This window comes from Triticum urartu, chromosome 2A (assembly GCF_056163025.1).
Source record: "Triticum urartu cultivar PI428250 chromosome 2A, HENAU_Tu73, whole genome shotgun sequence".
Classification (NCBI taxonomy): Eukaryota; Viridiplantae; Streptophyta; class Magnoliopsida; order Poales; family Poaceae; genus Triticum; species Triticum urartu.
Window position 1 is genome coordinate 573280474 of NC_141874.1, and position 72089 is coordinate 573352562.

A 72089-nucleotide genomic window follows, 5' to 3' on the forward strand; every position below is an offset into this window, starting at 1 on the left:
TATGTCTTGCGTGGGATAACCATGGTGATAATGGGTTATTCTATTGATTCACTTGATGTATGTTTTGGTGATCAACTTGCGGGTTCCGCCCATGAACCTATGCATAGGGGTTGACACACGTTTTCGTCTTGACTCTCCGGTAGAAACTTTGGGGCACTCTTTGAGGTTCTATGTGTTGGTTGAATAGATGAATCTGAGATTGTGTGATGCATACTGTATAATCATACCCACGGATACTTGAGGTGACATTGGAGTATCTAGGTGACATTAGGGTTTTGGTTGATTTGTGTCTTAAGGTGTTATTCTAGTATGAACTCTAGGGCTGTTTGTGACACTTATAGGAATAGCCCAACGGATTGATTGGAAAGAATAACTTTGAGGTGGTTTCGTACCCTACCATAATCTCTTCGTTTGTTCTCCGCTATTAGTGACTTTGGAGTGACTCTTTGTTGCATGTTGAGGGATAGTTATGTGATCCAATTATGTTATTATTGTTGAGAGGACTTGCACTAGTGAAAGTATGAACCCTAGGCCTTGTTTCAACGCATTGCAATACCGTTTGTGCTCACTTTTATCATTAGTTACCTTGCTGTTTTTATATTTTCAGATTACAAAAACCTTTATCTACCATCCATATACCACTTGTATCACCATCTCTTCGCCGAACTAGTGCACCTATACAATTTACCATTGTATTGGGTGTGTTGGGGACACAAGAGACTCTTTGTTATTTGGTTGCAGGGTTGCTTGAGAGAGACCATCTTCATCCTACGCCTCCTACGGATTGATAAACCTTAGGTCATCCACTTGAGGGAAATTTGCTACTGTCCTACAAACCTCTGCACTTGGAGGCCTAACAACGTCTACAAGAAAAAGGTTGTGTAGTAGACATCAAATGTTCTCCCCCTCTCTTGTGGAGATCTATTCATTGTAATCATCTTTTTGCGGTGTGTTTGTTGAGACCGATGAATTATGGGTTTATGATCAAGTCTATCTATGAACAATATTTGAATCTTCTCTGAATTCTTCTCTGAATTCTTTTATGTATGATTGGTTATCTTTGCAAGCCTCTTCGAATTATCAGTTTGGTTTGGCCTACTAGACTGATCTTTCTTGCAATGGGAGAAGTGCTTAGCTTTGGGTTCAATCTTGCGCTGTCCTTTCCCAGTGACAGTAGGGGCAGCAAGGCACGTATTGTATTGTTGCCATTGAGGATAACAAGATGGGGTTTTCATCATATTGCATGAGTTCATCCCTCTACATCATGCCATCTTGCTTAAGGCGTTACTCTGTTGTCATTAACTTAATACTCTAGATGCATGCTGGATAGCTGTCGACGAGTGGAGTAATAGTAGTAGATGCAGGCAGGAGTCGGTCTACTTGTCTCGGACATGATGCCTATATACATGATCATGCCTAGATATTCTCATAACTATGCTCAATTCTGTCAATTGCTCAACAGTAATTCGTTCACCCACCGTAGAATACTTATGCTCTTGAGAGAAGCCACTAGTGAAACCTATGGCCCCCGGGTCTATCTTCATCATATTAATCTTCCAATACTAGGTTATTTCCTTTGCTTTTTACTTTGCTTTTATTTTACTTTGCATATTTATCATAAAAATACCAAAAATATTATCTTAGCATATCTATCAGATCTCACTCTCGTAAGTGGCCGTGTAGGGATTGACAACCCCTTATCGCGTTGGTTGCGAGGATTTATTTGTTTTGTGCAGGTACGAGGGACTCGCGCGTAGCCTCCTACTGGATTGATACCTTGGTTCTCAAAAACTAAGGAAAATACTTACGCTACTTTGCTGCATCATCCCTTCCTCTTCGGGGAAAAACCGACGCAGTGCTCAAGAGGTAGCACGCGGCGGCAGGCGGCAATCGGGGACGCGCGGGCGCGGCGGGGCGCGGCTGTGGGCGCGCGGCAGCCGGCGGAGGCGCGCGGGCGACTGCTACTGCTGCAGCGGCGGGCGCGGCTGTGGGCGGCGAGGTGCGGCGACGAGCGGTGCGGGCCGGTGCGGCGGGCGAGCGGCGACGGCGACGGCGGCAGCGGCGGGCTGGCGTGGCGGGCCTATGCAGGGCGCGGGCACACGGGCACGACGAGCACGCGGTGGCAAGCAGGCGAGGCTGGCGAGCGGCGGAAGTGCAGCGGACATTTCGGATTCGGTCGGCCGTGGTGGGCGCCTCCAACAACGAGCGGACGCGAATGTCCGTTTTGCTACTTATTGCCACCCCAAACGGACGAAATCCGAATAAAGTGGACGTCCATTTGGAGTCGCGTGGTAGAGTTGGCCTAAAACGTGGTACGTAAACAGCGACGCGGAGGCAAAACGCGCTGCCGTGCCCATGCGCAATTGGCGCCGCGCCCTGGCGGGAGCATGCATGCCATGCACGCGGCCCCGCGTACCGATCGTGTCCAGCACGGCAGCCCAAAGCTCATCATAAGGCCAACTCCATCGCGCGATCCTAAACAGATGTCCGTTTTGTCCGGATTCTGTCTGTTTGGGTAGGGATTTGGGGTCGTGTTCGGGCGTGTCCTGGGATGCGGTGGCTGTGCGCCTAGCGCACGGACGCATCCCGGCCGCATCCTGTTCGCGTATTATTTCTTTGCAAGTCCTTAACTTTATTTCATCATTTATTTTTGATACATGAAAAATACATCATCACATTTTGACTAGTAAAGCAAGACCAAAAAAACAAGAACTACAAGAATACATTTTAGAAGATACCCAACTTTCATAACTGCTCCCTTGAGTTGGGTTAGGGCCTTCTCGATGCACTCACTGTTGATCTGTGGAGGAGGCTCGATCTGGCATCCTCCTTTCTTCTTCAAGCCAGAAGTAGATGTGGCTTCCTCATACCTAGTCTCGTGTCTAGCCTCTAATCTAGCAACAAGCGCACTTGTCTCATTTACAGCCTCTATGCTAGCTAAAAGTGCACGAACATGTACTAAATTTCGCTCTATCAATATATTGATGTACTCTTCCTCCCAATACCAAAACTTGCATCCATTCTACACAACAAAATTTGAAGTTAGCACAACTAGTCAAATCTAGAGCACAAACCGAAGCTAAAAAAGCGCATACCCCATTGTTTAAGCACTTGATGAACACCCATCCGGGATGTTCCGACGTTGTTAACACGCGGCGCACGACCATCCTTGGGCAGTGGTCGCATTTAATGAATGGCAACGGTGCGCCGACGAGCTTTTGGGCAAGCACCGAGCCCGGCCGACCACCATTCGTGTATCTGACAGCGGACCACCGACGATGCAGATCTGAGCGGCTAGAGGAGGAGCCACTGCCTGCATGTGGCCTTGCGACCCTGCCAGGGCCTTCCGGCGAGGTGCCCGACCAGTCCATGGCGCGGCCCGGCCTCCCACAGCCGGCCGAGCTCAAGACCGACCAGATCCGTCCCAAATCCGGCCGACGGGTGCGCAAACCAGGTGACCGTGGTTGGGTAGCTCGGCGGCGCCGAGGGGAAGGGGCTGGGCGAGCTCGCGTCCGAACTGCACGGCTGCAATGGCAGCGGCGGCGGCGGCAACGAGGGAAAGAGTGGGGAAGAGTGGAGGGGGTGCGGCCGGAGGGAGGGAGGGGGCGGATAGAAAAAGGCCCGTCCTGTGCCACCGACGAGCGGGCCAGGGGAGGACACGCGCAGACGACCCGCGCGTCCGCGTGGTATCCGTTTCATCCTAAAAACGGCGCAAACTTGGACCGCGAATGGATCGAAAACGGACACAAAACAGGCAAAAATCCGTTTGCTTTCGTGCGCTGGACCGTTTCGTTTGTCCGTTTTACCCTAAATGAATGTAACCGGATAGGATAGGGTCACACGATGGAGTTGACCTCACCGGCCAGGCCGGGGGGCTGTTGGCAGAGGACTCACGACGACGTAGGTCACTTGGACTTGAAACAACCGATCGGGCTGAAGGATGGAGCAAAGCATGGGCGCGCTGCTGCGAGTCAGGTGGCTCCCCAGGCCCTCCAAAGGCCGCCCGCGCATGGATCCACGTGAGACACGGGCCCGGGAGAAGGCACACGACACGCGCGCCTCGGAACGGAAGCCCTGCCGGCTGCGCCCGCGGCATATCCGCGGCGGCGGCGGCGGCGGCCGTGAACGTCGGTACGCGGCGCCGCTCGATGGCTTGACCTTGACGGGCGGACTGTTGCCCCCTAGATCGGGGTGTCGCGCGGGTTGGCGCCGCCCGCGCGTGGGCACGGCACGGCACGGCGGCCAGCGCTGCGGTGCGTGCGTACGCGCTCGGGTACGAGTTTGTCAACAGAAAGACACGGGCGATGCGCATGGCCGCCCGGGAGCAGTTCTGGTGCGGCTGCCCACGTCCCTTTCTGGTACCGTTGTACACAAGGCAGGCACGTGACGCCACGCAGGGGCGGCCCGCCCCCACCCATTTTGACTTCCTGAATTAACCAATCCTGCATACCTGCACGCAGAAAACAAGTATAGATACGCGCATCGGCATGATCTGATCCGGACAGGAGGATCCGACTTCAGAGCTTGCACTTTCTGGAGAAAGCGCTACTACTACAGGTTCCCATGCAGAGCAAGCATGTTCTGATTCTTCTCTTCTACAGTACTATTCCATCCGTTTCAAATTACTCGTCGCAGGAATTGATGTATCTAAAACTAAAATATATCTTGATATATCCATACCTACGACAAGTAATTTAGAATGGAGGGAGTAGTACCGTATAGTATGTCACGGTACGCTGATTGTATCCCTGCTCTTCCCAACGCTTGTGAATCTCTTGTAGGAGAAGCTAGCGCGTCTTCTGCAGTTGTAAATATCTTTAAATTGTTGCCTCAATGTACAGGAACCACCAGGTCAGATGATCTTCTGACTCAAACACACCAAATAGTGTATCAACTAAAAACACATTTTTAGTTGAGGGAGGGCACAAAATCATTGTTAAAACTAAACACAGGATGGTCAAACGCCATGTGCATCATCCCCTATGCGTGCTAAAAGAAAATTTTTAACTGCAAATCGTGCCGTACCCTGTAATATTTTATCTACAAACAGCTGTAAACAGATAGATACACCCTGCAGCAAGTGCATGATAATATATTACGCAGTCTCCTCAGCATGTACTTCCTCCGTTTCAAATTACCCGTCGCAGAAATGGATGTATCTAGAACTAAAATACATTTAGATACATCCTTAATTCAGAATGGAGGAAGTAGTACTTGCAGAAGACTTTTCAAGACAAAACAAAATGCATCCATTTGCAAGCTAGAATGATACACAGTGGCGGAGACAAGGGGGGGCGAGCAGGGGCCTGGCCCCCCCTAACAATCGATCTAACATTACGTACGTACTCATTAATTAGCGCTGCGATTGCATTACAGAAGTACCTGCCCCCCCCCCCCCCCCCCCCCATCTCTTGACGTGAATTCTGCAAAAACTAAAAAGGCTCATGTAAAAGCCCACCAGTGAGTTGCTTTCAAGTCCATAGCAAAGCCAGATTGGGCGATTGGTGTACGCTAAAGTGTCCTGGGCGTTGGAAATATCTCCCGTGATTAGCGCTTGCGGGGGTTGGCTGCTGCCGTCGTGCCTGCGCGCCTCTACTCTTCCGCAAGATCCGATTCCGACGGTGATGCAGGCTGCTTCAATCATCAACTCTGTAGGCTGCCAATGAATTAGCCAAGGTCAACACATCAAATTGTCTACTAATCTCTCTATTCTCACCTTGTATGATGTCGAACTACTCCAGATTTTAATTATTTTGATGATTGCCTGATTTGTTATGCGTCGCCGCTCTAGGCCCAGGCACCCGTGACCATTCAAAAGCTCGAAGAAGTAGATGCCTCGTAGAGGGTAAGCACGGAGGACGAGGATCCCCTGCCGTGCCCCAGCCTACCTTTGAGTCACTGATACATGGGTCTCACCTGTCAGTGACTCAGAGGCAGGGCATGGCAGGGATTGTAAAGTCAGAGGATCCACGTGCAAGCACGGATAGTTTTTGTGTGCCTGCCAACGATGACCAACTGATCTACTTCGACATACGGGCAGAGAGCACAAGCAGCGGTAGGATATGATTCTCTAGGTTTGTACTCTAGCAATATTGATAATTTTTTTCTAATATAACTGCAGAACTTCATTACTTTGTATATGATGATTTTTTGGAATGGTCTATCAGAATTGTCATCCAAACATGTATATATACAAGCTAAAATCCACTAAGCGAACCATTTGGTTATACAATAATTGTTATTGTTCGCATAACTTAAATTTTCATATGATAAGATTTCGTAGAAAGGCATTTAATTCATATCATATTACAAAGTCATTTGATTAACAACTTTGTCTACTTGGCCCGTATGTGAAATTATTGACGAATATTAGCTATAGCTAGACATGCTCCATCTGCAAGAAAAAAGTGCGTGTGTGCATGTGTGTCTGTGTGTGTGTGTGTGTGTCTACTGTCTTGGCCAGGCTTAGATATGAAGCTATCCGGAAGTTTGTGTGGCACAAATTTTTTTTGGCTTCATCGATATCTTGGCCCCCTTATGTCTAAATCCTGGCTCCGCCTTTGATGATACATCCGCAGTTTCATATTGTAGCCAGCTAATCAATTACCAGCTCTCAATATTCTTGTTAGTTGCATCTTTAATTGCACACAATATCTGCTTGACGCGAACAGAGACAGTAACATTGATCGATCGATCGACGTGGGAGGCTACTCCAAAGTTCAAACCAGCCAAGAGATCCGATCACAATGGTGTCAGCGACCGACAAGCTGGGGTTGTGGCCGGGCTGGTTCTCCATCTTAACTGGAACTAGAGTGCACGATCGGCGGGATCTCAGCTCCAAAAAACAAACCACCCGCCACGTCCCCTGCCGCGGGGTCTATATGCGGCGTCACCTAGAGAAACGGGAGACACACATTTAAGCACCACGTGAATGATCTATAGATTAAGCTATCACTTGACTTCCGGAGTGCTTTGCTTTTGTTATTGTGCCTCCGAGAAACAATGTCCATGAGTTTGCAGCTTCTACATACATATATAGGAGGGAGCTGGCCAGCTATTGTGTTTGTGTCGTGCCATCCATGCATATGAGAGAGCAATAAAAGTAGCCAGGGTTGTAGAGGAGCATATGCTGGTTAGCTTGGGCTAGCTAAGAAGCATATACTCATGGAGCTTGAAGGGTGTGTGGATTGGAGAGGGAATGCTGTGGATCGGAGGAAGCATGGAGGCATCAAGGCTACAATCTTCCTCTACGGTGAGCAACAAACTATAGCTGTTTCTGTCATACTATAGCTAGCCTGGGGGCGCACGCATGAATAAGGTTCCGTGTGATGATGCACCTGGGGCTGTTTTTGAGATCTCTGCTTGTCTGAGCTCATTTCCGTATATAAACTGCCCACTGCTTGAGATAATATTACACATGAACAATGTGTTATTTGCTATACGTTATTTTCAGCCTCCGGTCGATGTTTCTTTCCTTCCAGGCTTCTTGCTATACGATCGATCAGAGCAGGGAAATAAAAGGTAGTGTTCTTCGCATCAGAAATAGAGTGAAAAACGCACTTCCCACGACCAGGAGGCAAATATTATGTGCCCAGCGTCAATATCTTGCTACCTTAATATTTGTCTAAAGCAGCGAACAGGAAAGGCTAACATGACAATCGTACCAATACTATCTACATGCTAAGGATCGATAATGCAACAATCCAATGACCTAGAAATAGGTGCTTTATAAATTTGAAAAAAGAAAAGAAAAAGAAATAGGTGCTTTATTGCATTGGATGAAGATGACCCTTGCATGCATGCCTAGTGATTTGGTCACGTTCTCTCTTAACTGACATGTAAAGTGTAGGGATCGATATGTATGAGTTTGGTGCCTCAACTGTGCACATAGTTCACTTTGCCCCTTCATCTTTTTCTGGTCATGTATCTTTGGTCCCTCATTTTTCTAAACCTGGCAAACTTGGTTCCTTACCCGGTTTGGCTCTTGACCTCGTTCATGCTGGCACATAGGAACTTGCCACATCATAGCATACATCGTGAGAAGCACACCCTGAAGTAGAGGAGAGACATATGGGGGAGGCATAGCTCCATGGGGGCAGGGCTAGAGCTCAAGCGGAGGTAGACGTTTTATCTCATAAACTTCGATTTTGCATGAATAAAAGTCAACATGCCCCCACCCCCGGCGTACGCAAAAAAGATGATCTCCTACCAAAATGGAACATCAAACGAAATCTGAGGACATAGTTTATGACTTCCAAGCATTAAACAAGAAATGGGGCAAGTTTTTTTTTGTGGCGCAAGTTAAAGAAGCAGCCAAATCCTTGTTGATCATGCCTGATCATGAGAAATTCTGAAAAGAATCTTATGGTCAAGAATTAATGGTCCTTTCCTCCTCTTCTTACACTTCTCTCAAGCAAGAATAAATAAATAAAAAAGACGGCGTCATGGCAAATATTGAAATGCATCTGACAAAATGTTGGTAAAGATCATCTGTGCGGCTGCAAGTACCATGGGTGTAACTAGAAATTTGCCACTTCAAATTTCGTCTCAAATCTCCAGCACATGAACAATTTCTAAGCTTCCACCTCTGAGAGAGTATGTTTTTTCTTAACCAGAGTGACATGTACAAGATATTGCACTTGGAAGTCCATGACAGGACCTCTTGTCATCATCCCAGCAAAATGATCTCCTATAGCCTCAGAAAAAAGATACATCTACAAAGATAAAATATCAAACAAAATCTCAGGACATAGTTTATGACTTCCAAGCATTAAAAACGAAATGGGATGAGGAAGCTAAAGAACCAGTCAAATCCTCGTTGATCATGCATGGTCATGAGGAATTCTGACAAAATCTCATGGTCAAGAATCAATGATCCTTTTCTCTTCTTATACTTTTCTCAAGCAAGAAAGAGGAAAAATAGTTAAATAAACGAAAAGACGCTGTCATGGCTAATACTGAAATATGATGAAGATAAACCACATCTGCCAAAATGCTGATAAAGATCATCTGTTCAGCTACAACATGTTGCACCTACTATGGATAAGTAGAAGTTTTACATTTCAAATTTTGACTCTCCACCATATGAACAATTGTAAGGTTCCACCTCCGAGGACCACCTCCCTTCGCTGACATGCATCTACCAAGATAGAATATCAAACAAAATCTCAGGATATAGTTTATGACTTCCAAGCATTAAACAAGAAATGGGGCGAGGAAGTTGAAGAACCGGCCAAATCCTCGTTGATCATGCATGATTATGAGAAATTCTGACAAAATCTCATTGTCAAGAATCAATGCTCCTTTTATCTTCTTCTTACACTTCTCTTAAGCAAGAAAAAGGAAAACAGATAAATAAATAAACGAAAAAATGTTGTCATGTCTCCTATCGCTGCAGCAAAAAGATATATCTGCCAAGATATATAGGATACCAAACAAAATCTCAGGACATAGTCTATGACTTCCAAGCATTAAACAAGAAATGTGGCGAGGAAGTTAAAGAACCAGCCAAATCCTCGTTGATGATGCATGATAATGAGAAATTCTGACAAAGCCTCATGGTCAAGAATCAATGGTCCTTTTATTTATCTATTTTCCTTTTTCTGGAATCAATGGTCCTTTTTCTCTTCTTATTACACTTCTCTAAGGAAGAAAAAGGAAAATAGATAAATTAACAAAAATACGTTGTCATGTAATACGATGAAAATACACCACATCTGGAAAAATGCTGGTAAAGATCATCTGTAAAGCTGCAACATTTTGTACGTACGACGGATAAGTAGAAGAACAACCTCCCTTTGGTTGAAAGCGGCATGCTGCATGTGCAAAATAACTCTATACTGAATATCTGGAAGATCTGCCACAGCATGGTCAACCTCGGACGGTATTACCAGCAACTCAGTTTCGGGCAAAGCAAAGTTTGGGCCCAACTGAATTCAGACTAGCTGTGTTTGTTCAAGCATGATATATCTATTAATTGGGCATCTACAACTCAGCTTGGTAAAACTGAGTGAATCTCATTGGTCCACACAGATCTGTTTGTAGGAATCAAATGGCTTAGCCTAACCTGAAAAGTATGATTTGTTTCACTCTTGCTGATCCTAAAATAATATAGTTGCATGCATCTTGAACCAGAATCGAACAATCTGTCGGAGCTGAATTCTATGTTCATTTGCAGTTTTGGTCGTGCTGCGAAGTTGCCCCAACAGTGCAAACTTCAGCCTTGTAGCCTATTTCCACAGGATACTACATCTGGATATTGTGACCTCCTCAGCTGTGATCACCTATCTGGTCGGTGCAATATTCTTCTTTGCTGCCCTGATGAACTTTATCGCTGGCGCATATATCCAGCGAACCACTGCTATATTTGTATTCAGTCCCCTTGCAGTCCTGGTAATTCTCCTTGCCCATTAAACTCCCTGTAAGAGCAATGTCAATCAAGCCTAATAGTGAAGTAGCAAACTTTTAATGGCCTTCACTATCTTGGTACTATCAAGTAAACTGTGAAGCTTTATGTTTCCCTTTGGCTTCTTAAGTTTCTATTTCGGCTACCAGGTTGAAGTAGAGATGCTGTAGTGAAGCATATTATCTAGAATTTAGTTCCCTTCTTTTTTGTTACTGACTACTGCAGTTATTGTATAAGATAGGATATAATTTTAGTCTTCTATAAAGACAATAAACATAAGAGCATGAACCAAAGGGTTGATAGTATTTTATTTCAGTAACTGACCAATTGAAGAGAGTGACCGCCCGTTGATTGAGCAATCTGCCAGTTGTCAACGGGCGGTCATTGTATGGAACGGAGGGAGTACTTAACAGTAACTACTATCAGATCATTTAGGTATCTAATAATTGTGATTGTGGAAGTAGATGACAAATCCTGAATTCTAAATATTTTCTGTTCAACGACACAGGGCTATATGTTGCTAGCATTGCAGGCATACTTGCCTTCACTACATCCTCTGGATTGTGAGATAAACAAAGAACCAAACAACTGTGAGTCAGCTAAAGGTTGGAGCTTAACACTGCTCTACTTGAGCTTATTAATGTTTGCCATCGGAGAAGGCTGCATGCGTGCTTGCATACCATTGCTTGGTGGAGATCAGTTCAGCAATGATGATCCAAAAGAAACACATCTCAAGAGTACGTTCTTGAGCTGGATCAAGTTTGCAAACTCCGTTGGAGCACTCATGGGATTGGTATTCTTAGTCTGGATCGAGAACAATTTGGGCTGGGCCCTTGGCTTTATGATATCTGCACTTATTGTACTTGTAGGGCTGTTTGTGGCAGCCAGTGGACTGCCTTTCTATAGAACACAGAAGCCTAATGGAAGTCCTCTAAAGGGAATATTGCAGGTAAAACTTCATACAGAGCACAGTATGCATGCTAATTATGAAGGTTCCAGTACTCATTAGTCTCATGTCATCGTTCCTACATCCTACTCCAAGTGAACAACACAATTCTAGACTATCCGGTCCAAGTTTTACAGGGTAGAACAGAATTTTGCTTGATCCCAATGCACTGGATTAGTCATTCTTATAATCTTAATCCTGAAAGGTCACCATGTCCCATCCCTAACTAGCATATTAGTTACTCATCAAGCAATAAAGGAATCAACACGCTAATTTTCAAAAATTGAATGTGTCTCATCCTGCATCTATCAAGTTAAAACAAGAAAAACTGAAGATGCAGATGGTTCTCAACATTCAAGTTATATTCTCCAGGTTCTTGTCACTTCATCAAAGAAGAGGCAGGTTGCTACCATAGATGTTATCGAGCTGCAGGAGATAGGAGCGGCCGATAGTGTTGATGGGGAAGGCAAATCTGAGAGCAAGAGCACTGGGTAAGTTCCTTAGTGGTCAATATTCCCAAACTCTTGCCTTCTGTTTAGCTAATTGTTAGTACATTTATATTTCTGAAAATAAGTAGAAGTGTTACAACCTAGGATGTCAACAATTTAAAGAGTAAAAGAAATGCCCGGACGTAGCAATATCGTGATATTAACTCAAGTACTCAACTATAATCCTTTTAGCATATTCTTGGAGAAATCTAGAATATATTTGATGGAGGTAACAATTCATTTTCATTCTGCAGCACCACTCAGGTCGAGGAGTTAACAAAGGCCATCACCCGAATGCTTCCAATCTTCATCAGCTGCTTGCTCATCTACCTGCCCTTCACGCTGCTAATGACACTAACGATACAAGTCGGCAGCACCATGGACAAAGGGATAGGCGTGATCCAGATACCTTCCGCCTCTCTAATTGCAATCCCAACAGCATTTCACATGCTTATGCAACCATGCTACAGGCAGATATTGACGCCACTGCTAAAAAGATTTACAGGCCACACACACGGAATCACCCCACTGCAGAGTATCGGTGCTGGCTCGGTGTGCGGGGTAGCAGCAGCATGCCTTGCGGCGTTAGTGGAAACAAGAAGGCTGACAGTCGCAGAACAGCACGGGCTAACATTGACAGGAGCAGGTGTCCCGATGTCCGTGTTCTGGTTGGTGCTGCAATTCTTCCTGCTAAGCATCATGGATGCAGCATCCTTCAGCGGACTGATTGAGTTCATAAAGAGCGAGTCATCTCCGGAAATGAAGCTGATAGCACCGGCCATGCAGTCCATCGTTGCTGGAATAGCAGCCTGGTTAGCATGTGCCTTCATACAGCTAGCGAACAATGCTTCACGGCACGGGGATGGCGGAAGAGGGTGGCTAGATGGAGCAGACTTCAACAGGACGCGCCTTGATCGTTTCTTCTTGTTGCTGGCAGGCTTTGAGTTTGTGGCACTCATCAACTATGCTTTCTGGGCGAGGAGATATGCCAAGAAGCAACGGAGCAGTGGTGTTTGATTAGTCGGTGATAGCTCTGAAAACTAAATAGCCAAGCATAGCGAGATACATAGGCAATAGGTGATAGACCAAATATTTTTTGATGAATTGTTTTAGGTAGTGTATCAATGCTATACAGACTGTAACTGAGAAATACTGTAATCTCCACCAATCAATATTCAGCAGTAGCTTGACAGCACCAGTGATCCATAAAATGTGTCATACAGATACGTTACCTTTTTCATTGAAAAGAAAAAAGAAGTGTCACCTCACAAAGTCATCAATAGATTCGTCGAACATCAAAGTGGAATCGTGGTAGTTGGAGCAATCGGGTAAGAACCATCGTACCCATCTTCCCAAGTCGATACCCTCGCAGCCTCCCCGCTGAGGGACTCAGCGCCGCGGCACCCCAATCTAACCACGAAACGCGGTGGCCGGAGAGTAAAAGGGATAAAAGCAGTTCAGATGCGGAGAAAGAAAACCTACCGCGGCGAGTCTCCGGCGAGCGGGCGGGGAACAGAGGTGCCGGACAATGCGGGGACCGAAACGGCGAGGTGGACGGCCGGCGTGCGTGAGATGGTAGGGAGAGTTGGGGGAACTGGTGCGGAGTGGGAGGGGCTCGGTCGCTCGGCTCAGCTCCGCGGTGGACGGCGGCGTGAAGAAATGCAGGTGGGTAGTCCAGTTTACTGCGCCAGCTGGGACCAGCTTATCTGTCACACCGACGAATGGGTCCCACCTGTCAGCATGTTCTTCTTGCTCCTCTTCCTCTCTTTCTCCTTTCCTGTTCGGCTCTTCCCCCTCACCAATCAATCATAGCCCCGCGGCAGTTTTCAGGGTTAGCAGGGCGCGGGCAGAAGCTGCGTCTGAGGGCCACGAGACAAGGAGTGCGGACGCGGACCGTGGAGGCGACGGCGGCGGCTGAGCTGCGTCTGAGGCAGAGTTATTTACTCAAAACCACCACATTATGGGCTAGGGTAACAGATCGGTACCATATTTGAGGCAGGGCATAAAAAACCACCAAAATCGCGCCTAATCTGTAACGCGGAGCACTGATGCTCAAATTTGGTCGCGAAAACAGCGGATCTGACCGGTTGGGCCCACCTGTCGGGCTGATGTGGCATGCCTACGTGGATAGTTCGCTGAGGTGGCTGGAGGACCCACCTGTCGGCCTCTCTCTTATTTCCCCCCTCTCTCTCCCCAAGTCACCTTCTTCCTCAACAGCCCCGAGACAAACAGACATATCCCGCGCCAGCGGAGCCTTACCCCGGTGAGCCACCCAACCCCGACGAGCCTCCCCGCCGCCCCAACCACCTACCATCTGCCTCCACAAGCCACTGGCCTGCGCGGATCCATCCCTAGCCGCACCTCCAGCACTTGTCCGGCCCAGATCTGGCGAGGATCCGCCATGTCGCCCAGATCGCTGCCTGGCGCTAGCGCTGAGTCGGAAAGGAGCGCGACTGCAGGAGATCTCGCCCCGTGTGTTCTTGCTTCTGCCGTCGTTGGCTGCTGCTTGCCTGCGGGTGGTCCTTCCCCTCTCCGCCGCAGCGACCTCGCCGTGGTCACCACCCTGCGACTGTCCACATGAGGGGTCATGGATAGCAGCGGTAGCTCGTTTGCCTCTCCGTCGAGCGCAGGCGGGGTATGTGGAGCAGCCATGGAGCATCAGCGCGGTGGGCGTTCTCGCGCCGGTCCAGAAGGTGGCCCGCGGATCCGCCGGCGATAGCGATGACGACGCGAGGTCGCACGCCCGAGCTCAGGGAGGTGGCATCGGAGGATCTCAGGAGCGGCGGCGACTAGTCTGTCTCTTCATGGAGTGCCGGTGGGGGGAGATAGTTGGGCGCCGCCGCTCGGGCAAGGATAGAAGGGGAGGATGGCGGCATGGTCGCCGGAGCAGAGAGAGATGCGGAAGCGGGAGATGAGGAATAAAGAAGAAAAGGGGGGGGGATATGTGATGCTGACAGGTGGGTCCCCCGTCCACCTCAGCATTTTGTCCACATAGGCATGCCATGTCAGCCCGACAGGTGGGCCCAACCTGTCAGTTTCGCTATTTTCGCTAGCAAATCAGGCAATCAGTGCTCTCCGTTACTCATTAGGCGCATAGTTGGTGGTTCTTCGTTACCTGTCCGAAAAGTGGTACTAAGTTGTTACCCTAGCCCCAAATGTGATGGTTTTGGGTAAATAACTCTTTGAGGCACGGCCGTTGGCTGCGGCAGGCGCGATGGAGGGACTCGGTGGATTTAACCCACTCAGAGCCAGCCTCTGGCCACCGGCGCCCGCCCGGCGACCACTCGCCCTGCCTCCGAGGTCCGTTATTCTTCCCATCCATCCCAGATTGAGGTGGAGATGTCGCGGAGAGAATTCCGCCCCAGGAGAATGCAGGAGGTAGTATCTTTACAGTTTATACGCTTTACTTCATGTAGCCCACAGCGATTTTTCAAAGTTGACATGCATTGCCTCATTGCTTTGGCAGATTCTTGTTGCGGTATGTACAACATGACCATGTGGATAATGGTTATGAACACAAGAACTGTACGTCTTTCTTCTTAGCTTTCAACTCGCACATGACTTTACTGCCGATATGTCGTTTTTCCTATTTTTTCTTTTGTCGGACTGTTCGTGTTTGACTCTGTGCATCCTAGCTATGCAGAGGCCGGGTGTTGCTCATCATGCTTTGTATCTGCGTGATGCTACATTTTGAGTTGATAAACGCACCCTTTATCGGAAAAAAAAACTCTCAAATGTCAGAAGCAAACGCATTCTTGTAGTAAGCATGGCATCAGCAGTACACCATAACCTCACAAGCTAGATGATACTTGGATATGGATGAAAATGACGCGAGGATGATGAATGTACCACAAAGCCCATTCCCCCCCTTGCTTATGTGCTGGAAAGAGATACGTTATTGTTGGAGGAAGATTAACATACCTAACCAACAAGTGATATTGATTGCAATTCGTTGACTTCTCTACTCTGGTATGGCCAATGATGATATTTGAATTTAAACTTCATTCTTGTTGGCTTAATGTGCCTTGCTTTCTGATTTCTAGTAAACCACTAAACATATTAATTACGTTAGCCCATTAATAACAACTAGAAAATACTCACTCCGTTTGGAAGTGTCCGGCGTAGTTTGACTGTCCAAGTTCAAGCTCTGACCAGCAATCGATACAGCAGTATGAACACAAAGCTGATACCCAGGCCCTACATTTGCAAACAGGGGGAATATGGTTTTTGTCTTGACTCAATGCATTGAGCACCGATTGATAATTTATGTTATTTTACTTCTGAGTTTTTATATACATTGTTGTCAGGTCGCTTTCATACGCGAGCCTTCCAGCTAAGGTGCACTACTTTAAAGGAAGTTAGCCTATCAAAGGACTTATTCTCAAAACAATTAATGAATAAGGAGCTAACTTACAAAATGTTGCTCCCAGGATGATGTCACACTGATACCAGTATCTGCTAGTTGTTGGTACTTATTGACTTCAATAGTCTCATTGTACATGCACCTAATCTTTTTTCTACTTCATCATTGCTCAATGTCTTTTGTAATGCCCAAATTTTGAGTTAGTAGGAATTATAAACAATGGGAGTCAAATAGTATTGATAGTTGGTAAAATGGAAGTCAAATTTGTGTTAATAGTTGGTAACAATGACATTAAATATTTAAGAATCTTTGATTAATTCTGTTGATGCTGTCACTCCTTTGAATATGGATATCGCCTGCTTATTTATACCCCGCTTATGGTCAGGGATGCTACGGGCAGGCAGACAGGAAGTGATTAGGAGGAATAAGAAGCACCATGGCACTTGTAGGTTTCGTGGATTGGAGGGGAAACGCCATCAGGAAAGAGGTGCATGGTGGAGTCAGAGCAGCATGGTTCTTGTACGGTAATTTACTATACACCGAATCTAGTATGCAGACATCTATATATGTGTGGGCATGCAATATCTCATTGTTTCTATTTTCAAGCTTCTGTTCTGAGTTCAAAACATTGAACTTTTTTTTGCAATCTCCCTTGCAGTTCTGACTGTGGTAACCAACGTGGTTATTATCCCAAACCTGCTGAATCTGGTTACTTATCTTCATGGAACAATGCATATGGGGGTCTCGGCCTCTGCAACTACAACCACTAATTTTTTTGGTGCCACATCCGGGTTTGCAATGATAGCAGCTTTCCTCTCCGACTCCTACATTACTCGCTTTAGAACAATGCTCCTCTTTGGTCCATTTATGTTTCTGGTAATATGATCTTCCTCTGTTCAGTCATCTGCACAATTTCTGATTTTCCTTATGATCCAATTATTATTTTGTTACTTACATGTTATCTTTCTTTTTGTAACAAGAATTGTGCCCATGATAGAGATTAGAGAGTGTTAATAATACCTATTGGGCTTTATCAAATAGTTTCTCTAGCATCTAGGTTTTAGTATTTTCTCCATATGCTAGAGAAGCATCTGCTTCAATGTATGGACTGTAAATAACAAGAATTGGAAGGGGTGAGGTGAGAATGGACTGTAAATAACTAAATATATTACTAAAACAGCGATGCTTCTCTAGCATATGGAGAAAATGCTAAAACCTAGAACTGCCTTATATAATAATAGAAAAAATCAACCAACAGGAACTAGCACCTGTGGTGTTTATATTTAGAACAACAACCGTGAGGCACCGCTGGGAGACCAGGCCTCGAACCTGGGTGGGCTGACCGAGCACACAAGCTGATAGTTAGCTGGGTGATGCTCAGTTCTTGAGAACTGCCTTATAATTTAACATGCTTTAGTACAGCTCAATTCCTGACAAATAATACTAACTCTAGCATATCCTCGACCATTAGATCCACTTAATGTGAATATGACATATTTAGGGATGCCTTTTGGTGTAAAAGGCTACTACGCCATCTTCATTTTTGTCCTATCCTATAAAGCCCTGCATTAACACCCTTCATGATGTTTACTTGTAAAAAAATAATATAATTATGCAAGATATTTTTCTCAGCCTCTAAAATTTCATTATACAGATGTCCACGAGTCAAATGTCACTGGCTGACAGCTTTTTATGCACCTTCTATAGGAAATTATATATATAATGCTATTGTGTTATAATCAAACATGAATTTGTGCAGGGTTACGGATTGCTCGCACTGCAAGCCTACCTTCCTTCACTCCGTCCACCAGCTTGCAACATTGAAGCAGAGCTAAACAGTTGTGAAGTGGTCCATGGATGGAATGCTACCTTATTGTACACAGCCTTGTATATGACTGCATTTGGTGATGGTTTTATCCGTGTTTGCTTGCCATCCCTCGGAGCAGACCAATTTGACCATGAAGATCCCTCTGAGTCCCGCCAACAGTCCAGCTTCTTTAACTGGTATACCTTCGGAATCTCCTTTGGAGGTTTTGTAGGGCTGATTCTCATAGTGTGGCTCGAGAACTACAAAGGGTGGGATATCGGACTTGGGGTGTGTGCCATCCTAATTCTGCTAGGATTGCTCATAGTTGCTGCCGGTTTCCCCTTCTACCGCAACCAAGTACCACAAGGAAGTCCTCTAACTCGAATACTGCAGGTAGTGCTTTGTATTCCTGGCTTACAACATAATATGCCATCCCAATTCTCAGGAAATGTGTTAGAAACATTACTTAACTACAATTTTGCCTCTCCCAGGTTCTTGTGGTTGCATTCAGGAACAGGAAACTTGAACTTCCTGAAAAACTGGAGGAAGCGCAGGAAAGCTGCACTGGGACAAGGGCATGTTCTGTTGATGCACTCGCTCCAACAAATAGTCTGAAGTAAGATTCAGTGAAATAATACCCTTTTCTGACTTTTGTGTGTACTACTTATCAAGTTGGCATAGAGAGTAGTGTACGAGATTATAGACTGTTCATGCATCTTGGCAGATTACTCGACAAAGCTTGCATCAACCGTGGCCAAAGTGGAGCCTGGTCAGTTTGCAGTCTGAGAAAGGTGGAGGAGACAAAGATTATCATCCGTGTGCTTCCTCTCTTCGTCAGCTCCATGATCGGATATATATCGAACGTTATCCTCTTCACATTCACTGTGCAGCAAGGCACCATGACGAACACAAGGCTGGGCAAGATCCATGTTTCCCCCGCGACACTCTTTATCATCCCTATCATATTCCAGATGCTAATGCTTGCTGTCTATGACCAGTTCCTTGTGCCATTCTTGCGTAGACGCACAGGCTATGTCGGTGGTGTCACTCATTTGCAACGCATTGGTATAGGCTTCGTCACCATGCTACTTGCGTCAATCATTGCAGCAATTGTTGAGAAGAAGAGAAAGGAAGCTGTGGTGCAGATGTCCCTCTTCTGGCTTGCACCTCAGTTCTTCCTTCTTGGTGTGGCAGATGTGACATCATTCACCGGGCTCCTTGAGTTCTTCAACAGCGAGGCACCACGCGGCATGAAGTCTATTGCCACAGCGTTGTTCTGGTGTGCTCTGGGGCTCGCGTCCTTGCTGGCCACAACGCTGGTGGAAATTGTGAACAAGGCCACAAGGCATGGGCACCAGGGAGGCTGGCTCGAGGGTACAAGCTTGAACAACAGCCGTCTTGACCTGTTCTACTGGGTTGTGGCTGTTGTGGGATTGCTTGGCTTATGCAACTACCTGTACTGGGCCAAGAAGTATGTGTACCAGCACAATCCACGCATCGTTGAGACATCGGTTGATCAGGATTCACCTTGAAATACTACATACCCGTTGTTTTTTTACTTAAGTAAAAATGTAACATGTCTGATTCACCATGACATCGATCAGTTAAGTTTGCAAAGCAGTGTAGAAGCCTGTAACCGGTGTTCTGCTCTGATGTGCTGTGCTGATTGGTTGGGTTCATCCTTGATACTCCATTTGTGAAATTGTCAAAAGAAATGGCTTTCTGCATAACACTACCTAACGTGGATTGTTCATGTCAAAATAATATCCAAGGGCAAATATCTTACTTCTCCGAACAGTGAGTTATGGTCTTCGGTTATTTTTCAGCATTGGTTATTACTCCTGTAGAAGGTGTGTATATCATTCACCTTCACTATGTATTAGTCGTATACATTACACGGTAGCTTTGCTTTACTCCCATAAATTCATCTACTTAGCTGAGTCCAATGATTAAACTGGGATCATCAGTTTCCTTTGGAAAACTGAATCATCACTTCAGGCTTTGGAGTTGAGGCAGGGGCACACAGCATATGTGGCACCTAGGGGCGCTGTTGCTCCTCCCCACAGCCTTGGGACACCTCTCGGGTGGCGGCACCACTAGTCCACTGCTCACTGAGTAACCGAGCACAGCTTTGACTGGCACCTGACACTGCAGTAACCAAACTGGCTACAGCCTACAGCACAGGTCCGGGGGCAGTTGCCGCTCTGCGCGGCATTAGTTTGACTCTCCAAGTTCAAGCTCCTGAACAAATTAACTAATAATGTAATACTGTATGGGTTGTATGGGTTATGTTACACTATTGATAGGATTCATAATCAAGAGCACTTTCTTATGATTCTGATTTTGTAACTGCCTACAAAATAGAGTAAAAGAAATTTACAGGCAAAGTTCAATCTTGGGCAGTCATATTACGCCTTTTATTTGCAAACAGAAGGAGTATGCTATTTTGATTGTCCTATGGACTAGTGTGTTGAGCACTGGTTGATAATTATTTTGTTGTACTTCTGAATTTTTATATACTTGGTTATCATGTTGCTTTCAGAAGTGAGCTTTCCAGTTCACAAGTTAGGGTGCTCTACTTTGAAGGAAATTAGCTTATCAAAAGGACTTGCAAAATGTCACTTTCATGATGATGACACACTGATATCCATATCTGCATGTTTGTACTTGTGGAATTCTAGAATCTCATCTTACATGTCCCTAATCTTTTTTTTCTGCTTTGGCATTAGTGAATGTCTTTTATAATGTCCAAATCCAAGTCAGTAGGAGGTACCAACAAATGGCAAGAATCAATGATTCTTCCTGTCGATGTTGTGACTCCTTTGAATATGAGCATCCACATCTGCTAATTTGTACCCCTATCTATTACTTAGGGATGCCACAGGCAGTAATCCGAAGGAAGAGGAAGCACCATGGCACCTGGGGGCTTCGTGGATTGGAGGGGAAAAGCCATCAATAAAGAGGTGCATGGCGGAGTCAGAGCAGCGTGGTTTTTGTATGGTAAGTCATTATGCACCAAATCCTTCTGCAGACATATTTGCATATGCGTGGGCTGGGCATATGCACTATCTCACTGCTGCCATTTTGAAGCTTCTGTTCCGAGTTCAAAACATTGAAGCATTTTGTATGATCCCCCCTTGCAGTTCTGACTGTGGTAACCAACGTGGTTATTGTCCCAAACCTGCTGAATCTGGTCACTTACCTCCACAGAACAATGCACATGGGGGTCTCAGGCTCTGCAACTACAGCCACTAATTTTATTGGTGCCACATCTGGCTTTGCACTGATAGGAGCTTTCCTCTCGGACTCCAACATTACTCGCTCTAGAACTATGCTCCTCTTTGGTCCGTTTATGTTTCTGGTAATGTGCGTTTTAGTCTGTTCGGTTACCTACATGATTTCTGATTTTCTAACACGATCCAACGGAACTGTTCTTTTATTCTTGCATCTTTTCTCATAAAATTTATTTTCTTATATTTCTCGCCATTGTGATGTGGTCTGACCAAAATCAGGGAGAAGCGTTATCTGCAGTGAAGAAGTAATTTCCCAAAGTTGAGATGTATGGGTGTACAAAATCATATGGTGTAAGGGTGAGAATTGACTCTCAGTATATCTAACTCAAACAGCTATTCGCCTGTTACATATGGAGCAAATGCTAAAACTGAGAGCTACCTTACAATTTGTGGTGGTTTAATACAGCTCATGTCCTAACAAACATATAATACCTACTCTGGCATATCCTTTACATAAATCCACTTGATGTGGATATGAAGGGATACCTTTTAGTGTAAAATGCTAGTATTAGCATCTTCTTGTTTGTTGTATCCTATCAAGCCTTACGTTGATACAGTTTACGATGTTGACATGTAAAAAATGTAGTATTCATTATGCTACACAATTGTTTTCTTAGCTTCTGAAATTCCTTCATAAGGATTTCAAACAGGCTTAGATTTTAACACCAAGTTCTTGCTAGTTGACAGGTATTTTTGCACCTTCCATAGGCAATTGCGCAATTGTAGTATAATCAAACATGCATTTGTGGAGTGCTGGCTGACAGCAGTATTTTTGCACCTTCTATAGGCAATTGTGCCATTGTAGTGTAATCAAACATGCATTTTTGCAGGGATACGGATTGCTAGCACTGCAAGCCTACCTTCCCTCGCTCCACCCACCACCTTGCAACAGTGAAGCAGAGGTAAACAACTGCAAAGAGGTCCATGGCTGGAATGCTACCTTTACTGTACACAGCCTTGTATATGAGCGCACTTGGTGATGGTTCTATGCGTGCTTGCTTGCCATCCCTCGGAGCTGACCAATTTGACCACGAAGATCCCTCCGAGTCCTGTCAACAGTCTAGCTTCTTTAATTGGTATACCTTCGGAATCTCCTTTGGAGGTTTTGTAGGGCCGATTCTCATAGTATGGCTTGAAAATTACAAAGGGTGGGATATCGGACTTGGGGTGTGTGCCATCCTAATTCTGCTCGGATTGCTCATAGTTGCTGCTGGTCTCCCTCAACCAAGTACCAGAAGGAAGTCCTCTAACTCGAATACTGCAGGTTGTGCTTCATATTGCTGTCTTAAAACACAATGTGCCATCACAATTTTCAGGGAATGTGTTAGATCAAATACCAAGATCTCGTTAAGCGTGTTATTTAGAAGTAATCGTGGACGCCGATTAGGGACCAGGCCCACCTGTCTCCTAGGTGGTCGCAACCTGCCCTATCGCTCCGCCAAAATGTAACCATCAGGGGGTTGCCGGGAACCCAGACCCACCACTACCTGGGTGGAACCACCTGCCCCTTCAGCCCCCATCTCCGAATCATCAACATAAGTATGTAATAGTATAGTATATACCCGTGATCACCTCTCGAGTGATCATGGCCCAGTAATATAGCATGGTAGACGGACAAGAGCGTAGGGCCACTGATGAAATATTACCATCCTATACTAAGCATTTATGATTGCAGGTAAGGGTAACAACTGTAGCAACAATGACAGGCTATGCAGCAGAATAGGATTAACTGAAAGCAGTAACATGCTACACTACTCTAATGCAAGCAGTAGAGAGAAGGAATAGGCGATATCGGGTTGATCAAGGGGGAGGGGGCTTGCCTGGAAGCTCAGCCGAGAAGGAGGGATCGTCAACACCGTAGTTGTACTGGGTAGCAGCGGCGTCGGTCTCGGTGTCTAACGAGAGAAGAGGGAGAAGAAACAATAAATATAATGCAAACATATGCATGATGATGCATGACATGACAATGAGCAGTGATAGGTGTGCCCTAACGCGACAGTAGGTGATACTGCAAAAGGGTGGAAATATCCGGGAAAGTATTCCCGGTGTTTCACGTTTTCTGACAAACGGACTGGAGGGGGAAAGTTGCATGTTCGCTATGCTAGGGACGTGTGGCTGACAAACGGACTGCGTATTCAGATTCGTCCCGTCGTTCTGAGCAACTTTCATGTACAAAGTATTTTCATCCGAGCTACGGATTATTTTATATTAATTTAATCATTTTTGAAATTAATAGAATTAATTTAATTCAAAAATTTGGTTACTGCATCAGCATGACGTCAGTATGACATTAGCGGTCAACATTGACCGTTGACTTAGTCAAGCTGACGTGTGGGTCCCACTGTCATTGTCTAATACTAACTAAACATGTTTAATTAGTTTAGTTAAATGATTAGGTTAATTAAACAAAATTAATTAGGTTAATTAATTCTTTAATTAACTAATTAATTAATATTCTTATTATTTTTTTAAATTTCTTTTTTCTGTTCTAAGGGGCGTGGGCCCCATTCATCATAGTCACAGGGGGCGGGCCCCGCTGTCGGTGGTCCATAGGCCAAAGTGGGTCGGGCGCAACGGGCGCCGGTCGTCTGGCGTCCGCTCGAACGGGACTGGCAAGGGGGCGCGGCGGACGAAGGCCGTCGGGGGTGCGGCGAGGCACCGGCCATGGGGAAGTGGTTGTGGCCGTGCCGGCCGGCGGAGAGGTGGATGCCGGCGGCGCCGCGTGCGGCGAAGTGTGGGCAGCGGCAGCGCGGGGAACGCAGCGGTGCAGGCGAAGCCGAGTAGCAGCAACGTGCAGCATGGGTAGTCGGCAGTGAGCGACAGAGGCGAGCGGCGGTGCCTGGCAGTAGCAGGCGGAACGGGGCGCGCAGGGGCAAGCTGCAGGCGAGCAGCAGGTGGCCGTGCGGGGCGGCGGGCTGTTGGGTTTCGTAGTAATTTCAAAAAAATTCCTACGCATACGCAAGATCATGGTGATGCATAGCAACGAGAGGGGGAGAGTGTGATCTACGTACCCTTGTAGATCGACAACGGAAGCGTTAACTTGGTTGATGTAGTCGTACGTCTCCACGGCCCGACCGATCAAGCACCGAAACTACGGCACCTTCGAGTTCTAGCACACGTTCAGCTCGATGACGATCCCCAGACTCCGATCCAGCAAAGTGTCGGGGAAGAGTTCCGTCAGCACGACGGCGTGGTGACGATCTTGATGTACTACCGTTGCAGGGCTTCGCCTAAGCACCGCTACAATATTATCGAGGACTATGGTGAAAGGGGGCACCGCACACGGCTAAAAATATGATCACGTGGATCAACTTGTGTCCCTAGGGGTGCCCCTTGCCTCCGTATATAAAGGCTCGAAGGGGGGGGGCAGCCGGCCAAGAGGAGGCGCGCCAGGAGGAGTCCTACTCCCTTCGGGAGTAGGGCTCCCCCCTTTCCTAGTTGGAATAGGATTGCGGAGGGGGAAAGGAGGAGAGAGAGAGGAGGAAGGGGGGCCGGCCCCTCTCCTTGTCCTATTCGGACCAAGAAGGGGAAGGGGCGCGCGGCCCATCTCTGGCCACCTCTCCTCTCTTCCACTAAGGCCCACTAAGGCCCATATACCTCCCGGGGGGTTCCGGTAACCTCCCGGTACTTCGTAAAATCCCGATTTCACCCGGAACGCTTCCGATATCCAAATATAGGCTTCCAATATATCAATCTTTATGTCTCGACCATTTTGAGACTCCTCGTCATGTCCGTGATCACATCCGGGACTCCGAACAAACTTCGGTACATCAAAATGCATAAACTCATAATATAACTGTCGTCGTAACCTTAAGCGTGCGGACCCTACGGGTTCGAGAACAATGTAGACATGACCGAGACACGTCTCCGATCAATAACCAATAGCGGAACCTGGATGCTCATATTGGCTCCTACATATTCTATGAAGATCTTTTATCGGTCAGACCGCATAACAACATACGTTGTTCCCTTTGTCATCGGTATGTTACTTGCCCGAGATTCGATCGTCGGTATCCCATACCTAGTTTAATCTCGTTACCGGCAAGTCTCTTTACTCGTTCCGTAATATATCATCCCACAACTAACTCATTAGTTGCAATACTTGCAAGGCTTCAGTGATGTGCATTACCGAGAGGGCCCAGAGATACCTCTCCGATAATCGGAGTGACAAATCCTAATCTCGAAATACGCCAACCCAACATGTACCTTTGGAGACACCTATAGAGCTCCTTTATAATCACCCAGTTACGTTGTGACGTTTGGTAGCACACAAAGTGTTCCTCCGGCAAACGGGAGTTGCATAATCTAATAGTCATAGGAACATGTATAAGTCATGAAGAAAGCAATAGCAACATACTAAACGATCGGGTGCTAAGCTAATGGAATGGGTCATGTTAATCAGATCATTCAACTAATGATGTGATCCCGTTAATCAAATTACAACTCTTTGTCCATGGTTAGGAAACATAACCATCTTTGATTAACGAGCTAGTCAAGTAGAGGCATACTAGTGACACTCTGTTTGTCTATGTATTCACACATGTATTATGTTTCCGGTTAATACAATTCTAGCATGAATAATAAACATTTATCATGATATAAGGAAATAAATAATAACTTTATTATTGCCTCTAGGGCATATTTCCTTCACGGGCGAGCAGCGGGGCCGCGCGAGGCCGCGTCGAAGCAAGCAGCAGATGGTTGCAGTAGGCGGGGCCTGCGAGGCTGCGAGCGGGTTAGGCACGGCAACGGCGAGCGCAGTGGTTGGCCAGGACGGTAGGGGGCATGAGCGGGGCGCCGGTCCAGGCGCGGCGTGGGGAGGAGGCCGCGGCTGTGAGTGCGTGCGCATGCGGAGAGTGACCGCGACGACAGGGACGAGGAAAGAGGGAGAGGCCGGGGGCCTCACCGCGGGGTGATATGTCTCCAACGTATCTATAATTTTTTAATGTTCCATGCTGTTATATTATCAATCTTGTTTGTTTTATAATCATTTAATAGTCATTTTATATTTTTTTGGTACTAACCTATTGACATAGTGTCAAGTGCCAGTTGCTGTTTTCTGCATGTCTTTTACATCGCAGGAAATCAATACCAAACGGAGTCGAAACACATCGAAACTTTTTGGAGATTTTTTGGACCTGTCGTGGAATTTTCGCGACAGATGTCCTAGCGAAAGGACTTAGTCGTAGGGCCATCGCAACTAGGAAGCTTAAAGGGGTTAATCGGGACAAAGGACACGAGAGGTTTTTATACTAGTTCGGCCCCTTACGATGAAGGCAAAAGCCTACGTCTAGTTGTGTTGGTATTGCTGGGGTTTCGATCACCAAGAGGCTTAACTCGCCGGCTTGGTTATCGATCTCTTGTTTCTTGCCCTAAGCCGCCACCGGGTCGTCCCCTTATATACACGGGTTGACGCCTGGTGGCCTACAGAGTCCCGGCCGGCTCATAATCGTGTCCGGCTCGGTGACTTCTTTTACATGCATTTCTTTACAAGTCTTTCCTTACATACGGCGGTTTGCAATATTGGGCCTTAAGCCGCCTCTAGGCCTTTGGGCCTTCTATAAGATTTGATTAACTATCATCTTAATGTTTACTGGGCTTCTTATGTAACCCGGCATTGGGGCTGACCCGGCCCCTCCTGGGCGGGCCATAATTGTGACGCCCCGAGATCGATGCGCCAGGTGTCTTCCAGTTATTCGTTGTCGTTGCCGTGTCGTTCGCTTACATGGTGCATCTTGGCATGTCATCATGTGCATTGCATCATCATGTTTTCAAAACCTGCATCCATCCCGGTCTGCCCGTTATTTCCATTGTCCGTTCTAAGCCCATCCACACTTGCACGCGCCTGCGGCACGTCTGAAATATTATTTTATTAGTGGCTGAAAAATATTCTTGGAATGGGATGAAAGTTGGCGTGCGGTCTTATTTTAGTGTAGGTAGACCGCCTGTCAAATTTCATCGCGTTCGGAGTCCATTTGATGCCCTAACAGATAACTATAGCGGCGGTATAGCCGGTCTAACGTCAGATGTTTTCGGTCTCCGGAAACAGTCGTTGGGCCTCTCTCTCTTCTCTTCTCTCAGCTCGAGCCCTTCTGCACAGCCCAGAAGTTCCAACCGACCCCTCGCGTGCGTGTCCGAAACTTCCCCGGACCCGACCCGGACAGTTGTCACCGTTGGGTCCGGAACATCCCCAAACATCTACAAAATATCATCGTTTTATTTATTGGACTCTTTAGCATATTAAGGTCCTGTTTGGTTCGGCTGTGGATTTCTAAAAGCAGCTGTGGAAAATCTGCTGTGGAAAAACAGCTGTGGAAAATCTGATGTGAAAAAGATGTAGGTCATTTGGCAAACCAGCTATTACAACTTTTTCAGATTTTGCCCCGCAACGGAATCAGATTTTGGAAAGCACGTCCTGGGCTGCTTCCGCTTTTGGTTCAGATTTTGGCAGCGGATTTCTGGAATCGGATTCTGCTGGGTTCGCCCTTTGGTTCAGATTCTGCTGCGCGGCAGCGGAATCCGTCGATAAAAACTGAACCAAACAGGGCCTTATTCTCGTCCGTCGGATTTCGATCCGATGATCCAGACCCCTCTCTTTTCACCTACATGCTATATATAGCCCCTAACCCTAAATTCTAGGGACCTTGTCCCATCCATCCCATCCCTCCGCCGCAGCCTCTCCACCAAATCCCCCTCGGGATCCTCTTCGCACCAACCAGCAACCACCGAAACTTCCAAATCCATCAATCCCTGCCTCGCCTCGAATTCCAGCCACATCCACGCTCGATCTCGTCGGGATCGAGGCCACCAGCACGCCCGCCGACCACCGCGGTGACCAGGCCAGCTCCGTTGCCTCGTTCCTTCCTTTTCTCCCGTGCTTTTCCCTCGTCTCAATTCTCTGTCTTTCTCACTCCGTTCAAGCAGGAAGCAGCCAACGCCATGGACGTCGTGTCCTCGAGCAGCAGCAGTCCCGAGCATCGCTCGACCCCGCCTCCACCTCGTTCCCGCCGGAGCAAGCCCCACCGCGCCGCCTTGCGTAAGCCGCCGGAGCCTGCTTCCACCCGCGCGACTGCGGCATCCTCTGCCTCGGCCCCTCGCCGAGCTCCTCGAGTCCCGCTGCTGCCTCAAGTTCCCCGCCGCCGGAGTCCTCAGCGCCACCGTGACTGCCGCTTGCGCCTTCCCGGCGAACCACGCCGACCCGTTAGCTTCCTCTGTTTCCGGCGACAGGACGCGTCGAGCCTTCGTTGATCTCCAGCGAGCGCCAAGTCTGCGGCGTCGTCGGTCTCTAGGTCGAGCACCTCGCCTCGCGTTGAACGCGCCTCCAGGTCGCCGCCCTCCTCACCGGAGTCCCTCAAGCCACCGCCAGTCCTGCTGCTGCGGCCTCCTGCATCACCGGCGTCCTCTACATCGAAGCAGATGCAGAGGAGGACGAGCGTCTCGACCCCCTGTTGCGCTAGCGCATTGACCGCGCCCTGCTTCCCGAGTCGCCAGGGCCCAGCGCCCCTCCTGCACGCTCCCTCCCGATTTGGGCCAGGCCCACTGGGTGAGAACCCCCCCTATGCACTTTGGGACGGCCAGGTTCGGCCCAGAGTCTTTTTTTAGGCTTTGGTGATTTTTTCTTTTTTCCAGAGGCTGCCAGTTTTACAAAAAAGTCCCTAGAGTTCATGCATATAATAACTCATTAACCGTGCATCGGATTAAAACAAACTTTATATGTAAAATGTCTAGAATTTTGTCTAGTTTAATAATATCCAATTTTCATGCATGTTTGAGATGTTTAACTTGCTGTTTGCATTAATTTGCTCAATTGCCATGTTAAAATGATTTAATTCATAACTAAATAACCGTAGCTCCAAATTTAATAAACTTTATATGTAAATGAGGTAGAAAAATGCATAGTTTAACATGGTGGCATCTATTTGCATGTTTAACAACTATAAAATATGATTTAGGGCAGAACAGTACCAAATCTAATATATGCACATGAGGAGTTTCCGGACTTGTTGTTTTGCTGTTCCGGCCTCATTTAAACTTGCCTAGATAGATAGTTTCTTTATGATTCATCTCTTGCCATGCTAATCAACATTTAATATTGATGGGTACCTAAACGAGAGAGAACTAAATAAATCACGTGGTCTTTCGTCAATATGCAACGGAGTTGCATGTTGAGCTCCACTTAATTTGTAGGATTGTTTGTGCACTTTGCCATGCCATGTATCATTAAACCGGACATGCATCATACTTGATTGTGCATCATGCCATGTTCATGTGTTGGTTGTTTACTATGTTGTGTGCTTCTTTCCGACGTTGCTTCTTCGGGTTAGTTTCGATAACGTCGCGTTGGTGAGGATCCGTTCGACTACATCTGTGTGTCTTCTTCGTGGACTCGTTCTTCTTCCTTGCGGGATCTCAGGCAAGATGACCATACCCTCGAAATCACTTCTATCTTTGCTTGCTAGTTGCTCGCTCTTTTGCCTATGCTGCGATACCTACCACTTGCTATATCATGCCTCCCATATTGCCATGTCAAGCCTCTAACCCACCTTGTCCTAGCAAACCGTTGTTTGGCTATGTTACCGCTTTGCTCAGCCCCTCTTATAGCGTTGTTAGTTGCAGGTGAAGATTGGAGATTGTTCCATGTCGGAACATGGATATTTGTTGGGATATCACAATATCTCTTATTTAATTAATGCATCTATATACTTGGTAAAGGGTGGAAGGCTCGGCCTTATGCCTGGTGTTTTGTTCCACTCTTGCCGCCCTAGTTTCCGTCATACTGGTGTTATGTTCCTTGATTTTGCGTTCCTTACGCGGTTGGGTTATAATGGGAACCCCTTGACAGTTCGCTTTGAATAAAACTCCTCCAGCAAGGCCCAACCTTGGTTTTACCATTTGCACTAACAACCTATCACCTTCCCTTGGGTTCTGCAGACTCAAGGGTCATCTTTATTTTAACCCCCCGGGCCAGTGCTTGTCTAAGTGTTGGTCCAAAGCAGAGCCACTTGCGGCGCCACCTCGGGGAAACTTGAGGGCTGGTTTTAGCTGTACGTAGTGTTCATCCGGTGTTACCCTGAGAACGAGATATGTGCAGCTCCTATCAGGATGTCGGCGCATCGGGCAGTCTTGCTGGTCTTGTTTTACCATTGTCGAGATGTCTTGTAACCGGGATTCCAAGTCTGATCGGGTCTTCCTGGGAGAAGGAATATCCTTCGTTGACCGTGAGAGCTTGTGATGGGCTAAGTTGGGACACCCCTGCAGGGTTTTGAACTTTCGAAAGCCGTGCCCGCTGTTATGGGCAGATGGGAATTTGTTAATGTTCGGTTGTAGAAAACTTGACACTTAACTTAATTAAAATGCATCAACCGCGTGTGTAGCCGTGATGGTCTCTTCTCGGCGGGGTCCGGGAAGTGAACACGGTGTTGGAGTTATGCTTGAACGTAAGTAGTTTCAGGATCACTTCTTGATCACTTCTAGTTCACGACTGTGCTTTGCTTCTCTTCTCGCTCTCATTTGCGTAAGTTAGCCACCATACATGCTAGTGCTTGCTGCAGCTCCACCTCACTACCCTTTTCCTACCCATAAGCTTAAATAGTCTTGATCTCGCGGGTGTGAGATTGCTGAGTCCTCGTGACTCACAGATTATTTCCAAAACCAGTTTGCAGGTGCCGATGATATCGTGCAGGTGACGCAACCGAGCTCAAGGAGGAGCTCGATGAAGATCTTGTTCGTTGTGTTGTTTCGTTTCCACTCGATTAGTAGTGGAGCCCAGTTGGGGTGATCGGGGATCTTTTGCATTAGGGGTAGTCTTCTTTTATTTTGGTTTTGTAGTCGGACCTTGATTGTATCTGGTTGATGTAATGCTATATTTATGTATTGTGTGAAGTGGTGATTGTAAGCCAACTCCTTATCCCTTTCTTATTCAGTACATGGGATGTGTAAAGATTACCCCTCTCGCGACATGCCTACAATGCGGTTATGCCTCTAAGTCGTGCTCCGACACGTGGGAGATATAGCCGCATCGTGGGTGTGACAAGTTGGTAATCAGAGCCTTCTCTGACTTAGGAGCCCCCTGCTTGATCGAATCGCTGGCGTTGTTGAGTCTAGAAAAATGTTTTGAGTCTTGTTGGATTATATATATCGGAGAGTAGGATTCTTTTTACTCCTCAGTCCCTTCGTCGATTTGGTGAGGCCTCATGACGTAGAGTTTTAACTCTTCTCTCCTCAAATTTCACGAATTTTTTTAGGATCACGCAGGTATCTTGGAATCGTTCTGATGGTTTTGTGACGAGAACATTGTTCTTGGTGCCTCCTGACATTTAGGGGTTGTGGCAGTGTCCCGGGGAGTTGAGCTCTGAGGTGTTGTCGTCACAATTTTATCGTTGCAGTTCCGGAATACCTGAGTTCGCCGACATCGAAAATCTCTTTTATGCAGTTGTTGGTGAGATAACCTCGACGCCACCCAGTACTGGGGCGGGAGTTCGGGAGTATTGCCATAACTCGTATAACGGATGCTTTTCGAAGGTTGAGGTAAACGATTTCCGAAGGTTTCTTGGTTATGTGTTGAAGGATGGATACATGGATGTAGGATTTTCTAGTTTTGGGTGAGATATTATGCTTCCCCCGTATCCCCAACACCTGATTGCATAACCAGAAAGTTTCAGGAGTTTATAAGTGGTAATTCAAGTATATCGTAGGATATTTTTCTGACAGATGTATGATATGAAATTGGGGTTCGACGTTTAGTGGTCTGCCCATCCACAGTTGGTTTTACAGTGGTATCGTTGTGTCTTAAAGAGTCCTTGGCTATGCTGACTCGGGGACGCTTCGTATGTCATGTGCACTGCCTTGTACATGATGGTGCTGTACGATCGAGCCCGTGTGGGCCCCACCACGAAAACTTCGGATGAAATCTCTATCATATGTTTGTTCCGGCTTATTTTGCAAGCCAATCCTTTGTTTTTTTTGAGTTGTGGTATTCGAGTTGCTTCAAAGTCAAATGTTGATTCCATACCTTCCCTAAGCGGTGTTCTCATGTTCCTATGTGAATACTAATCCTTCTCGATAATCGAGATTGTCATGTCAATCCTTTTCAACCGGCGTGCTTCTCTTCAAGTGGATCCGATCATTTTCAACATCCGCAAGAACAACTCAAGTCTTCTCAACGATGTTCGTTTCATCCGTTCCTAAGTTGCTTTTGTTTTTCCCGCCCTCCCACCCTTTTTCTTCAAGGACTCAGTTTTCTTAATCAAGTATCCATCTTATGGAGGTGAGGACTCTTCATTCTTTTCTTTCAATGTTCTTATCCGGTGATTCTCATGAAGATTCTAATGGAGCTTCAAGTTATCATTCTTTGTTTCTTTTCTTCTCCGGTGGATCCAATTCAAGCTTTGTTGATCATATCCTTTTCCTCGTTTCAAATACCTTCTCATGCCAGTGCACCTCATATTCATTCATTTCTCACTATTCAATTGTTCCGGATTGCTCAAGATATCTCGAAGATTCATGTTTCCACTCTACATTCGTTCAAGATCTTTCGAGGATGTTATCTCATTCAAGCCTTTTAATTCAACCGGTGCATTCTCGCTTTTAAATCGTTCAACGGTGTTTCTTTTGAGTGGGCCCTAACCCACATGTCTTTTCCTAGGATCTTACTTGACTCTTCTTTTCCCGGTGTTATTCTCAAATTCATTTCAAAGTTTGACGTAAGAATGAGTTATCATCAGTCAAATGCCTTTCTCCAAGATCTGTCAAATTCTTTTCATCATTGGCTCAACCTTTTCTATTTGTCATCCCGGAGTGCCTCAACAATTCAAGGTGGTGTTTCTCGTCGTTATTCTCGAATTTTGAAGACCGAAGTAGAGTTTTTCCTCCCAAAACTTGCTCCATTCTCGTAAAGATTCATGGTTCAAGCTTGATGCCATCCTCTCATATTTATTTCCGATTGTGAGAATTCTTTTCACCCATCCAGAGCAATTCAGGAGTCTTTTCCGTTTGATTCCCCGGAGCCCATCATCTCAGAATTATTCATTCTCGGCTTTCAGCTCTCGTTCTCCAAATTATACCGGTGCATCATTCAAGTATTCTCTTATCAGCTCATGATCTCTTTGTTCACTTGTATCTAAATCCCCTCAAGTATCTTCATTCATTCTCTAAGTCTTCCCGGTGTTTCTTTATTTCTTTCTTTCTTCTTTTTCAATTCTTATGGTGGTTTGTTCAAGTTTCTTCTTCCTTCGTTTTCATATCAATTTATTCGTTTGTTTCAACCCTTCCGGTGGTTCGTTCAAGACCTTCTCAAGTTTGTGCTATATCTATCTTAATCCTTTCTACAAGAATAAGTTGTATGCAATCCATTGCTTGTCATCAATTTAATTGGTGAAAGATACACATAACATAATTCTTATTCTTGTTTCACCCAAGTGATCTAATTTCTTCTTTCCGGAGTGGTTCATCATTTCACATTCTCGGTTCAAGATGCTTTATCTTTTCTTCCGGAGTTCCAAGTTTCCACTTTATCTCGTCGCGAAGATCCATCTATATCATTGCAAGGCTTAAATATTATTCTTTTCATCCTTCAATTATTTTGGATCATTCTTTTATTACCGGAGTTCTTCACGGAGGTTCTACATGGTGGTTCGTCAAGGTTTATTTTCATTCTTCAATTGTTCATCAAGAGTTCTCTCGAAGCTATGATCCGCCAAGCTATACTTCAAGCATTCTTCATCTTGCATTCTGAAGTGCAATTCTTTCTATCTTATCTTTTGAGGTGGTGTTATGTCACTCTTGACAATTTTCCTTCGTGTTTCATGATTCGGAAGTTGTCAGGTATGAGATATTTAAACCCATCATTTTTCTTTCTTGGAGTTATCTTGGTATAGATTTCACCTAAAGCCTTCCCTAAGGAATGTTGTTATTGTGGTGCTTATCAATGATTCAAGTTATCTCTCTATCATCTTGGTCGAAGAAGTTTTCATCTCTTCTTTGTTCCCGATCAATCATTGCTTTCGGTGGCAGAATTTCACCTTAGTTTTGAGATGTTTTCCATAAGTCCACAACAAGCTTATCTTTTCGTTGTTGGTTTTCCAACAACTCCGTTCAACCTTTCCGTCGTAAGCATGCTTTTTTTCAATTTTATTTGCGAGAGTCGTCATTCGTCTTCTCCGTTCCTTTTCTTTCCAACCATCTAGTTTTTTTCCATTCTTTTGTTCCGGAGGCATTATGATATTGCACACTTCGATCCATCATCCCATTGTTGTCAAAGATCATGTTCTTTCCTTTGCTTACCCATTTAACCGGAGTGTCGTGTTTTCATTCGGGCTCTCTCATCTTATCAAGTTTTACCTCCATTCTTAACCGGAGTGCTGTCTAAAATCTTTCTCACCCCTTGTGCCTTCCTTTCAATAGTTCCGGAGTTAGTGTTTTGTTGATTTCATCAAGTATCTTCTCATCTTGTCAAGTTCTTGTTCAATTCCTTCCAGTTACAGTCGGAGTGCTGTCCAAATTATATCATTCTTACTCCTTCTCTATCTTGTTTTAACTGGAGTGCTGTGGATATCATTCCTCTTCTAACCGGAGTCTCATCCAAGTGCTTTCATTTTTGCCAAGTTCATATGCTAAGCCTTCCTTTTCCAACCGGAGTTTGTCGTATTTGGTCTTTATCGTTCCTTGTACATCTCGTCTCAACCGGAGTGCTTGCTTGTAGTTCTTGTCCATTGTAACCTTTTTCTTATGTTTTCTAACCTACAAGGTTCTAGTAATGTTCCTTGTTCATTTGTTCCAACGGAGTGTTTTCAACTTTATTCATCTTTGTTGGCTTCCTTCTTTCAATTTGTTTAACCTCGCAAGGTTCTTTGGGTTCACTCATTTGTCAAAGAAGCAACTTTGTTTTACCTCTTCCTCTTCCGTTTCTCTCCGGTGTCATTCTAGATCTCGGGTCGAGATCCTCTCGTAGTGGTGGAGTGTTGTGACGCCCCGAGACCGATGCGCCAGGTGTCTTCCAGTTATTCGTTGTTGTTGCCGTGTCTTTCACTTGCGTGTTGCATCTTGTCATGTCATCATGTGCATTGCATCATCATGTTTTCAAAACTTGCATCCGTCCTGGTCTGCCCGTTCTTTCCATTGTCCGTTCTGAGCCCGTCCACACTTGCACGCGCCCGCAGCACGTCTGAAATATTATTTTATTAGTGGCTGAATTTTTTTCTCAGAATGGGATGAAAGTTGATGTGTGGCCTTATTTTAGTGTAGGTAGACCGCCTGTCAAATTTCATCGCGTTCGGAGTCCATTTGATGCCCTAACGGATAACTATAGTGGCGGTATAGCCGGTCTAACGTCGGACGTTTTCAGTCTCCGGAAACAGTCGTCATGCCTCTCTCTCTTCTCTTCTCTCAGCTCGAGCCCTTCTGCACACCCCACAAGTTCCAACCGACCCATCGCGTGCGTGTCTGAAACTTCCCCGGACCCGACCCGGACAGTTGTCACCGTTGGGTCCGGAACATCCCAAACATCTACAAAATATCATCGTTTTATTTATTGGACTCTTTAGCATATTTATTCTCGTCCATCGGATTTCGATCCGATGATCCAGACTGCTCTCTTTTCACCTACATGCGATATATAGCCCCTAACCCTAAATTCTAGGGACCTTGTCCCATCCATCCCATCCCTCCGTCGCAGCCTCTCCACCAAATCCCCCTCGGGATCCTCTTCGCACCAACCAGCAACCACCAAAACTTCCAAATCCATCAATCCCTGCCTTGCCTCGAATTCTAGCCACTTCCCCGCTCGATCTCGTCGGGATCGAGGCTACCGGCACGCCCGCCGACCACCACGGCGACCAGGCCAGCTCCGTTGCCTCATTCCTTCCTTTTCTCCCGTGCTTTTCCCTCGTCTCACTTCTCTGTCTCTCTCACCCCGTTCAAGCAGGAAGTAGCCAACGCCATGGACGTTGTGTCCTCGAGCAGTAGCAGTCCCGAGCGTCGCCCGACCCCGCCTCCACCTCCTTCCCACCGGAGCAAGCCCCACCGTGCCGCCGGAGCTTGCTTCCACCCACGCGGCTGCGGCATCCTCTGCCTCGGCCCCTCGCCGAGCTCCTCGAGTCCCGCTGCTGCCTCAAGTTCCCCGCCGCCGGAGTCCTCAGCGCCACCGCGACTGCCGCTTGCGTCTTCCCGGTGAACCACGACGACCCGTTAGCTTCCTCTGTTTCCGGCGACAGGACGCGTCGAGCCTTCGTTGATCTCCAGCGAGCGCCAAGTCTGCGGCGTCGTCGGTCTCTAGGTCGAGCACCTCGCCTCGCGTTGAACGCGCCTCCAGGTCGCCGCCCTCCTCACCGGAGTCCCTCAAGCCACCGCCAGTCCTGCTGCTGCGGCCTCCTGCATCACCGGCGTCCTCTACATCGAAGCAGATGCAGAGGAGGACGAGCGTCTCGACCCCCTGTTGCGCTAGCGCATTGACCGCGCCCTGCTTCCCGAGTCGCCAGGGCCCAGCGCCCCTCCTGCACGCTCCCTCCCGATTTGGGCCAGGCCCACTGGGTGAGAACCCCCCCTATGCACTTTGGGACGGCCAGGTTCGGCCCAGAGTCTTTTTTTAGGCTTTGGTGATTTTTTCTTTTTTCCAGAGGCTGCCAGTTTTACAAAAAAGTCCCTAGAGTTCATGCATATAATAACTCATTAACCGTGCATCGGATTAAAACAAACTTTATATGTAAAATGTCTAGAATTTTGTCTAGTTTAATAATATCCAATTTTCATGCATGTTTGAGATGTTTAACTTGCTGTTTGCATTAATTTGCTCAATTGCCATGTTAAAATGATTTAATTCATAACTAAATAACCGTAGCTCCAAATTTAATAAACTTTATATGTAAATGGGGTAGAAAAATGCATAGTTTAACATGGTGGCATCTATTTGCATGTTTAGCAACTATAAAATATGATTTAGGGCAGAACAGTACCAAATCTAATATATGCACATGAGGAGTTTCCGAACTTGTTGTTTTGCTGTTCCGGCCTCATTTAAACTTGCCTAGATAGATAGTTTCTTTATGATTCACTTCTTGCCATGCTAATCAACATTTAATATTGATGGGTACCTAAAAGAGAGAGAACTAAATAAGTCACATGGTGTTTCGTCAATATGCAACGGAGTTGCATGTTGAGCTCCACTTAATTTGTAGGATTGTGTGTGCACTTTGCCATGCCATGTATCATTAAACCGGACATGCATCATACTTGATTGTGCATCATGCCATGTTCATGTGTTGGTTGTTTACTATGTTGTGTGCTTCTTTCTGGTGTTGCTTCTTCGGGTTAGTTTCGATAACGTCGCATTGGTGAGGATCCGTTTGACTACGTCCGTGTGTCTTCTTCGTGGACTCGTTCTTCTTCCTTGCGGGATCTCAAGCAAGATGACCATACCCTCGAAATCACTTCTATCTTTGCTTGCTAGTTGCTCGCTCTTTTGCCTATGTTGCGATACCTACCACTTGCTATATCATGCCTCCCATATTGCCATGTCAAGCCTCTAACCCACCTTGTCCTAGCAAACCGTTGTTTGGCTATGTTACCGCTTTGCTCAGCCCCTCTTATAGCGTTGTTAGTTGCAGGTGAAGATTGGAGATTGTTCCATGTCGGAACATGGATATTTGTTGGGATATCACAATATCTCTTATTTAATTAATGCATCTATATACTTGGTAAAGGGTGGAAGGCTCGGCCTTATGCCTTGTGTTTTGTTCCACTCTTGCCGCCCTAGTTTCCGTCATAACGGTGTTATGTTCCTTGATTTTGCGTTCCTTACGCGGTTGGGTTATAATGGGAACCCCTTGACAGTTTGCTTTGAATAAAACTCCTCCAGGAAGGCCCAACCTTGGTTTTACCATTTGCACTAACAACCTATCACCTTCCCTTGGGTTCTGCAGACTCAAGGGTCATCTTTATTTTAACCCCCCCGGGCCAGTGCTTGTCTAAGTGTTCTTCCGAAATAGAGCCACTTGCGGCGCCACCTCGGGGAAACTTGAGGGCTGGTTTTAGCTGTACGTAGTGTTCATCTGGTGTTGCCCTGAGAACGAGATATGTGCAGCTCCTATCAGGATGTCGGCGCATCGGGCGGTCTTGCTGGTCTTGTTTTACCATTGTCGAGATGTCTTGTAACCGGGATTCCGAGTCTGATCGGGTCTTCCTAGGAGAAGGAGTATCCTTCGTTGACCGTGAGAGCTTGTGTTGGGATAAGTTGGGACACCCCTGCAGGGTTTTGAACTTTCGAAAGCCGTGCCCGCGGTTATGGGCAGATGGGAATTTGTTAATGTCCAGTTGTAGAAAACTTGACACTTAACTTAATTAAAATGCATCAACCATGTGTGTACCCGTGATGGTCTCTTCTCGGCGGGGTCCGGAAAGTGAACACGGTGTTGGAGTTATGCTTGAACATAAGTAGTTTCAGGATCACTTCTTGATCACTTCTAGTTCATGACTGTGCTTTGCTTCTCTTCTCGCTCTCATTTGCGTAAGTTAGCCACCATACATGCTAGTGCTTGCTGCAGCTCCACCTCACTACCCTTTTCCTACCCATAAGCTTAAATAGTCTTGATCTCGCGGGTGTGAGATTGCTGAGTCCTCGTGACTCACAGATTATTTCCAAAACCAGTTTGCAGGTGCCGATGATATCGTGCAGGTGACGCAACCGAGCTCAAGGAGGAGCTCGATGAAGATCTTGTTCGTTGTGTTGTTTCGTTTCCACTCGATTAGTAGTGGAGCCCAATTGGGGCGATCGGGGATCTTTTGCATTAGGGGTAGTCTTCTTTTATTTTGGTTCCATAGTCGGACCTTGATTGTATCTGGTTGATGTAATGCTATATTTATGTATTGTGTGAAGTGGCGATTGTAAGCCAACTCCTTATCCCTTTCTTATTCTGTACATGGGATGTGTAAAGATTACCCCTCTTGCGACATGCCTACAATGCTGTTATGCCTCTGAGTCGTGCTCCGACACGTGGGAGATATAGCCGCATCGTGGGTGTGACAATAACTGATAGCTATATCCCCAACATTAGGCCCCAGGTTGAATTTGAACTTTGTTCTTTGTCAATCTTCAACACTTAGACAAAATCCATCTTCTTATCCTCGTAGAAGTTTTTTTAACCCGCCATGATGTCATCTCTTGAAAATGTAAAAAAATATGACGTCATCTCCCAATGGATCTTCACCTTTAATGTCTTTCGAGAATCGAGGCGTCTGTGTAGTTGGATAACCATTATTCGGCTCTTCCTCGATTTTTGCGCCTGTCTGTTCACATTTTTCCTTATAAATAGGCATGCCTTGGCCTTCCTCATTCTTCTCTCTTTCTCCGTCTTCTTCCTCTCGCAACCCTCCTGCTGCTCGAGCCTTACCGCCGTCACGCTTCTCCTCCGTCTCCGTCGACCTTGGACGCTGCATCAACCCGAATCGGTCCAGAGAACGGCGACGACCTTCGTAGAAGATCCGTGGTTGTAAGTGTTCTCCTTTTCACTTCTCAGATCCGCATTAGGGTTTTCAGATTTCTTTGTGTTCTTCATGGTTCATCGCAGTTGTTCGTAGTTCTTTCACCGCAGGCCTCTTCTTGATCCAAAAAGATATATATATGCTTGTGCGGTAGTGTTTTTGTGTCTACTCTTGATGCCCATAGATCCCTTTCTCTGGTTCAAAGATCTCATTAGAACCCACAGACTCATCTGCGCTAAACTTTTTAGGTCTAGAATTTTTCCCATTTTGAATAGCCATTTGACCTGGAATAATACCAAGTAGTTAGGAAACTTGTTTGTCTCAACACTTAGCTGAATTTTCTTTTCTCAAATATCTGTAGTTATGGCGGCTTACTATGCCGGCCTACTTTTCCTTATATGACATTAGCCCTTAACTAAGACGCCATTACTTCCCTGTATTATCATTATTGAACTGTTAATTTTACCATTGAATTGAACCGGCATGTTGTCTTTCCTTTCAGTTTGTTTTTGAACATCATGTCGTCCAAAGCACCAACCATCTGTAACTGGGTTCCCTCAACCGTAACTGAGGAACGTTTGAAGGAGTTCTTCACCATAGGATATTTGCCAGGAAAAGACGTCATGTCTTACCGTGCCCCTAACCCGGACGAAGAACGGCCCAATCCAAGGGCCGGCGAAGTGATTGTTTTTACTGACCATATGAACTGTGGCTTCTCACCGCCCGGCTCAAAGTTCTTCAGAGAGGTCCTCCACTTTTTCAAACTCCACCCTCAAGATATCGGGCCCAATTCCATTTCTAACATCTGTAACTTCCAAGTGCTCTGTGAAGTGTATCTTCAAGAAGAGCCGACCGTGGAGCTGTTTAGAGAATATTTTTATCTGAACCGGTAGAACGAGTGCACCAATGGCCTTAGCTTGGATCTTGGAGGCATCTCAATTCAGCGTCGGCAGAGCGCTCTCTTCCCCCTCATAGTCTTGCCAAGTCATCCAAAAGACTGGAATCAGACTTGGTTCTACTGTCAAGACATTTCACCGGCAAACGAGCAGCCACTGCCGGGTTATCGCCCCGAACGTCTTGACTCCAAGTTCGCGCTCCCTGACAAGCTCACTGCTGCTGAACGCAAGAAGCTGATACCATCCATTGAAAGGATTAATGCTTTGTTAGGGAACGGGTTAACTGGAGTTGATCTAACCCGCTGCTGGATCTCATGGCGGGTCATCCCTCTAAGCCGTCGGTCAAAACTGATGTACGAGTATGGTGGAGGCCCGGATGACTCTCTTCATCACAACTCCGTTCAACTAACGGAAGAAGATATTGTTTCAATGTCAACCCTTCTGGTGAACGGAAAATACGAAGACTGCAGTATCGTCGGGTTAAACCCCTTCTGCAAGCTTAACCCGGTGCCAGAAGTAAGGACACTCTGATCTCCCTCCTTTGTATTTTTCCCAGCCGTATTGTTTAATACTTGTCTGACCTTTTATCTTGTTTTTACCTGTCTGCAGGCCAGATCTGATTTCTGGAAAGTTAAATATGACCATGAAGCTGCCAAAAAAGCAAGAGCCGCCGCTATAAACGCTAAGAAAATGACCCAGAGGAAGAAGAAGAAGAGAACTGCTGAAGATTGGATGAAGCTTGACGATTCTTCTGAGTCGGAGGTAGCCCTTGACTCCCTTGGCTAATTTTTTAATAATCTTACTAACCTTGATCATTACCAGGATGATACTGGGGCCAGTCAGGCCGTAGAAGAAGAGGTAACTATTTCCTCCGACTCAGCCCATTTGCCAAGACAGAAACTTCGAGTCGTAACCCGGAAAGTAAGGTTTTCACACCCTTTGGCTTATCTGGATCCTCACTTTCTTTTGAAAAAGCAGCAACATGAGAGCCGCCGTCAAGCCCGGACCAAAGACCAACCGGCTGCTATTCTTCAACAAACTCCCCAAAAACGCTAGAATGAGGTTTATTTCTTTGTCTTCGACTTTCTGTTAATGGATATCCTTCCTTGTATTACTTACTTTGCTTTATCTTTGCAGGAGGTATCTCGCTCTTATGGCGACTCATCTCAAACCCAGTTTCGGGCCTTTAAGACTGCCCCTGGGTAAGGAAAAATCCTTTGTCTTCCGTGTTTTTTAAATCGTCTCTTTATATTGACAGTCCTATAATCTTTCACTTAGTGGCCAAGCTAAGTCTAAGAAGGCCAAGGTGACTAAACCGGTGGAAGACCTGAAGGAAATATGCCCTAGAGGCAATAATAAAGTTATTATTTATTTCCTTATATCATGATAAATGTTTATTATTCATGCTAGAATTGTATTAATCGGAAACATAATACATGTGTGAATACATAGACAAACAGAGTGTCACTAGTATGCCTCTACTTGACTAGCTCGTTGATCAAAGATGGTTAAGTTTCCTAGCCATTTACAAGGGTTGTCATTTGATTAATGGGATCACATCATTAGGAGAATGATGTGATTGACATGACCAATTCCATTAGCTTAGCACACGATCGTTTAGTATGTTGCTATTGCTTTCTTCATGACTTATACATGTTCCTATGACTATGAGATGATGCAACTCCCGTTTACCGGAGGAAAACTTTGTGTGCTACCAAACGTCACAACGTAACTGGGTGATTATAAAGGTGCTCTACAGGTGTCTCCGAAGGTACTTGTTGGGTTGGCGTATTTCGAGATTAGGATTTGCCACTCCGATTGTCGGAGAGGTATATCTGGGCCCTCTCGGTAATGCACATCACTTAAGCCTTGCAAGCATTGCAACTAATGAGTTAGTTGCGGGATGATGTATTACGGAACGAGTAAAGAGACTTGCCGGTAACGAGATTGAACTAGGTATTGAGATACCGACGATCGAATCTTCAGCAAGTAACATACCGATGACAAAGGGAAGAACGTATGTTGTTATGCGGTCTGACCGATAAAGATCTTCGTAGAATATGTAGGAGCCAATATGAGCATCTAGGTTCCGCTATTGGTTATTTACCGGAGATGTGTCTCGGTCATGTCTACATAGTTCTCGAACCCGTAGGGTCCGCACGCTTAATGTTACGATGACAGTTATATTATGAGTTTATATGTTTCAATGTACCGAAGGTTTTTCGGAGTACCGGATGTGATCACGGACATGACGAGGAGTCTCAAAATGGTCAATACATGAAGATTGATATATTGGAAGCCTATGTTTGAATATCGGAAGTGTTCCGGGTGAAATAGTGATTTTACCGGAGTACCGGGAGGTTACCGGAACCCCCCTTGAATCAAATGGGCCTTACTAGGCCTAGGTGGAAGAGAGGAGAGGAGGCAAGGGCTGGCCACGCGCCCCTCCCCCCTTGTCCGAATAGGACAAGGAGAGGGGGCGGCGCCCCCCTTCCTTCCTTCTCCTCCACTCCTTCCCCCCAAGTCCTAATCCAACTAGAAAAAAGGAGGGGAGTCCTACTCCCGGTAGGAGTAGGACTCCTCCTGCGCGCCTCCTCCTATGGCCGGCCCCACCCCCCTTGCTCCTTTATATACGGGGGCAGGGGGCACCCTAGAGACACAACAATTGATCGTTTGATCTTTTAGCCGTGTGCGGTGCCCCCCTCCACCATAGTCCACCTCGATATTACTGTAGCAGTGCTTAGGCGAAGCCCTACGTCGGTAGAACATCAACATCGTCACCACGCCGTCGTGCTGACGAAACTCTCCCTCAACACTCGGCTGGATCGGAGTTCGAGGGCCGTCATCGGGCTAAACGTGTGCTGAACTCGGAGGTGCCGTAAGTTCGGTACTTGATCGGTCGGATCGTGAAGACGTACGACTACATCATCCGCATTGTGCTAACGCTTCCGCTTTCGGTCTACGAGGGTACGTGGACAACACTCTCCCCTCTCGTTGCTATGCATCACCGTGATGTTGCGTGTGCGTAGGATTTTTTTTGAAATTACTACGTTCCCCAATAGTGGCATCCGAGCCAGGTTTTATGCGTTGATGTTATATGCACGAGTAGAACACAAGTGAGTTGTGGGCGATATAAGTCATACTACTTACCAGCATGTCATACTTTGGTTCGACGGTATTGTTGGATGAAGCGGCCCAGACCGACATTACGCGTACGCTTACGCGAGACTGGTTCTACCGATGTGCTTTGCACATAGGTGGTTGGCGGGTGACATTTTCTCCAACTTTAGTTGAACCGAGTGTGGCTACGCCCGGTCCTTGCGAAGGTTAAAACAACACCAACTTGACAAACTATCGTTGTGGTTTTGATGCGTAGGTAAGAACGGTTCTTGCTAAGCCCGTAGTAGCCACGTAAAACTTGCAACAACAAAGTAGAGGACGTCTAACTTGTTTTTGCAGGGCATGTTGTGATGTGTTATGGTCAAGACATGATGCTAAATTTTATTGTATGAGATGATCATGTTTTGTAACCGAGTTATCGGCAACTGGCAGGAGCCATATGGTTGTCGCTTTATTGTATGCAATGCAATCGCCCTGTAATGCTTTACTTTATCACTAAGCGGTAGCGATAGTCGTGGAAGCATAAGATTGGCGAGACGACAATGATGCTACGATGAAGATCAAGGTGTCGCGCCGGTGACGATGGTGATCATGACGGTGCTTCGGAGATGGAGATCACAAGCACAAGATGATGATGGCCATATCATATCACTTATATTGATTGCATGTGATATTTATCTTTTATGCATCTTATCTTGCTTTGATTGACGGTAGCATTATAAGATGATCGCTCACTAAATTTTAAGATAAAAGTGTTCTCCCTGAGTATGCACCATTGCCAAAGTTTGTTGTGCCCAGACACCATGTGATGATCGGGTGTGATAAGCTCTACGTTCATCTACAACGGGTGCAAGCTAGTTTTGCACACGCAGAATACTCAGGTTAAACTTGACGAGCCTAGCATATGCAGATATGGCCTCGGAACATTGAGACCGAAAGGTCGAGCGTGAATCACATAGTATATATGATCAACATAGTGATGTTCACCATTGAAAGCTACTCCATTTCATGTGATGATCGGTTATGGTTTAGTTGATTTGGATCACGTGATCACCTAGAGGATTAGAGGGATGTCTTTCTAAGTGGGAGTTCTTAAGTAATATGATTAATTGAACTTAAATTTATCATGAACTTAGTACCTGATAGTATCTTGCTTGTCTATGTTTGATTGTAGATAGATGGCCTGTGCTGTTGTTCCGTTGAATTTTAATGCGTTCCTTGAGAAAGCAAAGTTGAAAGATGATGGTAGCAATTACACGGTCTGGGTCCGTAACTTGAGGATTATCCTCGTTGCTGCACGGAAGAATTACATCCTGGAAACACCGCTGGGTGCCAGGCCTACTGCTGATGCAACTAACGACGCTAAGAACGTCTGGCAGAGCAAAGCTGATGACTACTCAATAGTTCAGTGTGCCATGCTTTACGGCTTAGAACCGGGACTTCAACGACGTTTTGAACGTCATGGAGCATATGAGATGTTCCAGGAGTTGAAGTTAATATTTCAAGCAAATTCCTGGATTGAGAGATATGAAGTCTCCAATAAGTTCTACAGCTGCAAGATGGAGGAGAATAGTTCTGTCAGTGAACATATACTCATAATGTCTGGGTACCATAATCACTTGACTCAGCTGGGAGTTAATCTTCTGGTTTATAGTGTCATTGACAGAGTTCTTCAATCACTGCCACCAAGCTACAAGAGCTTCATGATGAACTATAATATGCAAGGGATGAATAAGACAATTCCCGAGCTCTTCGCAATGCTAAAGGCTGCGGAGGTAGAAATCAAGAAGGAGCATCAAGTGTTGATGGTCAACAAGACCACTAGTTTCAAGAAAAAGGGTAAAGGGAAGAAGAAGGGGAACTTCAAGAAGAACAACAAGCAAGTTGCTACGCATGAGAAGAAACCCAAGTATGGACCTAAGCCTAAAACTGAGTGCTTCTACTGCAAGCAGACTGGTCACTGGAAGTGGAACTGCCCCAAGTATTTGGCGGATAAGAAGGATGGCAAGGTGAACAAGGTATATGTGATATACATGTTATTGATGTGTACCTTACTAGAGCTTGCAGTAGCACCTGGGTATTTGATATTGGTTTTGTTGCTAATATTTGCAACTCGAAACAAGGGCTACAAATTAAGTGAACACTAGCAAAGGACGAGGTGACGATGCGTGTGGGAAACGGTTCCAAAGTCGATGTGACCGCGGTCGGCACGCTACCTCTACATCTACCTTCAGGATTAGTATTAGACCTAAATAATTGTTATTTGGTGCCAGCATTGAGCATGAACATTATATCTGGATCTTGTTTGATGCGAGACGGTTATTCATTTAAATCAGAGAATAATGGTTGTTCTATTTATATGAGTAATATCTTTTATGGTCATGCACCCTTGAAGAGTGGTCTATTTTTGATGAATCTCGATAGTAGTGATACACATATTCATAATGTTGAAGCCAAAAGATGCAGAGTTGATAATGATAGTGCAACTTATTTGTGGCACTGCCGTTTAGGTCATATTAGTATAAAGTGCATGAAGAAACTCCATACCGATGGACTTTTGGAACCACTTGATTATGAATCACTTGGTACTTGCGAGCCGTGCCTCATGGGCAAGATGACTAAAACGCCATTCTCCAGAACTATGGAGAGAGCAACAGATTTATTGGAAATCATACATACAGATGTATGTGGTCCGATGAATGTTGAGGCTCATGATGGATATCGTTATTTTCTCACATTCACAGATGATTTAAGCAGATATGGGTATATCTACTTGATGAAGCATAAGTCTGAAACATTTGAAAAATTCAAAGAATTTCAGAGTGAAGTTGAAAATCATCATAACAAGAAAATAAAGTTTCTACGATCTGATCGTGGAGGAGAATATTTGAGTTACGAGTTTGGCCTACATTTGAAACAATGCAAAATAGTTTGCAACTCACGCCACCCGGAACACCACAGCGTAATGGTGTGTCCGAACGTCGTAATCGTACTTTACTAGATATGGTGCGATCTATGATGTCTCTTACAGATTTACCGCTATCGGGGTTATGCTTTAGAGACGGCCGCATTCACGTTAAATAGGGCACCATCGAAATCCGTCGAGACGACGCCTTATGAACTATGGTTTGGCAAGAAACCAAAGTTGTCGTTTCTGAAAGTTTGGGGCTACAATGCTTATGTGAAAAAGCTTCAACCTGATAAGCTCAAACCCAAATCGGAGAATTGTGTCTTCGTAGGATACCCAAAGGAGACTGTTGGGTACACCTTCTATCACATATCCGAAGGCAAGACATTCGTTGCCAAGAATGGATCCTTTCTAGAGAAGGAGTTTCTCTCGAAAGAAGTGAGAGGAAAGTAGAACTTGATGAGGTAATTGTACCTGCTCCCTTATTGGAAAGTAGTACATAATAGAAATCGGTTTCTGTGACACCTACACCAACTAGTGAGCAAGTTAATGATGATGATCATGGAACTTCAGATCAAGTTGCTACTGATCCTCGTAGATCAACCAGAGTAAGATCCGCACCAGAGTGGTACGGTAATCTTGTTCTTGAAGTCATGCTACTAGATCATGATGAACCTACGAACTATGAAGAAGCAATGGTGAGCCCAGATTCCGCAAAATGGCTTGAAGCCATGAAATCTAAGTTGGGATCCATGTATGAGAACAAAGTGTGGACTTTGGTTGACTTGCCCGTTGATCGGCAAGCAATTGAGAATAAATGGATCTTCAAGAAGAAGACTGACGCTGACGGTAATGTTACTGTCTACAAAGCTCGACTTTTTGCGAAAGGTTTTCGACAAGTTCAAGGGATTGACTACGATGAGACATTCTCACCCGTAGCGATGCTTAAGTCTGTTCGAATCATGTTAGCAATTGCCGCGTTTTATGATTATGAAATATGGCAGATGGATGTCAAAACTGCATTCTTGAATGGATTTCTGGAAGGAGAGTTGTATATGATGCAACCGGAAGGTTTTGTCGATCCAAAGGGAGCTAACAAAGTGTGCAAGCTCCAGCGATCCATTTATGGACTGGTGCAAGCCTCTCGGAGTTGGAACAAACGCTTTGATAGTGTGATCAAAGCATTTGGTTTTATACAAACTTTTGGAGAAGTCTGTATTTACAAGAAAGTGAGTGGGGGCTCTGTAGCATTTCTGATATTATATGTGGATGACATATTGCTGATTGGAAATGATATAGAATTTCTGGATAGCATAAAGGGATACTTGAATAAGAGTTTTTCAATGAAAGACCTCGGTGAAGCTGCTTATATATTGGGCATTAAGATCTATAGAGATAGAACAAGACGCTTAATTGGACTTTCACAAAGCACATACCTTGACAAAGTTTTGAAGAAGTTCAAAATGGATCAAGCAAAGAAAAGGGTTCTTGCATGTGTTACAAGGTGTGAAGTTGAGTAAGACTCAGTGCCCGACCACTGCAGAAGATAGAGAGAAAATGAAAGATGTTCCCTATGCTTCAGCCATAGGATCTATCATGTATGCAATGCTGTGTACCAGACCTGATGTGTGCCTTGCTATAAGTCTAGCAGGGAGGTACCAAAGTAATCCAGGAGTGGATCACTGGACAGCGGTCAAGAACATCCTGAAATACCTGAAATGGACTAAGGATATGTTTCTTGTTTATGGAGGTGACAAAGAGCTCATCGTAAATGGTTACGTTGATGCAAGCTTTGACACTGATTCGGACGATTCTAAATCGCAAACCGGATACGTGTTTACGTTGAACGGTGGACCTGTCAGTTGGTGCAGTTCTAAACAAAGCATCGTGGCGGGATCTACATGTGAAGCGGAGTACATAGCTGCTTCGGAAGCGGCAAATGAAGGAGTCTGGATGAAGGAGTTCATATCCGATCTAGGTGTCATACCTAGTGCATCGGGTCCAATGAAAATATTTTGTGACAATACTGGAGCAATTGCCTTAGCGAAGGAATCTAGATTTCACAAGAGAACCAAGCACATCAAGAGACGCTTCAATTCCATCAGGGATCTAGTCCAGGTGGGAGACATAGAAATTTGCAAGATACATACGGATCTGAATGTTGCAGACCCGTTGACTAAGCCTCTTCCTGTAGCGACCCGACCTCAGATGGTCAAGTCTCTGTGCTTCAGTGTCATCCCTGGATCGGTAATGCTGACACACACAGTACTCGAAGGATTTATAACAGAGTAGCAATCACACACTTATTACATCGAAAGTCTCAAGAGAGAACTTAATACAATAATATGGCTTAAGGCCATCTATTACGATAACAGCGGAAGGCTTGGAAGATAAAGTGAGTCCATCAACTCCAACGGCATAGCTGAGCTGCACGACAATGACCTAACAAACCTTACTCCTCGTCTGAAAAGTCTGCAACATAATACGTTGCAGCCCGAAAATGGGTCAGCACATGGAATATGCTGGCAAAGTAACACAGTAGAGCAAGAACAAAATAATGCTATCACTACATGCATATATGGCTGGTGGAAAGCTCTATGGTTACAATTTTTGCGAAAAGCCAATTTTTCCCTACAATAAAGGAATAGATTTTAATTTAACTACCATGGTGGTTGGACAACATTGAGAAGGTTCCTCCAACTCAATCCCAATTAAAGTGATTAACAACCCAGCAATATTAATTAATCATGATGAGATACATGTGATAACCCAAGTACTAGATACTCAAGAATTGTCCATAACCGGGGACACGACTAACCATGATTAGATTGTACACTCTGTAGAGGTTTGCGCACTTTTCCCCACAAGACTCGATCGCCTCCATTGGATTTCTCGCACTACAGGGTGTTTGAGAAACGGATGACCGAGACACAGTCTTTCAGAAACATTAACTCTCTACTCCGGACAGACCATACCAAACCTACATCCCACTACCTGCTGATATGCCTCTTTAAGAGCTTCACGTAACTTACTCAACTATGCTAGAGCCCATAATAGCTTGTGGCTGCACACAGAAGTTTCTAGCATGAATCATCTCAGTTCCCTTTGAGCCTAGGTGGCGGTCCATAGGAAGATCACACGGGTACTCTGGGATTTCCAAAAATACATGCAACACTGGGTACTCCAGGTGCCTCAATCCACCCAGTTGTTTGATTAAGTTGCCACCTTAAGTTGAACCATTAATTTAACAAACTCACATCTGTCATGGATTTCACTCACCCAAACCACGTCTATGAGCATAGCATAGCAAATTAAGCAACGCATAGAAGTAACTCCCAAGGGTTTGAATGTAACAGGGTAATAGGTTCTACCTCATCAACTACTTCCCAACCCACAAGTTAATGACATCCTAATCATGCAATGTTTGAGGATTGGAACTAATGCATAAAAACTGGGTGATAAAGGGGTATGATCAAAGTGTTACTTGCCTTGCTGACGATCTGCGAATCCTAGAGACTCGTAGTAACACGCTTCGCACTCCGGGAATTCTATCGCAAGCTAACAATAGCATACATAAGTAACAAGCAACGATGCACAAGAAAAACTCAAATAAAAGAGATTGACCGGAAAGTTCAAATTAAGAACTCCGGTTCGCAAAAAGAATCAAATCAAACGGAGCAACGAAACTCAAACGGCGAAAGAAAGAAGCTTCGTTTACTAATCTGAAACTAGGTCAAATTTTACAGTAGCAAAAACTTGTTTGAGTTGGTTAAACGGAAAGAGGGTTTCGAGATGAAACTCCAGGCGCTTGAATCTCCTGATTCCGATAAACGAGCGAAAAGATAAATAGAAACTAAGATTGGATCAGAAATCGCGATCAGAAAAATCGCGAAATAAATCCGAGAAAAAGAAAAACGATGAACAGATTAACGAACGGACGTTCGTTATCTGGATCTAAACGAAGAATGCATTCGTTAAAACGAACGAACGGGCGAACGCTCGCTAAATAAATAAACCGGAGAAAAACCGTTCTATTAAAAAAACGAAAACTAGGGTTTCGAAAAAAAAACCGAACGGTTTTTTAAAAAAACCGACGGCTCGGATCCGGCGGATACCTCCGGCGAGAGGTCCGGCGAGGCGGGGTGCGGGGCGGCGGGGCTTGGCGGCTGCGACGGCAAGCACGGGCGGCGGCGGCGGCGGCTGCGGGCGGCGGGGTTGGCGGCGGCGGTGGTGGTGTTGGGGCTCGGGGCGGCGGCGTATATAAAGGGGGCGGGGGCAACGACTTGGAGGAGGGGGCAAGGCGCGACGGAGGCGGAGTCCAACTCGGACTCCGGTCCGAGTGGCGGCGGCTGGGCCGGCCTGGCTCGGCTGGGTCTTAGGCCCAGTCGGGCACGAGAACTTTCTTTTAAGAAAATTCCGCCGACAGAAATAAAATCCTGGAAAAATAAATAAAAATCTAAAAATGCCAAAACAAATTTTCACCGTCCAAATAAAATATTTAGAACAAGATGAACATTTTCTTGGCCCTAAAATGCAATTTTGAAAACATGCAATTTTTCTAATGCAAATAAAATCCGAATAAAATCAAATAATAATCAATTTAATGATTTTAATATTTTCCTCCAATATTTCATTTATTTTGGAGAAGTCATATTATCTCCTCTCTTTATTTTTTAATGTGAAATATTTTTCGAAGAGAAATAATTAAAATCAAATCCTCGTTTCATTATTTGATAAAAGAATCAAATATGAAAGCCGGGAAATCCCCAACTCTCTCCGAGGGTCCTTGAGTTGCTTAGGATTTCGAGGATTACGGAACGGAAAAGCAATAAAACATGATATGCAATGATGATCTAATGTATAACATTCCAAATTGAAAATTTGGGATGTTACACTTCCACGAGCAAAACATGATCAGCACCAAGGCTCCATGGGTGTTAGTGAGGGAGTCCTGGATTAGGGGGTCTCCGGACAGCCGGACTATCTCCACTGGCCGGACAGTTAGACTATGAAGATACAAGATTGAAGACTTCGTCTCGTGTCCGGATGGGACTCTACTTGGCGTGGAAGGCAAGCTAGGCAATACTGATATGGATATCTCCTCCTTTGTAACCGACCTTGTGTAACCCTAACCCTCTCCGGTGTCTATATAAACCTAAGGGTTTTAGTCCGTAGGACAACAACCATAACATACAATCATACCATAGGCTAGCTTCTAGGGTTTAGCCTCCTCGATCTCGTGGTAGATCTACTCTTGTACTACCCATATCATCAATATTAATCAAGCAGGACGTAGGGTTTTACCTCCATCAAGAGGGCCCGAACCTGGGTAAAAGATCGTGTCCCCTGCCTCCTGTTACCATCCGTCCTAGACGCACAGTTCGGGAGCCCCTACCCGAGATCCGCCGGTTTTGACACCGACATTGGTGCTTTCATTGAGAGTTCCTCTGTGTCGTCGCCGTTAGGCTTGATGGCTCCTACTATCATCAATAGCGATGTGGTCCAGGGTGAGACTTTTCTCCCCGGACAGATCTTCGTATTCGGCGGCTTTGCACTGCGGGTTAACTCGCTTGGCCATCTGGAGCAGATTGAAAGCTACGCCCCTGGCCGTCAGGTCAGATTTGGAAGTTTGAACTACACGGCCGACATCCGCGGAGACTTGTTCTTCGACGGATTCGAGCCACAGCCGGGCGCGCCGCACTATCGAGATGGGTATGACCTAGCTCTGCCGCCGAACAGTACTCCAGAGGCCGCGCCCGCATCAGCTCCGACCCTTAGCTCGGAGCCAACTGCGCCAATCGAGGACGGGTGGTTAGACACCGCCTCAGGGGCTGCAGTCTCAATGGCGATCGAGCCGAACACTAGCCTAACCCTCCGCGCAGCTCGTGACTCCAAGGTGCCGGACTCTTTTTCGGACTCCGAACCATCCGCGCCCCTGCCAATCGAATCCGATTGGGCGCCGATCATGGAATTCACCGCCGTGGATATCTTTCAGCACTCGCCCTTCGGCAACATTCTGAATTCACTAAGGTCTCTCTCTTTGTCAGGAGAGCCCTGGCCAGATTATGGCCAACAGGATTGGGATGCGGACGACGAAGAAATTCGACGCCCACCCACCACCCACTTCGTAGCCACTGTCGATGATTTAACCGACATGCTCGACTTCGACTTCGAAGACATCGACATTATGGACGATGATGTAGGAGATGAACATGAACCAGCGCCTATAGGGCACTGGAAAGCCACCTCGTCATATGACGTATACATGGTGGATACACCCAATGAAGGCAATGGCGACGAGATAGCGGAGGATGACCCCTCCAAGAAGCAACCCAAGCGCCAACGTCAGCGGTGCCGCTCTATGTCCCGCCAAAGCAAAAGTGGTGATACCGGCACAGGAGATAATAACACTCCAGATAGTGCCGAAGACAACAACAATCCCCTCCAGCAAGATTTAGAGCAGGAGGGTGAAGGAGCCAGCTCTCCTGAGAGAGCGGCAGACGGAGAGGAGGAGGATGACAATTACATGCCCCCCTCCGAAGACGAGGCAAGCCTCGGCGACGATGAATTCGCCATACCAGAGGATCCCGTCGAACAAGAGCGCTTCAAGCGCCGGCTTATGGCCACGACAAATAGCCTGAAGAAAAAGCAGCAGCAGCTTCAAGCTGATCAAGATCTGCTAGCTGACAGATGGACTGAAGTCCTCGCGGCCGAGGAATATAAACTCGAGCGCCCCTCGAAGAATTACCCAAAGTGCAGGTTACTACCCCGACTGGAGGAAGAAGCGTATGATACGGCTGATCGGCCACCTCGTGGCAGCGATAGAGAGGCATTCCAGCCGAAAGCTCAGCCTCCACTCCGACGCCAGCGGACTCCATTAGCTGTTGGGAAGATCTGGAAGCCGCATTCCTCGACAACTTTCAGGGCACTTATGTGCGACCACCAAACGCCGATGATTTGAGCCACATAACTCAGCAGCCAGAAGAGTCGCCCAGGCAATTCTGGACTCGGTTCCTTACAAAGAAAAATCAAATCATCGATTGTCCGGATGCGGAGGCCTTAGCGGCTTTCAAGCACAACATCCGAGACGAGTGGCTAGCCCGGCACCTTGGTCAGGAATAGTCGAAATCTATGGCAGCTCTCACGACGCTCATGACCCGCTTTTGTGCGGGAGAAGACAGCTGGCTGGCTCGCAGTAATAACATATCAAAGAACCATGGTACCTTAGATACCAAGGATGGCAATAGCAGGTCACGTCGCAACAAACATAAGCACCGCATTAACATCGAAAATACTGAGGATACGACAGTCAATGCTGGATTCAAAGGCTCTAAACCCGGTCAGCGGAAAAAGCCATTCAAAAAAAGACGCCGGGTCCGTCCAGCTTGGACCGTATACTCAACCGCTCGTGTCAAATACACGACACCCCAGACAAGCCAGCCAATCACACCAATAGGGATTGTTGGGTGTTCAAGTAGGCCGGCAAGTTAATTGGCGAAAACAAGGACAAGGGGCCGCATAGCGATGACGAGGAGGAGCCCCGGCAGCCGCACACTGGAGGACAGAAGAGGTTTCCCCCACAAGTGCGGACGATGAACATGATATACGCAACCCACATCCTCAAGAGGGAGCGGAAGCGTGCGCTCAGGGACGTATATGCGTTGGAGCCAGTCGCCCCAAAGTTCAACCCTTGGTCCTCCTGCCCGATCACCTTCGATCGCGGGGACCACCCCACTAGTATCCGTCATGGCGGATTCGCCGCACTGGTCCTAGACCCAATCATTAACGGATTTCACCTCACTCGAGTCCTTATGGATGGCGGCAGCAGCCTGAACCTGCTTTATCAGGACACAATGCGCGAAATGGGTATAGACCCCTCAAGGATCAAACCCACAAAAACGACCTTTAAGGGCGTCATTCCAGGTGTAGAGGCCCATTGCACAGGCTCAATTACACTGAAAGTGGTCTTCGGATCTCCGGATAACTTCCGAAGCAAAGAGTTAATCTTCGATATAGTCCCGTACCGCAGTGGTTATCACGCGCTGCTCGGGCGAACCGGATTTGCTAGATTCAATGCGGTACCGCATTATGCATACCTCAAGCTCAAGATGCCAGGACCTCGCGGAGTTATTACAGTCAATGGAAACACAGAGCGCTCCCTCCGAACAGAGGAGCACACCGCAGCCCTCGCAGCAGAAGCGCAAAGCAGCCTCTCAAGGCAATCAACCAGTTCGGCGCTTCAAAGCCCAGACACCTTCAAGCGCGCTCGGAGCAATCGGCAAATCGACCGCCTGGCGCGATCTGAGCTCGCGTAGCAATGCGGCGGCCACCCCAATCCTAGCCCAGCGGTGAAACTCGTGCTACGCGTACATAATTACGCATTAAAAATACCACGGGCATAGGTGGGGAGGGGGACACAACTGCGGCACGCCCCAAGACGTGGCCTAAACCGCACTAGGGGCTTCCCGTTTGGTTATTTTTTGTTCTTTCAGGACCTTAATCTCTGGAAACATTGTCCGGCAGCACTATTGCCGAACACATGATGCAGCAACCAAGGAGGCAGACAGCTACGTTATACCACAGAATTCCCAGGTTGATTACAGTAATGAGTGAAATATTCAATTTAATATCATTCCTCAGCTTGCCCTTGGAAGGGACATAGTCCTACTCTTTGCTTATCGCACTATCTGTATCACTCTGCTTTAACACAATTTTTTAATAAACAATGCATGATATTACGACTATTATTGCATTCTTGTTATATATATATATCTATGTGTTCATTAATGACGCCTTGCAACCGTACACTTTGGTACGGCCAATACATCAGGGGCTTATGTACCCCACAATACGGTGTGAAAAGTCCGAACACTTTCACAAGTGCGACACCTCGAACTTATAGCATTATATGCATCAGCTCCGAATCATGTCTTTGGTCAAATGTTGGGTTTGCCCGGCTCCTATGTTTTGGTACCTTATGTTCCGCTCTATCGGCTAAGGTAGTGCTTGGAGAACTACTGCGATTGTGCCCCGATTCTGCTGGGTTCAGCACCTCAGTAGAGAAAGCTAAAACTGACTGTCATGATAAGGCGAGAGACTGGTCGCTGTTCGGTGAGGTTTTCGAGTCCCTAAAGACTTATGCCGCTTAGAGCAAGGGGTCGGCCCTGTCCGGCTTAAAGGCGTGTATCGCGCCCCGAATTCGGCCTTCCGAATACCAGGGGCTTCGCCGAAATTTAAAATTATAGAATTCTATGGCTAAGTGAGAGTGATAAAGCATTATTAGTCCGGTTGCCTTGTTCGCTGTGCTGAGCATCTCCCTCGAAGGACCCAAACATGGGAACAAGAGTGCTCAGGTTTATCCCGAACACCCCAGCACTCGCGGCATGGGGGCAGAAGCCGAGGACTAGCCATCTCTCAGATTGGATAAACAACCAAACAGAAGGTAATATTTTAAATTCAAACAAGCGTTGCATAGCGCATATGAAATAGGTTTTCATAAATACAGGATAAAACGAGCAAGTCTCACTCAAATATTACATCTTTTGAACACTCGTCCGCGATGAGACGGGCACCCGGCAGAACACCCTCGTAGTACATCTCGGGGTGGTGGTGCTCCTTGCCCTCCGGCGGCCCCTCCTTGATCAGCTTCACGGCGTCTAGCTTGACCCACTGCAATTTCACACAGGAGAATGCCCGGCGTGCACCTTCAATGCAGATAGATCGCTTGACGACCTCCAGCCGTGGGCAGGCATCCACAAGCCGCCTCACCAGGCCGAAGAAGCTATTCGGAAGGGCGTTGCCAGGCCACAGCCGGACTATAAAGCTCTTCATGGCCTGATCGGCCGCCTTATGTAGCTCGACCATCTGCTTCAGCTGGTCTCTCATTGGCACCGGATGTCCGGCCTCAGCATACTGAGACCAGAACAACTTCTCCATTGAGCTTCCATCCTCGGCCTGGTAAAATTGTGCGGCATTGAACACACTGCGGGGCAAATCTGCGAATGCTCCCGGAGAGCTCCGGATTCGGGTAAGTAATCGGTATTTAATTTTACATGCTTGCTTTGCATATAGAAAGCCTTACCCGTCGCTATCTTCTTCATCGCGTCGATCTCTTGGAGAGCCTTTTGGGCTTCGGCCTTGGCACTTTTTGCGCTCTCGAGGGCCGTGGCAAGCTCAGACTCCCGCGTCTTTGAGTCAAGCTCCAATGCCTCGTGCTTCGCCACGAGAGCCTGGAGCTCTTGCTGCACCTCGCCCACCCGAGCCTCGTGCTTCTCTCGCTCGGTGCGCTCCTTGGCCGCTTTATCTTCGGCCTTGGTCAGCGCTTGCTTCAGGGTCGCTACCTCGGTCGTGGCCCCTGGCAAATATTCGATGATCCTGTCATTTTGCAATCGCGTCTTCTTTTATATATACATATCTATAGACAGGGTATTACTTACCCTTGTTCTCCTCGAGCTGCCTCTTGGCGAGGCAGAGCTCTTTTCGGGACCCCTCGAGGGCCTGCTTCAGTACGGCGACCTCCGTAGTCAGTGCGGCAGACGCCAGCAGCGAAGCCTGCATATGCATATTGACTCACTTATATTAGACTCCTACGATATTATTTGATCCTCTGTTCGGCTTTTCTTTGTGAACACCGAACAAAGCATCAGGGGTTACTGTCTATACGGTAATATCCCTACTACATTTTAAAACACTTACCTCGAAGCCTGTTAGAAGGCTGGCACAGGCTTCAGTCAATCCGCTCTTGGCGGATTGAACCTTCTGGATCACCGCACTCATGATAGAGCGGTGCTCCTCGTCGATGGAAGCGCTGCGAAGCGCTTCCAGCAGATTGTCCGGCGCCTCTGGATGGACAGAGGTCACCGGCACAGGCTTCTTTCCCCTCTTAGAAGGAGGCCGCCTGCTCGAGCCTGGAACCGCTGGAGGTTCCGGCGCGGTGTTCGGCTGAGAGCCGAACTCTGAGCTCTCAGGGGCCCCGTCCCCTCGGCTCCCGGAGTCCTGAAGGTCGCCTTGAGGCGCCTCCGGGACTGTCTCCCCTCGATCCGGTGCCTCTTGAGACAACACCTCGGCGTCATCGGCAGGATGAGGGGAGGTGGCGGTCGGGACTGGATCGCTGTCCATGTCCGACGAGCCCAGGGAGCCGTCCGATGATACCTCGATATTGGCTCGTGGTGGCCTGCATAATTATGTTCGGCGTTAGGGAAAGCAGTGCGACAAAGGAATCCTATGAGTTACTCTGGTATCCGAATACTTACGATCTCCCCGGGGGCTTGGCCCTGGGCAACCACTCGTCTTCGCCTTCGTCGGCGGCGGTGGAACTGTCCGGAAGGAGAGTCTTTCCCTTCTTGGACCCTTCGCCCCCCCAGTTGGGGCGGCCGTCCTTTTCTTGTCTCCCTCGCCTAGAGGGGGAGCATCTTCTTCTTCCTCCTCATCTTCAGGGGAGGAGTGTGCCGCAGAGTTATCGGACAATGATTCTGATAACACCTAGCGCCGGGAACTCTTTCGGGTTCCCTTGGCCTTCTTGGTCTTCTCCGGCACCTTGTAAGGAGCCGGAGTCAGCATCTCCGTCAGGAGAGCGCCCGCAGTATCTTCGGGCAAAGGGGCCGGACAGTCGATCTACCCCGACATCTCTACCCAGTCCTGTCAAAGGCATGGAGATTAGACCCTGCGCATAATTAATCTAGGGAAAATAAATGTCTCACGAGACGTATTGAACTCATCGAACGCGCTAGGCGCTTTGCGCTTAGTCCGCGGTCCTCGGCGAGAGAAGGAGGGACCTCGGCGCCCTTGAGCAACACCTTCCAGACGTCCTTGTGCGTCGTATCAAAGAGCTCGCTCAGAGTCTGGTACCGGGCCGGGTCGAACTCCCACATGGTAAAATCCCGTTGTTGACACGGGAGGATCTAGCGGATGAGCATAACTTGGACTATGTTGACAAGCTTGAGCTTCTTGCTCGCCATACTCCGGATACATTTCTGGAGTCCATCCAGCTCCACTGACGAATCCCACGACAAGCCCTTCTCTTTCCAAGAAGTGAGCCGTGTAGGGAATCCGGATCGAAACTCGGGGGCTGCCACCCATTTGGCGTCACGCGGCTCAGTGATGTAGAACCACACCGATTGCCATCCCTTTATTGTCTCCATGAAGGAGCCTTCGAGCCATATGACGTTGGGCATCTTGCCCACCATGGCTCCGCCGCATTCTGCTTGTTGGCCTTGTACCACCTTTGGCTTGATATTGAAGGTCTTTAACCACAGGCTGAAGTGGGGCCGGATGCGTAGGAAAGCCTCACACACGACGATGAACGCCGAAATGTTGAGGATGAAGTTCGGGACCAGATCATGAAAGTCCAGCCCGTAGTAGAACATGAGACCACGGACGAATGGATGGAGGGGAAACCCTAGTCCGCGGAGGAAGTGGTGGAGGAAAACTACCCTCTCGTGAGGTTCTGGGGTAGGGACGATCTGCCCCGCAGCGGGCAGCCGATGCGCGATGTTCGCGGCTAAGTATCCGGCTCCGCGCAGCTTCTTGATGTCTCCCTCTGTGATGGAGGAGACCATCCACCTGCCTCCCGCTCCGGACATGGTTGGAGAAGGTTGAGGTGGGAAGTGTGGACTTGGGCACTAGAGCTCGAGTGTGCGAAAACGGATGAGCAAGGGAGGAAGAAGGCGTGGATAGAAAGGTGAATCCTTATCCCTTTATATGGGCGGACGAAACTAAGCGTCCCCACTTGCCTGATAAAACTTGCTTATCCCCCAAGCGCCGTAATTGATGGCGCGTTGGGTTACCCACGCCCGTATTGATGAGAATCCCGTAATAAGGGGACACAATCTCTGCTTTGACAAGACGTGTCGAAAAACTGCATCGCGTTATGTGCGGGGCTGGTTGAAGGAAACGGTTCGAATAATCACTGGGCCATGACATAACGTCATGCTGCCAAAACAAGCCAGCAAACTCGATCTACGAAAATATTATTCTCTCTATGGTGGAATGTGGAACTTATTTTGCAGGGTCGGACACTATCCTAGTATTCAAATCCTTCTATGATGTATTCGGAGAAGGAACCCGCCTTGCAATGCCGAAGACAATACTGCGCGCCGGACTCATCGTCATTGAAGCCTGGTTCAGGGGCTACTGAGGGAGTCCTGGATTAGGGGGTCTCCGGACAGCCGGACTATCTCCATTGGTCGGACTGTTAGACTATGAAGATACAAGATTGAAGACTTCGTCTCGTGTCCGGATGGGACTCTACTTGGCGTGGAAGGCAAGCTAGGCAATACGGATATGGATATCTCCTCCTTTGTAACCGACCTTGTGTAACCCTAACCCTCTCCGGTGTCTATATAAACCGAAGGGTTTTAGTCCGTAGGACAACAACCATAACATACAATCATACCATAGGCTAGCTTCTAGGGTTTAGCCTCCTCGATCTCGTGGTAGATCTACTCTTGTACTACCGATACCATCAATATTAATCAAGCAGGACGTAGGGTTTTACCTCCATCAAGAGGGCCCGAACCTGGGTAAAACATCGTGTCCCCTGCCTCCTGTTACCATCCGGCCTAGACGCACAGTTCGGGACCCCCTACCCGAGATCCGCCGATTTTGACACCGACAGTTAGAATCATTACTGTGTAATCTAGATTATTGACTCTAGTGCAAGTGGGAGACTGAAGGAAATATGCCCTAGAGGCAATAATAACGTTATTATTTATTTCCTTATATCATGGTAAATGTTTATTATTCATGCTAGAATTGTATTAACCGGAAACATAATACATGTGTGAATACATAGACAAACAGAGTGTCACTAGTATGCCTCTACTTGACTAGCTCGTTGATCAAAGATGGTTAAGTTTCCTAGCCATTGACATGGGTTGTCATTTGATTAACGGGATCACATCATTAGGAGAATGATGTGATTGACATGACCCATTCCATTAGCTTAGCACACAATCGTTTAGTATGTTGTTATTGCTTTCTTCATGACTTATACATGTTCCTATGACTATGAGATGATGCAACTCCCGTTTATCGGAGGAACACTTTGTGTGCTACCAAACGTCACAACGTAACTGGGTGATTATAAAGGTGCTCTACAGGTGTCTCCGAAGGTACTTGTTGGGTTGGCGTATTTCGAGATTAGGATTTGTCACTCCGATTGTTGGAGAGGTATCTCTGGGCCCTCTCGGTAATGCACATCACTTAAGCCTTGCAAGCATTGCAACTAATGAGTTAGTTGTGGGATGATGTATTATGGAACGATTAAAGAGACTTGCCGGTAACGAGATTGAACTAGGTATTGAGATACCGACGATCGAATCTCGGGCAAGTAACTTACTGATGACAAAGGGAATAACGTATGTTGTTATGCGGTCTGACCGATAAAGATCTTCGTAGAACATTTAGGAGCCAATATGAGCATCCAGGTTCGCTATTGGTTATTGACCGGAGACGTGTCTCGGTCATGTCTACATAGTTCTCGAACCGTAGGGTCCGCACGCTTAACGTTACAATGACAGTTATATTATGAGTTTATATGTTTTGATGTACCGAAGGTTGTTCGGAGTCCCGGATGTGATCACAGACATGACGGGGAGTCTCGAAATGGTCGAGACATGAAGATTGATATATTGGAAGCCTATGTTTGGATATCGGAAGTGTTCCGGGTGAAATAGTGATTTTACCGGAGTAATGGGAGGTTACCGGAACCCCCTGGGAATCAAATGGGCCTTAGTGGGCCTAGGTGGAAGAGAGGAGAGGAGGCAAGGGCTGGCCGCGCGCCCCTCCCCCTAGTCCGAATAGGACAAGGAGAGGGGGGCGGCGCCCCCCTTCCTTCCTTCTCCTCCACTCCTTCCCCCCAAGTCCTAATCCAACTAGGAAAAAGGAGGGGAGTCCTACTCCCGGTAGGAGTAGGACTCCTCCTGCGTGCCTCCTCCTATGGCCGCCCGCACCCCCCCTTGCTCCTTTATATACGGGGGCAGGGGGCACCTAGAGACACAACAATTGATCGTTTGATCTTTTAGCCGTGTTCGGTGCCCCCCTCCACCATAGTCCACCTCAATATTACTGTAGCGGTGCTTAGGCGAAGCCCTGCGTCGGTAGAACATCTACATCGTCACCACGCCGTCGTGCTGACAAAACTCTCCCTCAACACTCGGCTGGATCGGAGTTCGAGGGACGTCATCGGGCTGAATGTGTGCTGAACTCGAAGGTGTCGTACGTTCGGTACTTGATCGGTCAGATCGTGAAGACGTACGACTACATCATCCGCGTTGTGCTAATGCTTCCGCTTTCGGTCTACGAGGGTATGTGGAAAACACTCTCCCCTCTCGTTGCTATGCATCACCATGATCTTGCGTGTGCGTAGGAATTTTTTTGAAATTACTACGTTCCCCAACAAGACCCGCCAGTCCTTGCTCCTGAACCGGCAAGGCCACCTTCTCCTCCATCAATTGAAAATCCAAAAGACCCGCCTGTCAATGCAGAAGTAAATCCTCCTGAGCCGTCGTTTGATGACACCATCATGAATCCTTCCGCGACTGGACCATCAAGCTCACCCAACCCGCCATCACCGTTTGCACAAGGCGTTTTGATCACCGGGAGCCGTTTTGTTGAACCGGGGAATCCAACCGTGCTGGCTCGCCACACGGCAAAACAAGAAGCATTGGAGAGGCAGAAAGTGCGCTTTGACGTTGCACATTATGATCATCTGAATGCCAACAATATTTAATCCAGCTATCTCAGTCATGTGCACTCCAGTCGCGACTTAGAGATCGAAATGGTCAAACAGTTGCAGCTGAAATATGAGGTATGTTCTTCCGGCTTATCTATATTCCGCCAGCCCCCAAGTCTTCAGATTATGAGAGAACCAGAATGATCTGTAGACTTTATAATATAGGCCAAGACCTTTACCTTTGAAAATTTTCTTGAGTTCACTAAAATAGAACAAAGCTTCACCTGAAGTCCCGAAGGGCCGGTTCCTTTTGATCATAAATGAGCCGGTACTTTAAATTGTCTTGTAGCGTATTCAAAGAACTTCATAATCCGGCTTAACCTTGAGAAGCTTGCTGAATAGCATACATTAGCCCCCAAGTGCCAAGTGTTGTTACTTTGTAAAGTACTTGGGACTTTAAGTATGTCTTTAGAGTCAGAAGAAATTGTTTTGGCATACATTAGCCCCCAAGTGTCAAGTGGCTTTTGTAAAGTACTTGAGACTTGAATCTTGATTTTTGAACCTTAAGCAAAATCTTGACTCGTCTGGGTACATTTTTTGCAGAATGCCTTATCTGAACTGAACTCACAATTGACTGATGCGAAGACCCGGCTAGCGAGTCAGGAGGCAGAAATCAAGTCTGCTAACTCCAAATTGCAAATAAGTTTCTCTGAGTCGGAAAATTTAAAGACCAGCTTCACCCCCAAGAAGAAAGCCTGGGCAGAGGAAAAAACGCTTCTGACACAACGCGCCGAAAAGGCCGAAACAACCCTTGAAGAGGTTTCAACAGAGCTGAACAGTTTAAAGGGCCGGGTGTCTCAAATGGTGGCCGCCATCTTTGGTAAGCCGTCTGTTTTTAATCTTGTGTACTTTTTGCTGATCCGGAATATAAGCCGCCAGCTGACTTTGTTTATAAAATATGTGCAGGCCCACGAAGCAAGAATCTGAGCCAAGATCATGTGATTAAGCTGAAGGCAGTGTATACCTTAGTGGAGCAACTGTATATTGGCGCACAATAGGCACTTGCTGCCATCTCTCTGGCCAATCAAGGACCCAATCGGCTCAGTGACATCTTGAAGAAACCGTTAATCCTACCTGCTAGGTTTCAAGAAGTGAAGCGCTCCTGTGCGAGAGCCAGAGCTTTGACTGCCCTGAGCCGGTCCAAGGCTTGGGTACCAGACCTAGACCCGGTGAACGTGGCCAGAGGATATCCCACCGTGAAGGAAGACTAATCTCCCTTTGAGCAGGATGACTTCATGGCTTGCGTGCGTGGAGTCCGACCTTAGGTGACTATTCTTGGAGATGAAACCAACATCGACAAGTATCAGCCGGGTTTTGATGTTGAAAATAAGAAGATGGCCACTCCCTCGTACAATGTGACAGATTTAATCCCGCCTATTCGTGAAAATACATTTTCCCCGGAAGTTGACCCGGCCGACCTGATTGACGAAGAAGCAGAATTTGTCGCCGTGAATGGTTTTGACTGGTCAAAACCCAGCTTCCAGTTAACAAAGGGCGGTGAACCGGCGAGGGAGGAGCAATAACCATCTTCATGGGCTTATAAAAGCCTTGTAATAGTTTAGCTGTGAAAACACTGAATGCCTTGCCTATGCCATCGTGCATAAAACACTGTGTGTGATTCTGTATTTCCTGATGGCAATATATGCATCATATTTTATGATTGTTTCTGCAATACTTCAGCTCTATTCCTGTATACACAAAAGGAAAAAACTGGCTTGGCGGCTTAGTACCGAACGGGTTAGAACACCCTGCTTATAGCCAATATGTTTACCATAGTAGACAACAGAAACAGATATAAAAAGAGAACAAAGCTGACAATAACCCTTTGATTAATAAAACAGGCAATTGCTTGTAAACAATAGTCATAGTTGTACCTTTGATCTTTAGACCACCGGTTTAAATAACCTAGGTAATGAAGTTGATAACTCCATCTTTTTGAGAAGTCAATACTTCTGAATACTTAATGATCATCATACCTTGGTGGCTTTGTTATCAAATAGTCCAGCCGGCGAAGAAGACCATGTTAATTATTTGTGAAATTGAGACAACAAAAACTACAAGGTAAATAACAGGCAATAAGGATGATTTAACCTTGTATTTTAAAGGTTGGGGGTTTTTGATTCGAATACGATCAGTAAACCGAACCAAAGGGGTTAAGCTAAGGTTCGAATACGACCATATAGCCCCCAGTGGCTTTGGCGTTGCACCGATCAAGAGGGTACCGACAGCTATGTTCTCTTTGGTTCGAATACGACCTATGTTTGAACAGGAAGCCCCCAAATGACCTTGAGAGGTTTTTAACGACCCCAATTTGAATACGATCCAAGTCGGACCCAAAAGGGGTTAAGCTATGATTCGGATACGATCAAGAAGCCCCCTAGTGAGTTTGGCCTTGAGCCGATCAAGAGGGTTACTACAGCTATGTTCTCTTTGGTTCGAATATGACCTATGTTTGAACAGGAAGCCCCCAAATGACCATGATAGTTGTAGCTAGATTCGAATACGATCATAAGCCGGACCAAAAAGGGTTAGACTTGATTCAAATATGATCAGCTCCTTAATAGTCATTTGAAAATAAGAAATAAAAAATGCATAATCTTTTGAAAAATAAAAGAGACCGATGGTCCTGCTTTATTACTTATCATGGTATATACAATGTTAAAGTATGTACATGATGAGAGCCGGTGGCTCAGGTGTAGTATGGCCAAAGTTGAGCAATGTTCCACGACCGACGGGTCTCTTCCTCCGATTTACGTGAGTCTTTGTGCTCTCGAACGTCAATGAGGTAATATGACCCATTGTTTAAGTTCTTGCTGACCACAAAGGGTCCTTCCCAAGGTGGGGATAACTTGTGTGCATCCGACAGATCCTGGATGAGCCGGAGCACCAAGTCGCCTTCCTGAAAAGTCCTGGATTTAACCCGACGGCTGTGATAACGGTGCAGGTCCTATTGATAAATTGCTGATCGAGCCGCTGCTAAGTCTCTTTCTTCATCTAACAAGTCGAGTGCATCTTGTATGGCTTGTTCATTATTGGCTTCAACATAAGCTGCCACACGGGGCGAGTCATGACGGATGTCACTAGGCAACACTGCTTCTGCTCCATACACCATGAAGAAAGGTGTGTAACCTGTAGACCTGTTAGGTGTGGTGTTGATACTCCACAGCACCGAGGGTAATTCCTCTACCCAACAACCCGGGGTTCGCTGTAAAGGAACCATAAGCCGGGGTTTGAGACCTTTTAAAATTTCCTGATTTGCTCTCTTATCTTGACCATTGGATTGAGGATGAGCTACAGAAGAAACATCAAGCCGAATATGCTCACGTTGACAAAAATCCTCCATAGCCCCTTGGGACAGATTAGTGCCATTGTCAGTGATAATGCTGTGTGGAAAACCAAAACGGAAGATCACCTTCTTCATGAACTGAACCGCCGTGGCCGCATCACACTTACTCACCGGTTATGCCTCAACCCACTTTGTGAATTTATCAACTGTCACTAGAAGATGTGTCTTTTTATCCTTAGACCTTTTGAAAGGTCCCACCATGTCAAGCCCCCAGATCGCAAATAGCCAAGTGATTGGAATCATCCGGAGTTCTTGAGCCGGCACATGTGCTCGTCATGCGAACTTTTGACATCCATCACATCTGCTGACCAGATCTTCTGCATCAACGTGAGCCGTCAACCAGTAAAAACTGTGACGAAAAGCCTTGGCCACCAGAGATTTTGACCCGGCGTGATGACCACAATCGCCTTCATGGATCTCACGAAGTATTTCTTGGCCTTCTTCAGCGGAAACACACCGCTGAAACGCTCCAGAGACGCTGCGATGGTATAGTTCTCCATCAGAAATCGTCATTGACTTAGACCGATGGGTTATCTGTCGAGCCAGGGTCTCATCCGCTGGCAACTCTCCCTGGGTCATGTAAGCCAAGAAAGGCACTGTCCAATCTGGGATGACATGAAGAGCCGCCACCAACTGTGCCTCCGGGCCAGGAATGACTAGATCTTCTTCCATGGGTAACTTGACAGACGGGTTTTGCAAAACATCCAAAAAGGTGTTAGGTGGCGCCGCCTTATGCTAAGATCCCAGCCGGCTTAGAGCATCAGCCGCTTCGTTCTTCCTACGGTCGATGTGCTCCACCTGATACCCTTTAAAATGTCCTGCAACAGTATCAACTTCGCGGCGATAAGCCGCCATGAGAGGGTCATCGGAATCCCACTTGCCTGATACCTATGGAGCCACTAAATCTGAGTCGCCAAGACACCTGACCCGGCTTAGACTCATCTCTTTGGCCGCTCGAAGACCATGGAGCAAGGCTTCGTATTCTGCTGCGTTGTTAGTGCAAGGAAACATCAACCGTAACACATAACAAAATTTGTCACCTCGAGGGGAGGTTAAAACAACTCCAGCCCCTGAGCCTTCCAACTGTCTGGACCCATCAAAATGAATAGTCCAATATGTGTTGTCTCGTTTCTCTTCTGGCATCTGCATCTCTGTCCATTCATTAATAAAGTCAACCAGTGCTTGAGATTTGATTGCAGTGTGTGGTACATACTTCAACCCATGAGACCCAAGCTCAGTGGCCCACTTGGCGACTCGTCCAGTGGCTTCTCTGTTTTGAATGATGTCTCCCAAAGGAGCAGAGCTAACCACAGTGATTGGGTGATCCTGAAAATAATGTTTAAGCTTCCGGCTCGCCATGAACACCCCATATACGAGCTTCTACCAATGTGGGTATCGTTGTTTGGATTCAATTAACACCTCACTGACATAGTAAACCGGTCGTTGAACCGGATGCTCCTTTCCAACCTCTTTGTGCTCCACCACAATCGCCACACTAACAGCTCGTGAGTTGGTGGCTACGTATAACAACAGCGGCTCTTTCTCAATTGGAGCAGCAAGGATCGGCGGCTCAGCCAGCTGTGTCTTCAAATCTTCAAAAGCAGAGTTTGCAGCATCGCTCCAAACAAAATCATCTGTTTTCTTCATCATCTGATACAAAGGCATCGCCTTCTCCCCTAACCGGTTGTAACACCCCGGATGTAACTTTCCCTATTTGTACTCCAACTCTTGCTGTTTCCGGCGTTAAGTTATTTTATTTTCTTGGGTTCGGGTTTTGTCTCCGTGTGTTGTTGTCGTTGTCATGCATCTCATATCATGTCATCATGTGCATTGCATTTGCATACGTGTTCGTCTCATGCATTTGAGCATTTTCCCCGTTGTCCGTTTTGCATTCCGGCGCTTCGTTCTCCTCCGGTGGTCATTTCTAGCTTTCTTTCGTGTGTGGGGATTAAACATTTCCGGATTGGACCGAGACTTGCCAAGCGGCCTTGGTTTACTACCGGTAGACCGCCTGTAAAGTTTCGTGCCATTTGGACTTCGTTTGATACTCCAACGGTTAACTGAGGGACCGAAAAGGCCTCGTGTGTGTGTGCAGCCCAACATCCCTCCAATTTGGCCCAAAACCCACCAAACTCTGCTCCATGTCCTAGAGCGTTCGATCACGATCGCGTGGCTGAAAACCGCACCTCATTTGGACTCTCCTAGCTCCCTCTACGCCTATATATACACCCCCCTCCGAAATTCACGGGTCTCCCCTCCCCCCTAAACCCTAGATCCATCCGCCGCCACCGCCGGACGTGTCCGGACGGGGCCGGACAGCGTCCGCCCGCCGCCTCCAGCCACCCGCGCGTCGACACGTGGCGGCCGCCACCTCCCACCGCCGCCGGCCCGCCCGGCCCAGGCGAGGCCCCCGCGAGCCCGCGAGCCGGCCGCCCCGCGCCGCCTCCCTCCTCGGCCCGGCCGCAGCCTCCGCCGCCGCCCCGCCCGGCCGTCGCCGCCCAGCCGTCCGCCACCGCCGTCCCGGTCCGTCGCCGCCTCGTCGTTGGGGTCGCCGCCCCGAGCCGCCGCAGGAGCTCGCCGGCGTCGCCCCAGCTCCGGCCGCCGCCGCCGCCTCGGCCACCGGCGACCGCGCCCTCGCCGGCCGCCGCCTCCCTTCTCCACGCCGGCTCCGGCGAACTCAGGTCCGGCCAGCTACAGTGCCGCGAGATCCGATCTGGTTCGGGGTTGCTACAGTAAACCATAGGGGTAGTTTTTTTCACTAAGTCCCGGATATTTTTAGTTCATATGCCCCTGTTCGCGGCCCCGTAACTTTGCATCCGTAGCTCCGATTTGGGCATATAGCATATCAAAATGTTCATCTCAGAGAGTACATCATTTCATTCCATTGCATCATTTTCATTTGAGCTCATATTGATGCCCGAAATGCTGTTAGAAGAGGACTACTTGAGTTAATTGTCAGATCTGCTACTCCGTTTAGCACTTTTGTCATTTTTGCCATGATTATTGTGTGCATGCTATGCCCGTAAGTTCTACATATGTTTTGTTAAGGGTTTTGTCATCTTTCCAGAGGTGCAACCCATGTATTTTTAGGATGTGTGTGGTGACTTGTGCAAGCTTGCAAAGTGGTGCACTTGCTAATTCTGTTTTCAGGGACTTAGTAATTTCACTGTCCTGGGATTGTTTAGTTCATGATGCCATATGTTCATGTTGTTTCCTAGTGATCCATGCCTCTTTTGAGGATGATCAGTAAGAGAGTTTTGTTAATATTGTAGTGCTCTATCCATCCATGTCTTTGTTTGAAATTATGGAGCACCCTAGCTTGAGTCAATCGAGCTCTATTTTTGCTTTGTTGCGAATCTGGGCAGATCGTCAACTTGTTTGCGATTTTGCCCATGTTATTGTAGTTGATCCGTGCATGCTATGCCATTGTTCTTGCCATGTCTAGCTTGCATTTTGTGCCTTATTAAGAGATGTATGCTTGTCCTGCCGTGACTTTCACCGTGGTGAGTGCATCGAGCTCGTAAACATGCCTTCGTGAGTTATATTTCGGCATGTGTCAGTTTTTCACTAAGTTTGAAACTGATTATGTTTTTGCTATGTTCGTGTGCTTGTTAATATATTTTGTGATCCCTTTTGGCTCAAGGTCACTAAGGGACTTTTGTTAAGCTTGTTGAGTAGCTCCATGCTATGTCTTTCTTTGTCATGTCCAGGTCCTGTAGCATGTTGTTTTGTTGCTCCGAAGAGGGCTATATGATCTGAAATTCCAGACAAGTGTTAATTTCACTAAGTCTGAGATCTGTTTTACCATTTGCGTTTTTGCCATGCTTGTTTGAACCTCCTAATTGTTGAATTGGCCGTAGCTCAGTGCTAGACTTTTGTTAAGCATCTTGTGTACATCACTGCCATGTATTTTGTTGTCATGTTTGGTGGCTGTAGCATGTTCATTTCATTGCATTTAGATGCCTACTTGCTGTAAATCGCAGACCGGTGTCATATTTGAATCGCTTGCCATTTCCAAAACGTAACTCCGATTCCGGCGTTCTTTATATCGTTTTCAAGCGATTTCATCTCATCTTTCCAGTGGCATACTTGGAATTCCAAGAAGAGGCCAGGTTCATGCATTTCCTGTCATATCTTGCATTTTGCATCCCGCATCGCATCCCGCATAGCATATCATCTTTGCATCTTGTTGTTTGAGTTTGCACGTGGTTGATTGTATCCTTGTTGCTTGTTGGTCTTGTTTGGGTAGAGCCGGGAGACGAGTTCGCTAACGAGGAGCCCATTGAGTTTGCTTTCGAGGATCCAGTCAACTCTGACAACTGTGCAGGCAAGATGATCATACCCTCAAAATCACTACTATCTTTGCTATGCTTGTTTGCTCGCTCTTTTGCTATGCCATTGCTACGATGCCTATCAATTGCTTGCCAGCCTCCCAAATTGCCATGTCAAACCTCTAACCCACCATGTCCTAGCAAACCGTTGATTGGCTATGTTACCGCTTTGCTCAGCCCCTCTTATAGCGTTGCTAGTTGCAGGTGAAGATTGGAGGCCGTTCCTTGTTGGAACATCTTTTATTTACTTGTTGGGATATCATTATATTGCCTTGTTATCTTAATGCATCTATATAATTGGTAACGGGTGGAAGGCTCGGCCTCTCGCCTAGTGTTTTGTTCCACTCTTGCCGCCCTAGTTTCCTTCATATCGGTGTTATGTTCCCGGATTTTGCGTTCCTTACGCGGTTGGGTTATATTGGGAACCCCTTGATAGTTCGCCTTGATTAAAGCTTTTCCAGCAATGCCCAACTTTGGTCTTACCATTTGCCACCTAGCCTTTTTTCCCTTGGGTTTCCGGAGCCCGAGGGTCATCTTATTTTAAACCCCCCGGGCCAGTGCTCCTCTGAGTGTTGGTCCAAATAGAGCCACTTGCAGCGCCACCTCGGGGCAACTTGAGGGTTGGTTTTAGTTGTACGTAGTGTTCATCTGAGTGTGCCCTGAGACAGAGATATGTGCAGCTCCTATCGGGATTTGTCGGCACATTCGGGCGGTGTTGCTGGATTTGTTTTAACCTGTCGAAGTGTCTTGAGTAACCGAGATACCGAGTCTGACCGGAACATCTTGGGAGGAGGTCTATTCCTTCGTTGACCGTGAGAGCTTGTCATGGGCTAAGTTGGGACTCCCCTGCAGGGATTGAACTTTCGAAAGCCGTGCCCGCGGTTATGGGCAGATGGGAATTTGTTAATGTCCGGTTGTAGATAACTTGAACCTTAATTTAATTAAAATGAATCAACTGAGTGTGTTACCGTGATGGCCTCTTCTCGGCGGAGTCCGGGAAGTGGACACGGTGTTGGAGTAATGTTTGCGCAGGTTGCTCTCTAGTTTCTCGCTCGTGCTTTGCCTCCTCTTCTCGCTCTCTTTTGCGAATAAGTTAGCCACCATACTTGCTCGTCGCTTGCTGCAGCTCCACATATTTACCTTGCCATACCTATAAGCTTAAATAGTCTTGATCGCGAGGGTGCGAGATTGCTGAGTCCCTGTGGCTCACAGATAACTATTACACCAAATGCAGGGCCTGATGATTCCGCTCCAGGAGATGCGTATGAGCTCAAGTGGGAGTTCGATGAAGACTCTCAACGTTACTATGTTTCCTTTCCCGACGATCAGTAGTGGTGCCCAGTTGGGGGTGATTGGGACCGTGTCGCATGTTGGGTTCTCTTTTATTTTGGCGCCGTAGTCGAGCCATGAGTGTTTGGATGATGTAATGTTATTTATGCACTTGATTGACGTGGCGAGTGTAAGCCAACTATGTTATCTCCCTTTTTATTATCATATTACATGGGATGTTGTGAAGATTGCCTAACTTGCGACATATGCCTTCAATCCGATTATGCCTCTAAGTCGTGCTCGACACGTGGGAGATATAGTCGCATCGAGGGTGTTACAAGTTGGTATCAGAGCCTTCCCCGACCTTAGGAGCCCCATTGCTTGATCGTTTTTAGCAGCCGAGTTGTGTCTAGAAAAATGTTTTGAGTCTTTTAGGAATTATATATCGGAGATATTGGGAATTCTTTTACTTCCCAGTCTCCTCATCGCTCTGGTAAGGCATCCTGGCGTAGAGTTTTGACTCTTCTCTTCTCAAATTTCACTAAAAAAAATTTAGGATCACGCGGGTATCTTGGAATCGTTCCGATGGTTTTATGATGAGAACATTGTCTTGGTGCCTCCTGTCAGGGGTTTAGTGGAAGTGTCCCGGGGAGTTGAGCTCTGAGGTGTTGTCATCATAATTTTATCGTTGCAGTTCTGGAATACCTGAGTTT

The 72089-nt window shown here is 46.8% G+C and overlaps 1 protein-coding gene, 1 long non-coding RNA gene and 1 pseudogene across 3 annotated transcripts; 2 read left to right on the forward strand and 1 right to left on the reverse strand.

Annotated features, from left to right (window-relative positions):
• Window positions 1-7119: 7119 nt before the first annotated feature.
• LOC125528892 (protein NRT1/ PTR FAMILY 4.6-like) lies at window positions 7120-12883 on the forward strand (annotated as a pseudogene). The gene is made up of 5 exons (XR_015616965.1): window positions 7120-7252; window positions 10178-10392; window positions 10914-11354; window positions 11724-11842; window positions 12094-12883. The product of XR_015616965.1 is annotated as a protein NRT1/ PTR FAMILY 4.6-like (transcript).
• LOC125528893 (uncharacterized) lies at window positions 8129-13628 on the reverse strand. The gene is made up of 3 exons (XR_007292486.2): window positions 13322-13628; window positions 8805-9139; window positions 8129-8714 (listed from the first exon to the last, which is right to left on the reverse strand). It is a non-coding gene; the product is annotated as an uncharacterized LOC125528893 (long non-coding RNA).
• A 2950-nt stretch (window positions 13629-16578) lies between these two features.
• On the forward strand, window positions 16579-19739 carry LOC125533667 (protein NRT1/ PTR FAMILY 4.6). Its single transcript, XM_048697040.2, has 5 exons — window positions 16579-16726; window positions 16861-17078; window positions 17962-18402; window positions 18501-18625; window positions 18734-19739. Exons 1-5 carry the CDS (start codon window positions 16639-16641, stop codon window positions 19539-19541), a joined length of 1680 nt encoding a protein of 559 aa, XP_048552997.1. The 5' UTR covers window positions 16579-16638; the 3' UTR covers window positions 19542-19739.
• The last annotated feature ends 52350 nt before the right edge of the window (window positions 19740-72089 follow it).

Coding starts and splice junctions, on each gene's coding strand:
- LOC125533667 (XM_048697040.2), top strand. CDS start 16,639: ATGGCACTTGTAGGTTTCGTGGATTGGAGGGGAAACGCCATCAGGAAA. Junction 18,403..18,500: donor CTCTAACTCGAATACTGCAG/GTAGTGCTTTGT, acceptor TGCCTCTCCCAG/GTTCTTGTGGTTGCATTCAG. Junction 18,626..18,733: donor GCTCCAACAAATAGTCTGAA/GTAAGATTCAGT, acceptor GCATCTTGGCAG/ATTACTCGACAAAGCTTGCA.